This window comes from Vigna unguiculata, chromosome 9 (assembly GCF_037176805.1).
Source record: "Vigna unguiculata cultivar grain cowpea cultivar isolate G323 ecotype 2 chromosome 9, ASM3717680v1, whole genome shotgun sequence".
Taxonomy (NCBI): domain Eukaryota; kingdom Viridiplantae; phylum Streptophyta; class Magnoliopsida; order Fabales; family Fabaceae; genus Vigna; species Vigna unguiculata.
In genome coordinates this window covers 6,203,832-6,275,555 of record NC_140800.1, presented here as the reverse complement: position 1 = coordinate 6,275,555, position 71,724 = coordinate 6,203,832, and the positions used below count along the sequence as shown (strand labels likewise).

At 27.8% G+C, this 71,724-nt stretch overlaps 2 protein-coding genes and 1 non-coding gene across 7 annotated transcripts; all 3 read right to left on the bottom strand.

Annotated features, from left to right (window-relative positions):
* Positions 1-25,739: 25,739 nt before the first annotated feature.
* On the bottom strand, positions 25,740-28,461 carry TCP5 (TEOSINTE BRANCHED 1, cycloidea and PCF transcription factor 5). Of its 4 annotated transcripts, none has more exons than XM_085666357.1 (3): positions 27,946-28,461; positions 27,783-27,860; positions 25,740-27,227 (listed from the first exon to the last, which is right to left on the bottom strand). In XM_085666357.1, the coding sequence occupies exon 3, from the start codon at positions 27,178-27,180 to the stop codon at positions 26,050-26,052; it is 1,131 nt and encodes a 376-aa protein (XP_085522483.1). In that variant the 5' UTR covers positions 27,181-27,227; positions 27,783-27,860; positions 27,946-28,461; the 3' UTR covers positions 25,740-26,049. The 4 variants fall into 4 exon arrangements, with proteins under 4 accessions (XP_085522483.1, XP_085522482.1, XP_027902745.1 ...); XM_085666356.1 differs by having other exon boundaries at positions 27,684-27,860; positions 27,946-28,458; XM_028046944.2 differs by having other exon boundaries at positions 27,684-28,458.
* A 22,103-nt stretch (positions 28,462-50,564) lies between these two features.
* On the bottom strand, positions 50,565-50,636 carry TRNAT-CGU (transfer RNA threonine (anticodon CGU)). The gene has a single exon. It is a non-coding gene; the product is annotated as a tRNA-Thr (tRNA).
* Positions 50,637-53,324: 2,688 nt separating this feature from the next.
* Positions 53,325-59,173, bottom strand: TRM4 (LONGIFOLIA protein). 2 transcript variants are annotated; one of them, XM_028046960.2, is made up of 6 exons: positions 59,025-59,172; positions 58,140-58,890; positions 57,514-57,584; positions 55,012-57,120; positions 54,732-54,882; positions 53,325-54,358 (listed from the first exon to the last, which is right to left on the bottom strand). In XM_028046960.2, exons 2-6 carry the CDS (start codon positions 58,282-58,284, stop codon positions 53,532-53,534), a joined length of 3,303 nt encoding a protein of 1,100 aa, XP_027902761.1. In that variant the 5' UTR covers positions 58,285-58,890; positions 59,025-59,172; the 3' UTR covers positions 53,325-53,531. The 2 variants fall into 2 exon arrangements, with proteins under 2 accessions (XP_027902761.1, XP_027902760.1); XM_028046959.2 differs by having other exon boundaries at positions 58,140-59,173.
* Between the last annotated feature and the right edge of the window lie 12,551 nt (positions 59,174-71,724).

Below are 71,724 nucleotides of genomic sequence, written 5' to 3'. Positions count from 1 at the left end.
TTAAAAATAAAGTAAAATGAATAGAAAATTTAATTGTTGATAAATAAATAAAAGAAAAAAGATAAACAATTTTATAGAAAATAAGTAAAAATAATCATTAATTTTAAAAAATTTAATAAATAATTATATTATAAAGGGTAAAATTGGTATTATAAAATGTAGACACAAAAGAGAGAATCTTCTTTATATATTGTTATAGATATAAATATACTTATAGATTATTTTTTATTTTCTTTTATAATCTTTTTATGACTATTTTATTTTAACATCAAATTTTTTTTATTTGGTTAATAACGCCAACTTATTCCTTTAAATAAGTCATTTAATTTTTAATTTTAATAAAATTTTATTTTGATTGAATATTTTCTTGACATTTGTTAAGTTACAAATTATGAGTTTTAGGTAGCACATCTTTAATCGAGGAGGAGTTCAAATTTCAATTAAAATACTTAAATCAATTTGATAAGCAACTATTAATCTCATGAAAGTAATATGTATTTAGAGTAAAAATAAAAAATTAAAATTACTATAAAACAAAATTAAGTTGAATTGATGTGAATTCTTTATATATAAGTTAGTCTATTAATTAGATAATTAATTTATTTTTAATTATATTTTGACCACCCTTGAAATTAGTTGTACTTTCTTAGATAATTTATCAAATTGGGATTGTGTGAAGTGTCATGTATGAATTTGTTTTATAAAATATTCTTTAACATCAACATCTATCTCAAAAGATCAAAAGTACCAGATAGAGATATCACACAGTGGATCAAATGTAATATTGATGCAGCAAAAAGTGGATTGAGATATCAAAAATAGATGGAAATTTTATTTCAATAAGATTAGAGATACATTTTGTAATTACACAAGGAATAAACAAATATACAACTAAATAGATTTACCCCTATTATAATTGATGTTGAAGTGGGGTTTATTTCTCTTGTTGACTTTCTTTATATAGTGTTGATTTTTGAAAAAACAAATTACACTGACTTTTTTTCAGAATTCAATTTTTCTTAATATAATTTTACTGTATATTAAACTTATAAATTAATATATAGTCGATCTATATGAAAAGTCTAGTCAAGTCAATCTTATCTGAACTGAATGGAATTAATTTAAGTTGAGGTTGAACAAAGTCGATTAGGATTGAAGGTTAATCAAACTGGTTAGTACTAAAGTTAAGACTAGTCTCTTCAAGTGAATGTTGAGTCAAACTGACCAAATAAACAACTGAGTCAGATATAAATGAAATTGACACTTCTAACAGAGAAAGAGTGACTTTTTTTTGATAAATTCCAAATTCTATTATTTTAGATATTTGAAATATATTCTTAAAAATTTTAAATTATAATTTTTTAATTTTTTTTTCTTAACACCTCATTTTACTTTAAAAACATTTTACATTTACCAAATAATTAAATTACTCTCTTAGACTGTGTTCTTATAGGTGATTATTGTGCACGGGTGATGGTAAGCGATGAATGTAGAGAATTTTTGTGTTCTTTTTTATTGATTTAAAAGCAAAGAACATCAATGATTTGAGGGATTCAGGGTTTGCTCTCATCTCTCTGGCATGAAGAGATTAGAGAGTGATCGAGGTGTTTTTACATAATTACCCTCGTTATTTTATCTCAAATAAATTAACCATGTTGCTGCCTTTCGACGCATGTGGTTCGGTAATAGGATGTATTTTTGTGGCTGTTTTCACAGAGAAGCTTAAATGGATGAAACCTGTTAAGTTTTTTTTTTTTTTTGAACTGATTCCAACCCTGTGAACCTTCCTATTTAAACATTTCTGTTTCTTTTTGGAACCTGTTCCATTTCACCTCCATGCATGCACTGAACACCTTATAACCGATCCTGTTTTCTGGAATCTATTCCATTCATTGCAAATTTTAGTTCTTTTTTTTCAATTAATAAATATTTAAAATATTTTTATTTATGATAATAATATATGTGAAATTAATTACAACTTATCTAAATATCATTTTATTATACTTTTTTAACATCAAGAACAATTTGGTCATTCTACATTTTCATCTATTAAATTTAATTTTTTTTAGTCATATCAATCAAATCCTTCACAAACTTTCACAAAAATTACTCTCAAATCCACTCCAATATCACCCTCAAATACTTAAAAAAAAAAAAACAACATAAATATCACCTTCTAATCAACCAAAATCAATCATCTCCCTCTGCTTCAAATCATCACCCACAAAAGAACACACCCTTAAATTATCATGTCCAAACTATTAACCTTTTGTGTTTGTGTGTTAATTCCTGATAATTTTGTTTTCGCATTTAAATTCTTCATCTTTTTATTTAGTCTATGTAGTTCATTGGTATATGATAAGTAATGATATTAGTGAGCAAATTATAATTCACGGATGTATTTTATATAATATTTAAAAATATTTTCGCAATTAATTATTTTGTTTGAAAAAATATAATCAAAGTAATCCAAACAATGCTTACATTGAATATTTCTTTCAATAGTCCTTATTCAAATATGAAACCTAATGGGTAGAATTACATATATTTTCTAAAATTATTTTGTTTGAAAAAAAAAATCTTTATGACTCATGCATATTGTTTCTCTTGAATTAAGATTTAAATCCCTTATTTCTCTCAACATATAATTTGATGGTGAAACCTAGACATCTTCCAGAATTCGTATCAGATTTTAGAAAAAAAAAATGTTGTCCCATTGCTAGACAAGTGCACTTGGGATGACTTTCAGATGTACAAGTCTCTTAAGCCGGTAGAGACATTCTCAATGTGTGACTGTGAGATTTAAAAGAGGATGTTCTCGAAAAATCTTTAAACATTTCCTCTTCCCATAAATGTCTGAATGATTAGATTAATATAGTTATTTTTTATATTTCTTTTATAGTATATAAATGTATTATTTTTGTATCATTATTATTTATTTGTTTTAATTTTATTATTATTTTATATTATTACTTAACATAAATTTAAAGGTATAAATAATTTTATTATCGAACATAATTAATGGATTATAACATAAATATAATCCATTAATACAAACTTAATTGATGTTATATGATATAATTGAGTATATATATCATTTAATTTACTATAGCAAAATACTAATGTTAAAATAAAGAATGAATTAAAACACAACATTCATGGATTAATGGAAGAAGCACCAACTAGGAAAACCGAAATTGAAGTTTTTATACATAAAAGACAAAACTAGTAAATGTAAGCCATTTTTTTTGCCTACTATTTGTTTACTTCAACCAAAATATCAAAAGTTTATTTGGTTATTTAATATATTTTTACTTTCAAATATAGATATTAAATACAAATTTAATTATATTTAAAATTATATATATTCTTAAAATTTTTTAAAATAAATAAATATTATTTTTATAATTTTTATGTGTTAAACTATATTTGAAATTGATTAATAATTCAAATATCAAGACGAAGTATTTTAAAAAATATAAAAATGGAACTCAATGTTATTATGTTAAAGATTATATTTTTGTTTTTACAATTTAATATTAAAATATTTAAAAATTTAGATTTACATATACATTTAAATAAAATATACTTTCACCTTTTTATTTTGTAAAGTAAACTTAGGAAAATTCATTTGAAAAATTTGTTAATTTGAGGAAAAAAATGTGGAAGTGGGAGAGCAGAAAAGAAATTTGGTAGGAAGGAAGGAAGGAGTTGTTTGAGACATTGGATACTAGGGTAGGGAATTGTCTGGTTGATGATTTGATGTGACACCAAAAGGTTACAGCAGAAGGGGTCCACTGAAGCTACACTTTTAAAGTTGTCGAAGTTCTAAACGCAGACACGAATGCCACGTGTTGGAGACCACGGTTTGGCTCTCCACCCAACTCAACCTTGGTTTCCTTGCTTGCACTGACATCTTATTTAATAAATAGTAACGTGTCATCATCTGCCACATCAACATGTCACCTCACTCACCCATTTTCTGTTCCCTCTCATCAACACTTACGTCTGTACTTATATCTCTACTTTCGATATTAATCATACACTAAAATATTTTTTCAAACTTCTTATTAATTGTAGTATAATACGATTCTTTTTCCGGTACCACTATTCTTGCTTTTATTTACTTAGATATTTACGTCTGTGGAGAATTATTAAGCAAATATTTAAACTTATTATGCAAATACTTCTTTTTTTTAGGTGGGAATTCATTCCTCAAAATCCGATTTCTAACATGTCAATTGATTTTTTTTTTATTTCGATCTAAATTCTGAACTGGATTTTTTTATTTTTTATTCTTTTTATAATGAATTAGGATTATAATTTTTGAGATTTTGAAATTTTTTAAATGATTTAAAAAATGGTTTAATTAGAGATTAAAAGTATGTTGATCTCTAGAGCTTCTAACTACTACAACTATCAAATAAGTTGTACTTATGGAGACTCACATTGAATGAAGAATGAGTCATTATGTATGATAGTCTTCAAATATCAACCTGATGATGACGTTGCAAAAATGATTCATTGTAAGTCTCATCAACCCATTAACACAATAATTAAATTGTTTGTTAAGTTTACAAGGTCTGCTGACAAAATACTTACTCTTCTACAACCAACTCCCTCATCCTCTTCCATGATTTCAAACCCTATTCTGCGTTCACCAACAAAGTTATATTATGGAGGACTTCTTAGACGGGCAAACATAACAAATAGTCTGTATGGTTATGGAATATACTTTAGATCAAACGCTATTGTGACGATGTCAATCTCTCACAATTTTACCTTTGATGAGCTTCAACACAAAATAACGCAGATAATAGGTTGTGGGACTCATTTCGTAATAACTCATATTGACTACCTTCGTCCCGTGAGGATAGTCGACAAAAAACTTATCCATGGCATGGTTGAAATAGAAACAGATAATGATGTTGCACAAATAATCAAGCGATAGTTCAACTTTTAGACTCGTCTGTGACACGTTTCGACACTTGGCAATATATTAAATTGTTCATCCAAGCAAGAGATTTATGTCAACCTAAAAGAGATCCATGTTGTGTGAAATTTAAAAATACATTCCATCAACACTAACTTAGTTAATTTTATTTAAAATTATGTCAACTATGGTACTTGTAATGTCTATCATTAAATAAATATATTTGATGTTCAATTATACTTTATAAATTTCAATTAAAAAACACATATATTACAAAAACAAAATTTCAAGTCAAAACAAAACTAATTAATTTCAACCAAATTTTTAGTCATTTATTTATTAGGATATTTAAAAATAAATAAATTATAACTTTATATTTAAAGTTAATAGCTACTATTTTATTTCACTATATAACAAAAATTTTACATTATTGATTTGTGTGAAAAAATAAACACTTTATCAATAAAATTCATACAAAGAAATCAAAGTAAAAAAAAATAAAAAAATAAATTCGTACATCCACATACTTTTTTAATTTTAAATATTCAATAAACATAAAAAATAAATAGTACAACACCACCTCAAACATTATATATTAATTGTTCTTACTTTTGTTACCTCTATTATAATTCATAATTTTTTTCCAAAATTACTATTATAAAAAACATTACTCAACAAATTCAAAAAAAAATTACTTTTATATTTCCAAATTACAACTAAAATAATTTAATACACAATACTATATTTATTTTTAACTTAACAAATTCAAAAAGAAAAAAAAATAATATTTATTTTTTTATTTTTCCAAATAACACCTAAATTAACTAAAAACACAATATTAAATCTATTTTTTTTAAATTAACTTCTAATTCAAGCAATGTCTACAAAAACGAATATAAAAAAATAACACCTAAATCTATATTTTAAAAAATTTTCAAAAATTCTAATCCTAATTCATTTAAAAAAAATGAAAAAAATAAATAAATAAACCCAAATACCCGAATTCTGATTGGGGAATTACAAAAAAAATCAATTAGCAAGCTGGAATTCAGGTCCCTAGGGACCGAATTTCCACCTAAAAAACAAACTGTGCTATTTGTGTAATAATTTTGTACAATATGCTATCTAGGTAATTAAAAGTAGGAACAATGCTACGGGGAAAAAATCAGTATAATACAGTGTAGAGTTTGGAGAATCATTCTATTTGATAGTAGAAAATTTATTTTGGTCGATTGAGAAATTAAAATGAATTATTTTTATTTTAATGTGATTTAGTTCTTGATTTTAAAAATTGATTTTGGGTGGTCAAAACAATTTATTAGCATGAATTGGTTTTAGAAAGTAGTATGATACTAAAGAAATGGATTTTAAGTCTAATTTAACTTTACAAAATCAGTTTGTAAAATAAGATTTGTATTGTATTCATTTATATATTATAAACTTGTTTTATCTATAATTGATGTGAGGTCTCTAACAGACCCCCTTATGTTGAGGTATATACATTTTGAGCGTGAGACTAGAAATTAGATGGTGGTTTGATATTAGTGTGATAGGCATAACAAACAACAAACTTTGTTAGACTCAAACTCATAGCTCTAATAATATTTTTAAAAATGAACTTTAAACCTAACTCAACTCCACAATATTGGCCTATAAGATGAAGTTGCACTCACTTATATACTATAAACTTGTCTTATCTCTCATCGATGTGAGATCTGCAACATGAGAAGACATCTTATGTTGAAAACAAGCAAAATTTCTCATATTCTCCAAATTATTTGGACAATGTAGGTTACAATTTTTAATAAATCTCCTTGATAAGATAACTTCCTACATTGTATAAAAAAATAATTCAAAATATCATGGTTAGACATTAATTTAAAACTAGAAAAAATAAGCATTTACAAGCAATACAAACAAATTTTGTATTGGTTCATTTAAATTTACACGCTACGTCTAGTTTTTCTTAAGCTAATTTCTTAAGAAGTTCAACTAATAAATGACAAACATGTAAATTACTCCTGATTATTTGATTACACAAACCAATTTTTCTTAAGATGAGTATACAAAATTACTCGTGGTTATATTGTCTTAATCTCTTTTTGAGAATAAGACCTCATAGAATATCAGAAAAACCAACTTTCAAATAAAGATCACTATACATTTATTAAGAAACTTCACTATGTGAAAGAATATTTCCAAAGGTTCTTTTCAATCACAAAGAACACTTAAAAACTTAAGCACTAGAGAGTTATATATGCAATTGTTGTTTATTTTTCAACTTCAATTACATTACTTTATATAGACTTAAAGATGATCATTACTATGTCTCTTTTGTTAAGATATGATCTTTACTTGATATTTGCCATCTACGTGGAGTCTTCTATATATGCATCCCTAGATGAATGCTAATAGAAGCTTAATAAGGAAATGTATGCTAGTATAGAAACTTAATAAAGAAATGGTTGATGTTGTTTGAACTTGGAATTTTCTAACTCTTCTTGATTAAAGAAAAAAAAATAAAAAAAATAAAAACAGGTTATGTACATATCAGTGAACTGTATTTAAACATGAATAATACAATATGTAATTTCAATATGAAGACTCTTACGTGGCTGTTTGAGCATAAAACTTTCTATACCTAAACCTTTTAAACATTGAAAATGTGATGTCTTATTTTAAAACATATTTCACATGAATTAATGTATCTTATAAACAAATTTGTTAATATAGGTTGTTTACGTGATAAAAATTTGAACAATATTTAACTAATATAATGTGAATCATAAACCATTAGACTGTCTACATCGACATAATAAAAATTTGGTGTGTAATTAATAATTAATATTTTATATTATATTTTATTAAAATAATAGATGAGTTTTTTCAATTAAGTTCATGTTAGGTCTCACTATTATTACATAAAGATTTTATTAAAAAGAAAAACAAAAAAAATATTAAAAGACCACATCAAACCCATGATAAAAATATATTACACATAGGAAAAAAAAAATATCATTATATAAAAACTAAGTAAATATATAGATGAAAAACAGTACATCAATGCAACATCAATAGGAAACCAACACCTAATAATCAATTTGCTCAGCATATTAAGATATTTATCATTAACTAACCTACTCAGAATCCACATAAGGTCTTTAAAACTGACTATTACTTTCTAGGCAATCCTTACTTTAGAAACTTTATATTAAATTTCTTTGGCCTACTTCAATCACTTTTTCTTGAAGTTTGAACTGACTATCATCCTCCTCAGAATTAAAATATTTCCTTTCATCAAGCATATCAGTCTATTTAGAGACTATTTTCAGTTTCTTCACAAAACGAGCTTGCTTAGACGTAAAAAAATTGTGACTTTAAGTGTTGTAAACCATGCAAACTATCGACAATGAGAATGACATCCTTCAAAGAAAACATATCATCCAAGGAATCAGAATCCACTAGCACACCACCACCAAGGAAAACATCAAAATTCTTAACAATAGAAGATCCATCAACAACACAAACATTATCATGATTTGACTCAGGCTTGACTGAGCAACAGACGTACCATAAGAGAGTGTACCATAAAAGGCTAAGCCATAGGCTCTAGCATAGACTTCCCACAGGATCCACCACTGACACCATTGACTCAATTGTAGACACAACTACAAAACTCCACCATAGGTTCCATCTCCGGCTCAACAATAATCTTTAAAATAGGCTTCACAAAGGCTATACAACAGCCTTTACACGCTTTAAAATCAAACCGACATAGTCATTTACCCATCCTAAGTATCAACCACCTTAGTGCTATAAAACTATTGTATTTTTTCTCCAAATATTTTATTCTCACAAAAAAATTACCTTGACATCTTATTATAACCGTTTACAATTAAATAAATCATGATCAATCATTTTACAATTTAAACAAGAAAAAGAGACAGTTTCTTACGGTCCACAACAACAATAAACACAGATTTTGTCCTTTTTCACCAAAATTTGATTAAATAAATCTGATAACAATATATATATATATATATATATATATATATATATATATATATATCATATTTTTATTTTACATTTTTTATGTAAACTAAATGAATAAAATAAGTTTTAATTAAATAATATTATTCAACATACATTTAAATAATTTCATACAATCCTGTACTAACTAATAATTCAATCATAATTCCTAATTATTTTAATAAATTATTTATTTAAAAAAAATAAACTTTCACTTAAATAATTTTATTGTCAGAATTTAATTTTTAATACATATTTACTAATGATTAACACATATAAAGTAATTTAATAAGCTGTTATTGATATAATTTTAATATCACTTTAAAATTAATAAATAGTTAATTTCATAATTATCTTTATAATTTTTTAAATTCAATATTTAAAATAATTATTATTTATATAAAATAAATATATACATAATGAAATGATTTTCTTTTCAATTTTTTAGTTATAGTTGTTATACATCTATACTTGGACATAATAATGTACATATTTGTTTTTCAATTTTTCCTTTGATAATTATCTTTTAAATTAAAATAATTAGCTTACCAATGTTATTTGTTTATCTAACTTTTTAAAATTTAATTATTTATAATAAAAATATTATCTATAAAATAAAAAAATATTGAATTTATTTTTTATTATAAATTTATTTATATTTGTTTTTATAATTACAATTTTATTATTTTTTTATGCTAAAAATTTGAAGTAAATAAAATTTATCATTCAACCTAAACAACACATATTCTAAATTATTATCAATTTTTCATTAAATTATCAATGAGAACAATTCTTTATCAGTGATGTTTTACTTTTATTATTTTATTAAATAACTTTACAAACAAATTTACTAATTTCTTAAAATTATATCACATTTTCATTGATAAAATATGTGGCTAAAAATTTTTGTCTGTGAGTTTTTTGTTGATAAATTCATAATTGTAGTGGGTAAAAGTAAAATGGAAAAATATACAACCAGTTCTATCTTCCAAAAAATAAAAATAAAAATAATTTCATGAAATTCATAATTGTTGTGGATAAAAGTAAAAGAGAAAATATACATATAGTTCTATCATGCAAAATAAAAAAAATACTTTCACGAAAAAAAATGTTAATATAAATTGATCAAAAATAATGTATAACCAAAAAGCATGTACGACACCCAACTAAAATTTTAAAATATTAAAAACAATATTGAGAAATTTTGGGGTTAAGAAAAAATCACAAAAATTGAAATACTCCTATATTTTATTATAATTTCTCAAAATAAATAACTAATAAAAATGTTTTTGTATGCAATTATTATTTTTATTTTTCTAAATTAAATCTGTATTACAAAATTTGTATCTACCATTTCTTCCATCTCCATTCTACCTTATTCTATCTTTACCACCAAAATATCTTATAATTTCTAAAAAAAGAAATAAAATAAAATCCATGTTTTTATATGCCAATGATAAAAAAAGAAGTATGTATTTTAGAAATGTGTCTAGAACTGTAGCCTAGCAAGTGAGTACATGTTTCAACAAAAAATCTCAAGTGGGTTCCAAAAAGTCGGTGAAACGCACAGGTCCGAACAACAAGGATTTTTTTTTCTTGCACTTCCAAATATTTCTTTTTCCACCTCCAATTTTTTTTTTTAATTTCACTTTAGTTAAAAATAAATAAAATTTTTCTTTTTAACTGACTCCATCCTAACTTCTTTTTCTTTTTCACGGATATCAATATTAGATATCTTGTTTTACGAATGTCAACATCAGTTCTTTTATTATTCTTTCGAATATCAACATTCAATATTATTTTTTTTTGTTTTAGATATCTAGTGTTTAATTTCATTATACGAATATTGAAATTTGATATTTTATTATTTCTTTTTTAACTTTTCTTCTATTACAAATGTCTCCAAATCCCACTAACATTCTTTTTAAAATTAGTTTTCTTAAGTTAAAATTAATTAATGTTAATACAATAATTTTTAAATATTTAAATAAAGATAAATAATTTTATTTGTTTAAAATTTAATTTAACAAAAATTTGAATAAAATTTATTAATTAGTATAATTTAAAAATTTTATATAAGCTAAAATACATTAAATGAATTTCCACATGTCAATTGACCTATTTTTTTTAAATGAAATCTTTAATTTAAATGTAAGAAATAATTTATTTAATATATTATAATTTTTAAATATTTATTTCAAATATAATAATATAAAATATATTTTATTTTTTAAAATTTCAACTTAATATTATTAAATATTTTAAAAAACAATTAAAATTTTTAATATCGGTTAACACTTTTTTTAAAACTAACATTTTTAGTTAAAATTAATTAATGTTAAAATAATAATTTTTTAAATATTTATATAACTAATATAAAGTTAAATAAAGTTATTTGTTTAAATTTTAATTTAATAAAAATTTGAAAAAAAAAATTATTAATTAACATTATTTAAAAATTTAATATAAGTTAATAATATATATATTAATGAGATTTACACATCCAGTTAATGTATATTTTTTAAAATAAATTTTTATTTAAACTTTAATAAATAATTTATTTAATATAATAATTCTTCAAATATTAATTTGAAATTTCATACTGCAAAATATACCTTATTTTTTTAGAATTGAACTTAATATTATTAAGTATTTTAAATAATTAATTAAATTTTTTAATATAATTTAATATATGTTAACCGGTAGAAATCAGTTAATATTTTTTGAAAACTATTTTTTTAAGTTAAAATTAAGAAATGTTAATATAATAATTTTTAAAATTTTTATATACATTAATATAGAATAAAATATATTTTATTTGTTTGAATTTTAATTTAATAAATTATATTTGTTTAAATAAATTTTAATTCAAAAGTAATTATATTTGTTTAAATTTTAATTTAAGAAAAATGGATGTCAATAATGATCGGGTATGAGTATGGGTATGAGAAATCCCCGACTTTTTCAATTGGGTATGAGTATGGTTATGAGGATGTACATATCCCCGCCATAATACCCATCCCGTCATATCTCCGTCATTATTTAAATTATTAAAATATTCACAATTAATTAACCCTATATATATATATATTTTTTTTTTATTTTTTTTTAATTTTTTATTTCTTCTAATTATTTGATATGTTATGAAACTCATTCGCATCTCCAATATATTTTTCATCTTATCATAACATTTATGTAATTATGTTAAAATGATGCATGTCAATTAAAATTTTATGTCTCATATTTGAATATTTCTATTATTTTTTAATATTTTTATTTATTATATATTTTTCTTTTACATAAGTATGTTTAATACTCTCAATTTAAGTGTTTAATAGCATAAACCTTTCATTTACTAGGTAATATAAAAAAATTACTTATTTTTATTGATTTTTTTTTCATTTGAATAACTCTTTTGTTTTGCTAAAACAATTATTTCTCAACCATTGAGTATATATTTGAAAAGTGTTCTTAGATGTTTAAGGTATTTTTCATCTTATCATACCCTTAATTATACATTTGTTTTCAATAGTTTCTCAAATTGCTTTCAAGACACACATTTGTTAATTTTTTAATATTTTATTTAATGTTTATTTTCATCATGTAGAATATTATTTCAGTATATTTTATCTAATTATCTTTTATTTTCTAACTCATTATATCAATCATACTGTAATTTTTCACTATAATTGTATAAATAACTTTTATTTACTACAATATCAAAATTTAATGTAATTGTCATGAATATTTTTTTATCACCATCCAACATATATTGGAGTTCAAAAGATACAATATCTATGTTAAATTTTATTATTATGTTTATTATTTATTATTTGCGTCATTTTGATTAAGTGATGTATTATCATTTTTATTAGTGTATAAAAAAAGAGATTCATTAGAATTTAAAAAATTGAAGTAAACAAACATTTAAAATATATTTTAATTTGAATATTTGTTTTCCATTAAATTTTTTTAAAAATACTTTTAAATTTTATCAACTAGGTTTTATTAATGTTTGCAGTTTGCAAATTTAATAAATGTTTTGATTCTGGTGAAATTTTATTTGGTATTATAATCTAAAATGTAAACAATTATAATTTATTTTAAATATTTGATAGAAGAAACAATCATTCTCCTAATATTGATTATTTGATAATATTATGTTTTCTTTACTGTAATTTTTTATTATTTTATAAAATAATTAAAATTTATATTGAAGTAGTAAGTAAACGGGTAAGGGTATGAGTACGAGATTATACCCGTTATCCGGTAGGGATGAGATAAAAGTTTGATACCCGTTGGGTTTGGGTATGGGGATGGGGATGAATTCTTTCTACGGAAATGGGTATGAGATAGCGAAACCTGTCCCCGCCCTGTCCCGTTGCCATCCCTGTTGAGAGGTCATAAAAATGTTAATCACTTTCAAAGAGATGGAAAGATACTTACAAGTTGTACCACATCCTTCGTAACCCCAATATGAAAAAAAAAAACAATCCCATTGGACTAGTTGAGTATAAATTAATATATTTGTTATATATATATATATATAATTAATTAATTAATCTGAGTGTTGTCTAATAGAATAAAATGTGTCATAGCTAATAATCATCATTTATTATGGGAAAACAACAATGTATCTACTGCAAATTAAGTGTAAAAGAGGTTAGATGTATAAAGAAGAAAAACATAATAGTTAAAGGTAGTATATGAAAAAGTCTATGATTCACTTAGGCGAGACTTCATATAGTACAAGATGAAAGGTTAGATAGATGCAGGATGTATGAAATAATTCTCAACATTAATTAATGGTAGTCCAACTAAGGAGTTCAAACTAGCAAAGGGCTTGAGACAAGCGAGACTTATTGAATCCTTTCTATTTCTAATAATAGGAGAATCATTAGTTAGGATGAAGTAACATTTTAAAACTAGGTGTCACAATTACTCTTACGAAGCTTCCAATCCATATGTCTAATGAATACTAGTTCAATAGCCTCGTCTAATTAAATTACCATCCACTAGAAGAGTCTAGTACAATTAAGAAAAGGTTCATCATCTAATAGTTATAAATTAGTAATCATGTGCATAGCAAATTTTAATATATACATTTACATTCATTCCTCTTGTGGTGTAAAATTTTTACAAAACATGATCAGTATTATACATTAAATCATCCTGAGGAACACACATAAATTTATACACAAAATTTTCAAGTATATTGTTGCCTCTATTGCAAAGCATCCTCAATACCTGTTACCATGTCTGCTTGCGCATGTCAACAAGATCATTGTAGGTAGAAACTTCGAACCACAAACACAAGGATAAATTAACACATGCATTCAACACTTAGTTGTCTACTTAGTGTTGAACACACCTATCGTCTAATCAATGCAAAATACACTTAGTGTCCACCAAGATTCTAAACACAAAACACACCCACTGTCCCAAATGCATATGTCTGTCTCAAAGCACCAACTCGTTTAGTACCACACTCATCCAATCCCCCATTAGATTACTACACCTCGTATAGTACCTTAATAGACGACTCCATTCCAATTGATTTTTACAAATGACAATAGAGGTAGTAATCAAGGAGAGAATACAGTAAAAAAAAGGTATAAGTCAATAATTACAATTTGCTAGTGACAAAAAATTACTATCTTAAATTTTAAAAGATTAAAGAAAGTAATTTTCAACATGTTAGGAGTTTAATATATTTAAAAATAATCCAAAAAATATATTAATTAATAAAACAATCTCCTTTACGCAAAATCCTTACTGTAAGAATGAGAAAGTGGGTCATGGCTTGCAAGTCGACTTGTCAGCCTGCCAAAATTTGAGTTAAAATTTTTAATGTCAGTCAATTTTGGTCTGTCCTTCCTAGCCTATAAAATTGATGGGACATGACAAGTGGTTTATTGGCCCGTTTGTTTTAATTAAAAATTAAAATAAAAATAATCTAAAAAAGTAATTTTTCTATATCATATTTCTTTAAAGACAAAAGTAAGTATTAGTATTATAAATTAAGTCATTAATATTTATAATTAAGTTTCAATTATAAATTACAATATAATAATTTACATAAATATACAACTTATTTTAATTTATTTGATTATAAATATTAATTAAAAATAAAAAAATTAAAAAGTATTTATATTAGTAAATATATTTTTAATATATGTGATTAAATATTATATATATATATATATATATATATATATATTTTTAACTAAAAGCTAATAAAAAAGTTGACAAAATAGCCCGTCGGCCCACTCCTTGGTGGGGCGGGTTGAGATTTGCAGTCTATTTTTATGTGATGGATCACCTCAATGTGGCATTCACACCTTGTTTTTAGCAACCCAGTGACAGAACAAGCCAAAATGAAAGCTTGATCAATTTTGTCGTCATGCTATTTTATTTGGTACTAATGCTTATGCAAACTGTTCGTAAACCTTTTTTTCATAAAAATTGATTTGCAAAAGCACATAAAGAACTATACAAGGAATAAAGGCATACAAAAATAGAAGAATAAGTGACCAAATTTGACAGAGAAATCAAAACTTATGAAATTAGGTAAACTGATTTTCATTCAAGCTAATTAAAGTTCACAAGTTTATCAACATATGTATTCCTTTCATGTAGGATATACAATTGAAACTGGGCCCAATTACCTTGTCAATAGAAAAAAAATTCTTAGGAGGACTAATTCATAAATTAATCATAATTTTTTATTCGATGTAAAACTTTTTGATGGGTTTATATATATATTTTTCATATATGGATTATGGATACAGTCATGGTTATTGAGAGATTGTGGTTCCATATAGTTGTACATAACATTAGTATTAAAATATTTGACACCAGTTTTACACCAAAATCTTAAAGTAATAGTGTTATGGGTCTTTATTCTTATATAGTGTTTATCTTTATCTATTATATCCAATGTGAAATTTTTGACTCACATTTGGACTATTCCCAACACTTTTAACTTATCTTAAATTCTTAACTTGTGTGTGTTGATGCCTCGTAACTTTTAAGAAGAATGCAGCTAGGTATATGATAGTGAAAGAAACGTCTGATAAAAATGTGATGTAGGTTAAGATGATGAGGAGACAAAAGGTATAGATATAAGCCAATATAGTTGAATAGCTTCATCCACACTATATAGACCTCAGCTTTGCTTCAAATTTTCCCAATTGCGTGGCATTTGATTGGACCACGATCATTGTTGCTCTTTCTGTTCCAATTATTATACGTACATATAGTTAGTTTCTTAATCTGATAAGGTGTAATTTTTCTTTTGTAGATCATGATGGATCACACTGGACCCCTTTCCCATCTATCTTCATTTTCTTTTTCCCTCTCAAGACAAGAAAATGACCCTCCTTCACGCTTAACATAGTGCATTTCGATGTGTGTCTTCATACAACACCATATCAGATAACTTCTACATCCATGTAACCCTTTTCCTAATTCTATATGTTTCCGCCAAAACTTTCCTAATTTTCAGTTTTTCCCATTCACTTGTTTCGAGGAGTCCGAGGTATGTGTGTTTACTAAGATCAATGTGTTAAGTCTTGTGTAGTAGGTGAATCCAAATGATAAATGCAAGTCGGAAAGAAACTGAATAATTCCGAAGATGGTTGATATCTATATTTAGAAAAATGATAATATGATTCATTTACTTAGATTATTAAACAATGTATCACTATTTTTTTTTTTAAAATTAATGATTCACATTAAATTACGTTAAAAAATTTAAAAAATAAAAGATAAGAATCAAAAAATGAGAATAATAATATAATTTGTTGTATATCTATATCAATCTCTATACATTATATATGTGTATATTATAGGTTGTGATTTTCTTATTGCTTATTACGGTATTAATTAAGGTTGGATTTCGTCTGTCCAATATCATCTAATTATTAAAATCGGAGTTATAACTGAAAAGCATAGATTTAGATTTGAGCGAGATTTGTTGATATATTGATAATGAAGGCAAAAATTCCAGTACATTAATTGATTGCATAATGCCGAATGAATTTATTTATAGTTAAGGAATTAATGTATAGTAAACTTATTTGAGAATTCTATGATTGAGGAATCAATAAAGATGAGAGATCAACAATTAAATACCTAACCCACGAGGATCAATGAATTTCAATTCTAACTTATCAGTTTACTTTGCTATCACCTTTTTAGATCAATGAATTAAGTTTCGCATCAATCATTTAATGCTCCAAGTTTGTAGCTCTTTTCTCTAATTTCATATTTGCACTTTATGATAGTAAATTACTTTATGATTATAGAAATCAAATTAATAAACGATTGAATCTTTATTTGTTAATATGAGGCAAATTAGAATGAAATTATATTTTAATTTGATTCATATTTTTAGTAGCATGACGTTTTTCAAATGAATTAATTAGATGAACTGACTAATGTTCATCTAGAATTTAAATCATTAAAGAAGTATGGTAAAAGATTGTATGGATCTTGAATATGTGAATCAACTTAAATTATGCTTTATGTTGCAAACTTTTATAGAAAACATAAAATGTTTTGGTTTCATTAACTAAAAATAGAAGAAAAAAAAAATACTTAAGAAGGGAGGTTGGATTTTGTATTTGAAATTAAAGTTTTGTGCAGCACGATTTATTTGAGATGAACTATGATATTGAGAGATATATGAAGATCTTAAAAAAAGTATGTTAAGGTTTCTCTATATTTTTTAATATAAAACTTAACCCATGTCAATTCTCATAGTACATATATTGAATTATATTCAATCTTTACTTATTTTTCCCTATGAATTAAACTTTGGGGTTCAGGGATTGAAAGACACAAAAATGTAAATTGGAAAACATAATCAAATAATATCAAAAGAGAAATTATGAAATTATGGAAGATTAAAACATATCAATCCACAAATTCAAACAATCAAATAATGCAAAATCATAGTTCTCTAATGATTAAATTCAAGTTTGAACAATAAATTGTTTCAATCAATCAATTAAACTGATTTATACAAATTAAATTTTAATATCTTTCAACCCAATTAGTATTCGGTTATCAAATCAAGATTAAATTGATTTTTAATTTGAATTCTAATTTCAGAAATGAAAATTGATATCACAAATAGCAAAACCTAAATTAGAGAAGAGAAGAACAAACCGAAATCGACAAACGTTCGATGTGAAACTTATTTCATGTTGTTTAATGTTAATTTCTTGAATAGATCCTTAGAGATTTAGTTTGAATAGATCTTTAGAGATTTAGTTCTTCATGAGAGAATAACCAAAATACAGTAGAATAATAATAGTTTAATATGAAAATACAAAATATATAGAAAAGGAGGAAAAGCTAAAAATCTTAAAATCTATTGATTTTTTATAGGTTAAATATTCCGTTGGTCATCGTTTTTTATCAAAATCTCAAATTGGTCCTCATATATTTATTAGTTTCAATCAGGTCAACATTTTTGTAAATGAGTAACAATTAGAGATGTCAAAAAAATTCGTACCCGCGGGTATTCGTGGATAAAACTCGCAACGGGTAGGAAACGGATATTAAAAATAGATACCCGCTACCCGTGGGTACGGATATTTTTGATACCCGCATGTTAACGGGGCGGGTACGGGTATCATAGTATCCGTACCCGTGGATACCCATACCCGCTAAACTTTAATTCACAAAAATATCCTCATATATATACACACACACATTAGTAAAAAACATTCTGAGTATTCATTCAGTAATGTGGTCGAATTCTTATCCCACATCGGAGTAGATTACTTCCAGATACTGTGGAGGCATTGATGTATCTTCAAGACTGGTTATGGACCAACATGGAAGGTAATGAAATTAACACTTTTACTTAGATATTTTAATGAAGTGATTGTTAAAATTTTGTAATGAACTTCTTATGTTTTCAGACTCTTCTAGATTAAAATTGGACAACATGAAACTTTATACAATGTTACAAGATGTAGACATTGATGAAGTAAGTAATTTCTTTAATATTTCATTAAAAAATAAACTACAATATAAATTGTTAGTGATTTTTTATTTGTTTGTTTCTTCATAAATCAATCGGAGAAAGTGAACTTGTTGATCCAAGCACTAGTTATGGTTAAATATTTGTTTTTTTAAAATATTTTTGTAAATACCTGCGGGTACCCGTGGATACCCGCGGATATGAAAAAAATAGGCGGGTACCCGCATAACGGATACCCGACGAATATGGGTACGGGTACGGGGCGAATATTTATCCAACGGATAGGGTACGGGGGAGCTACTACTCGTACCATACCCGCCCCGTTGACATCCCTAGTAACAATTAGGTCCTTTCCTTTCCGTTAGTATGAAACTAACACCATTAAGTAGGTGTCACGTGTCAGCTCCTTCTTTTTTAGAATTTTTTTAAATTTTTAATTTTTTTAATTTTTTTAAAAGATATTTATGTCACATGTCACATCTATAGTGTGCCATGTGTCAATCTAATATGGTGACACGTGTCAAATTATTGTATGAATCTCATTTTGGTCCTCATATTTTTTAATTTGATTTGATTTCAATCAAGTTTTTTTAAAAATTTTCAATTTCATGTGCTTCAAATTTAGACAAAATTTAATTTTATATAGATGTTATGATGATACTTTTATTAAAAGTGATATTTCTATTTCATAATTTTAACAATATTAAGTTTATTTAAATTTATATTTTACATTAAACTTTATTTAAATTTTATTTTAAAATTATAAATATATAGATTGATAAGTTTAAATTTGAAATATTTGTATAACATTATATATCAACAACTTCTATACAAATCTTAGAGTTGGCTTGAAAATAAAAATTTTATAAATTCAAATGTACAATTTTAAAATTTTATAACAAATTAAAATAAATATATTTAAAATTTTAATATTAAATAAACTTAATATTATAAAAATATTTAATAAAAATAATCATAACATTATATAAAAGTTAAATTTGGTCTAAATTTGGAGCACATGAAATTGAAGATTGTTAAAAAAATTTGGAACTAAAATCAAATTAAATTAACAAATATGAGGACCAAATTGAGATTCATATAATAACTTAACAGGTGTCACCATATTAGATTGACATGTGGCACACTACATATGTGACACATGTCATAAATATTTTTTTTTAATTTTAAAAAATTAAAAAAAAAGGAGCTGACACATGACACCTACTTAACGATGTTAGTTTTCTACTAACGAAAAGGACATAATTGAGACTAATGAAAATATGAGGACCAAATTGAAATTTTTGTACAACAATGAGGATCAACGAAGTATTTAAACCTTTTTATATTGTTTTTAGTAGAACTAGGCCTAAAATAGACTTCGAACCCAAATCCTATATTCACAAACTTTGAAGAAATTATCGACCTAATTTGGACACTAATTATAGCTAGAATTAAAATCATGCAAGCTAAATGCAAGCAAAATCAAATTTGTTGGATACTTTTACAAATTTTCAACAAAATTTTCTCAACATCTAAGAATCCTGAAAAGAACACGAAAGAAGTTCAAATCTAGTAATTTATATGTCCATTTTAAAGTCCTGAAAGTTTATGATCCAAAGTAACTAGAATTAGCTAAAAATAATGTCTATAGAAAAAAATTATATTTGGAATGTATGCAAATGTCAAATAAGCTAAAAATAAAAAATTAAAGTAATTATTACCTATGAACTTGATTTATTTCTTATGAAAAAAACGAACTAAAACTAAAAGTAAAGCAAATGGAAAGTGTGTTCACCGGATAATAAAGTTATAAATGTATATATAAAAAAAATGTATATCAATATACATTCAATCACAAAACTAGAAATTCTCATATTTTATGAAAATTTTCTTGTAAATTTATTATAAAATTTTGTAAGAAAAGATTTTTTTTGTTATTTTGTCTAGGAATTTTAATTGATAGATAATTTTTTGTGGATAATTATTTCCTACAAATTATAAAATTCGCTAGTATTTCCTGTAAAATTTACTGTGAAAATTGTTTTGCTCAAAATATTTTACAACAAAGTTGGTAGCAACTTCTTACAAATTATTATTTATAACAAATTTTGTAAGTTTTACCTAGAAAAGGTTTCCAAAAAATAAAATTGATAGAAATGTGTGTTTTTTAGTAATGATTAGATCCCCAATATGTTTTTCCTTTCATTACAATCTTAATTAAACATTTTTTATTGTGTGTAATTTCTTTTAAATGATTTATTATATTTCAAGAAAGCCAGACCTCAATTTCATGAAATTAAATAATTTATAATACACATATTTAGGAATTTTTACTCATTTTCAATATTTAAATTTGTTGTTTATTTTTTGTCACATAAAAATGTTTAACTTTCAATTTTGAGTATTTAAACACATAAGTTTTCAGTCTATTATATGTAGCCTAAAATATTTATTTTCTCTTCTCTTTTCAGTTCTTACTTTTGTTTCATATAAAGAACACTTTTTTATTACACAAATTTTCATTTTCTCTTATTTGACTCGTTTGATATCCATTAAACTCAATTAATTTTAGTTATTTTAATGTTCTATAATTACTTAAGTTTAATCAATTATTATCTGGTGCTTTATTTTAATATTTATGTATGTTTTTTTCATATTTTGACATTGAAAAAAAATGATCGTGTTATCTTAAAATTGAATATTTAATAATATCGTTTTTTTTGTTATGATTTTAATTTTGCATAGAAAATTTATTTAATTCATATTTAAAAAATTACAGGGGTGAGTATAAGCATACCCATCACACAATAGGAATAGTGATGGAGATGATACTCATTTTTCATATGGATATCAACTTTTACTTTAAGATCAAGGACGAGTATACTCAAATTCACATTGTCTGTTCCATTACCATTTAAATGCGGAACAATTTTTTCAACATTGAAGATAAAAAGAAAGTAAAAGAAGAAAGTGATTAATCTACAAGAAAAAAATAAAAAAATAAAAACTTGAGTAAGAGTTCAATAAATCGTGCGTTATATATTAATCAAAAGACTTCCATTTTTAATTGTTTATGGAATAATACTATCAAGAGTTTTTATTATATTTTAATCATAAATTATAACATATATTATGTTTTTGTTAAGTTTGGTAATAACTACTCTATGAACTTATTTAATAATTAGGACATAATAAGGTAATTATCTTATTGTAATTTTTTTCTTTGATTATTGTGCTGTCTAAAACGTAATAAGACTAGGTAAGAAGATAATAAGTCGAACGTGATTCTGTAATTTTTAAACTATTATGCATCTATTAGTATTATTAATTTTAAATTGAAATATTTATGGACAAAATAAAATAGAATTTTTGATCAGTTTATTTATTTGTTTTATATTAATTGTACAAATTGAAAATTTATCATAATATTATTATGATTATATGCTATAAAACTAATGCTTTAAATGATCATATGTAGAATTTAATAAAAAGAAAATCAAAACACTGGACCAAATGTGAACTAATTGAACCTTTGGTTTTAGTTTTTCTTCCTTATAACTTTAATTAACCTGACTTTCAAACATTCCTATTTTCTTTAATAATTATTAGTAGAAACAAATCGCAGCATGTATTTATTTTTTTATGATAAGAAAAATAATAAAATAAATATAATTTTTTTAACAATTTAATTATAAATATTTTTTTAATAACTTTTACTTATTTAAATTTAAAAAGTTATTAAATTTTAAAATAGAGTTAAATAAAAAATATTTAAATTTAAAAAAATAACGAGTAAATTAAAAAAAATTGACACTTAATCTTCTTTACATATAAATCTTCTTTATATATAGATTTTTTTTTCCATTTATTTAATGTAAATATTCAAATGAAAATAAATCATTTCTTAAAATAACTCTCTTAATATATATATATATATATATATATATATATATATATATAACTATTAATATTTTCCTTTTATGTCGTAATTACACTTGTGATTTATCCAATATCACAATTACTTAATCTTAGTTCTCAAAATTTCAATTTTGTTATTAAATAGGTATTTTAGATATAAAACTGTGATTAACCTCATGATTTTAGTCCATTTAATAACTTAAATATGTTAATATAATATTTATTTATGACATATTTAAGGATTAAAAACATTATATTATATAACTTAAATCTCACATTAAATACATCTTAAGAATATAGAACATAAATAGAACTCAAAAAGTAAAATTTGACCTGCTCCAAAAAGTACACCTAAACCTAATCAATGACTAAAATTACTTCTTCTACTTTTTTCTTGTGATGTGAAAGTGAATCTGATCTTAACAAATAAAAAAGCAAAACATTGTGAATCATAACAACACTTTTATTTCTCATTCAACAAAGAAGAAAATACGACTTTTTCTATCTCATTCAACCAAGAAGATAATACAAGTAATTGGTAGCCTCATCGGTCAAAAAAGTCTCACCCCTGCAGCATAATAAATTGTTATTAATAGTTTTAATTTGCTTCGGTTTCATTCATATACATTAATTGAAGGGTTGAGGGGTGCGTTATGAGGAGTGTCAGAAACTGCAAGTCGTTTGAACAAGATTCTGTGTAAATTAATACAGCCTAGTAAAACACAACGCTAAAACATTATGTGTGAATTATGAAAAAGAACAAAAGAAAAAAAAAAAAAAAGTCTTTAGATGCTGTGAAGTCTGAATTGTTTGTTTCCTTATTTCTATGTTTTAAAATGGATGAATAATTAATTAGGACCACAGAGAGACAAGTATGTAAAACTTTTTGTTGATTTTTTCCTTGATGACTCTATTCTAGAGGACCCGTTGAAAACCTAACCGCTGCTGCAACCACTGAGCGTTAATTTAAGTTTTATCTTGGATCTTGTGATATATTATTGTCCATTACAGAGACTGCTTTCAAAAATTCAGTCTCTGCCAGTGATTTTATGTCGCCTCCTTTTCATTGTCAGTGGTAACTGTAGATGTTGAAACATTTTTCCCTCTTTTCTATACTTTGTATGGATGGATGCTTCCATGCCTTCATCAAGATGCTGTCAAATAGGGTACAAAGATGAGGACACACACCACACTCTCTCTGCATTTCTTCACACACATCTATGCACACCTTTGGACTCTAGCATGCATCTTCTCAGCTTTTTCTTTTCATTTTTCTCTTCACTTTTTTCACTTATCAACCGATCAACTCTTAATTACCCTTTAACATTCCACCAATATATTCTTTCTCTTCCTTTTCCATATTACCATATATATATATATATAGCCTCTCATGCTAGCTTGCATCTCTTAATTTCTTCTAAGTTTTTTTCTGCTGCAGACCTTCACATGCACTAGGTCGGCATGCATTGCTATAGCTGCATGCATTGTGAATAAATCATATATGTATATGTATAATCATTGAAAGGCATCAAAAGTTAGTTGTTTCTGAATTGAGGTTGCATATAATTAGGTTCTTCTTTTCACCATATTCTTGAACAATATTCAATATTCGTACCTACTTTGATTCAAGATTAGGTTGCATTACTATCTAGCTTCTGAATTTTACCATATATATGTTAATGCACAAGGACATGGTACACATTTATTAACAGTTCATCTTATATAGCACGGTATTGTGACTGCTACTTATATATATGTACACTAGATGAAACATATATATAACCTTATATGTTCCATATACCGTACCACAAAGAAGGCACAATTTTTTAATCCTTTCATATTCTTTTTTTCAATCTGTGTCATGCATAGCAAGGAAAGAAGAAATCATGCATCCTGGAACTAGAACAGGTTTATGACAAAACATGCAGCGAGAAAACCGACCATCACTACTATTGTTGTTGCAACAAGGTTTATGTACCATGCCAACACCATCCATAAAAGTTTTTCCAAGGTATTGTTGCCTTCCAAATAAAAGTGATCCCTATGAGTTCATGTAAAAGTAATCCATATAAGTTGTTGATGTTAGCTCTGGAAATAACATGTGTCAGTGGTTGCTGCAGCTCTTGTCAAATGCAAAAAGAACCCAATTTGCGTGACTGGTTCTTTATTTCAAATCAGCACTAAAATAATTGAGACAAACAGTGATGGAATTATGCAAGACCAATTGCCTAACAAACTCACGTAAAGATAAGTAACAGCTAACTTTACATACACTTTATCATTCAGGTAAAATTGATTTTTTTCGAAAGCTTAATCAACTAATGCCCACTTAAACTGTTATAAGTTACTTTTTACCTTTAATGTTAGATTGTGTATGAACTTCATCGATGATTTTAAAGACACTATACCCTTAAAATTGACGAGTTCAACAACATCTGTTCATCATAATACACGAGGGAGATTATAACTTATAAGTGTTCACATGTTATTTCCTTGTGTGTCCCTCCAACTAACAGCAAAAGGGAAAAGAAACTATTAATAAGCAAAAGTGGATTCTGATTTCTTTAGTAACGAATATTTTAAATTGGAAGGTCAAAGAGAAGATAAGAAATAATAACATGTAATTATTATAACCCATACTCAAGGACATCCATCGTACGTACATTCGTTCTTCAACTTTATTTTATGGTCATCCTTTCAAGCTACATCGTATGCATTATTCAATGTCAGATGTTTGTTGCGATCAAAAGAAAAATGATAGCTTAAAACCCTTTGAAGCTATAGCACATTGGTAACTGAATTAGCTTGGATCACGCTGCTAAATATATATGCATTGAAGAAAGAAAGAAAGAAAGAAAGAAAGAAAGAAAGAGAAGTCCTTCATTTAGTTCGGTACTTATTCTAACGTGTACCCAGAATGGTTTCTCAACAAGGTACCTATGACTGAAATAACAAAGATTGAAATACAAAATATTGATCCCATATATGTATAGCTAGCATTGCCATACCTACAAACATGCATGTACTCACTCACCTTGGTTGAAGTGTATAAAATATAACGTGATTTAGATTCTTGAGTGGTTTCTATGAAGAATCTGGTCACACTCGTTGCTGCCTGCTTATTAGAGGCAACAATCTGACACCTCGGAAAGAACAATGGTGATGATGAGACTCAAGAAGTGCTACCCTTGTCATGTTGGCTACGGATGCTATCAGAGTCCAAAAGCTTCGAACTGAAGGGTGTTGCAGGGAAGGGTCTGACATGTGGATTGAAGGAGTGAAGAGATGGAATGAGAGGATGAGGCAAGATTTGAGAAGCTGAGTTCAAGAACTGAATGTGGTTGAACTGTCTAGGATCATTGTCAACCGAGGGTGTAAGAAATGGAGCATAGGTAGTGAACATTGGTGGTGTAGCAGAAGATGAACCAAGGAAAAATTGAGAAGCAGATGAAGGTAATGCCAAAGAAGATGGGTATTGAACACCATTTGCACTGCTTGGACTTGGATCTACCTGCTGGGAAGGAAACAACAAGCCATGGCCTCCAAATTGGGATAAGGACAAACCAGAAGGCTCACCATTGTAGGGGTTATATGGCATGGTGTTGTTCAACAAACCAGGTAAAAGGGTGTGAGTAGTGGTGCTACCACCACTACCCATAGGGAAAAGCCTCTGAGTAGATGCATGCAAGTTGCTGTAGCTTCCAACAACATCATCTTCATGGTTTTGATGATCTTCCTCGTTTGTTTTGACCCACTTGCCCTTTTCAGCTTCCTTGCCTTTCAATCTTGATATTGAATCTATACTGTCCCAATACCTTGACTTTGGCATGGAGTTTTGAACCCCCCCACCAAATGAGGAGCTAGATTCACCGAAGGGTCCGAGAGAAAGCTGAGAGGAACTTGAATCATGAAAGGGGAGTAGGGTTTGTGGATGATGAAATTGACCAAAACCCTGAGGGAATTGAAGTGGAGGGAGCTTGTCAATGTCGAGTTTTGTTGCTTCAAGCAACCAATCTATCACTTTGCTTGGTTGGTTTAGCCCAAGCTTGTCTTGAAGATCATATAGCTGAATTGCTGTGGGCACTGAGAGCCTAATCCTTCTGTCCCTCAACCCTCTTATGGTGCAAACCTTGCTGTGCCTATCTTTTCCTCCAAAGGAACGTGACACTCTCACAATTCTTGGATTTCTGAACGCTGACCATTGTCTTGTACTGGAAGATGCCTTGGAAAACTTGTCAATATTAATGGCGCCACCTTCTTGCTTCGCTTGTTGACCTTCTCTTGAACTCGCCATCATCATCATCTACTCACTTCATCTTTCTCTTCAGTATATATATATGCAAGTGACACCTGACAAACACAGAAAAAATAAACTAAAATTATGCATTGGTATTGGAAAGAGATACCCTTTTGCGATATTATTACACGGTTTCGGTGGTAAAACTGACTACAAGATTATTCAAAAGTTGTTGCATTCTTGACTGAGAAAATATTCTCATTTTCGGTAGTTGGTAAAAGAAAGAAACAGAATAATATAATTTGAGAGCAAAAGGAAAAAAAAAAAAAGAAGTTCTGCAAACTGAAGTCAGTTTTTTTCCATTTGACTCCACTGCTGTTGAAGTCATGTTTTTTTTCTGAAAATTGAAGCGAGGGGGACTCTATTTACTCAATTGGTAGCTTGTGAAACCGAATTTGGAGCAAAAATAAGTTGAAAGTTGTAAATATGTAAAGTAGGATTTGAGAGAAAATAGAAGAATGAGAAGCTGAAGGCTTAAGTTGGAATTGAAATGGCAAGAACCAACTTACACGAGAGAAAAAGTGTGGATGCTATGTGGTTATTCTGTTCTATGCCTTCCACCATAACCTAGAAAGAGAAGAAATGAAAGGGAAAGGATATAGAAATACCCTAAAATTGAAGTCTTTCCGAAATGAGCACCTAAATGTAAATTATTTGTGCAGATGACCCCAGCCTTGGATTTCAACCTATTATCTCAAACGCCAAAATTCAGTCCAAAACTAATAATTTTATGAACTGAGTAGTGAACTTGTGAGTCTTATAGCATTCAACCTTTTAGCATTTAAATGAAAAGAGTAAATGATCATTGATCACGTGGCATCCTGTGGAAATGACGCGTAAGCAAACTGGCAGTGTTAATTTCCTCGATCTTCTCATACCTCATACTGAACAATCACTGGCTTAATCATTAATCGTTATCATTGTAATTATTCAATTGAGTGCTGGAAAGCACACTAATGCAAGGTTTTTTCAATTTAAACCCTGCCGGAAAAAAGGGAGAACGATAGGAAGAAAATACTGACAAAAAGATGAACTTCAATCCATTTATAATTTTATTTACAAGATATAAAACTAAAAGAAGAAGAAGAAAGAAGAAGAAAGCAGGTTTTACACTTTTATGTGCAACCACATGTATCTTTATCAACAAATTCGCACTGTTGTAAAGGAAAAAACAAAGAGAATTCCACATAGCATTATCCAAAGAACTAATGCATTTCCAATAGTAATAATAAAAGCAAGAAGTTCCAAGATTGAAACTAAGAATATTTACAAGAATGAAATCCCTATATTTGTCTTAGAATTATTCGTATATAGATATATTCTTAATTAAGATGATATAACAGTAAGATTTTGCAGGAAGTTAGAGAGAAAAAGTAACAGAAACAAGAGAGGAAGAAATTCAACTAGAGTCATAATCAGTTTCAAAAGATGTGGTGTATGGTATTTGAGTGTGATGAATTGGATTAGATCATAGATCATAGGTAGCTGCGCTGTAGATGAGGGACCAACTTAGGTCTTAAAAAGCATCCACTCAACTCATAGAAAGAGGGACCACAGGCAGATGGCAGTGAGATTTGCACGGCACAAGTTGAAAGATCTGACTTTCATTATTCTGTGACATGAATATCTAAATTTGGTTTAGCAACGTTAATTGCACGAGTTTAGCTCTTCATTAAGAGGCATGTGCTTCCCCAATAAGAGGTGGATACATATATGCTATGGTTGAGCAAAAAAGTGTGCTATAAAGAATCAAGAATTTTCGACCTTCTAACTTGAATAATTTGGCACACCATAGTTTAGTTTCCTAATTGTGTTGTTGTCTTGAGTAGGTCCTTAAATATTGAGGGTACTTTGTAGCCTGCCAAACAAGAAAAACCCTAACGGACAATTATTGCAGCCTCTGAAGGAGTGAACTTAACATTTAACACTTCAAATGTGGTCTGGATCAACAGTAAACGAGTAAAAATAGGGTTGTACCAGATTAGTTTTTCAAGGCTTGAGGGAACCCTAGCCAAGTCTTTACGCAAAAGGAGTAAAAGAAATGACCAATTAATTTTCTTACAGATTTCCTAATAACTCAACTGAATTTGTAACAGTGTTAGTTGGTAATTATAAACGCTGTGCTTTTAAGAACAAGAAACCTTGAAAAAGCTGTGCTGTGTCCCGCAGAGTGTGTGTGTGTGAGGGTGTGAGAGCCTGCAGATTTTCCTTCAAAACCAAGCAATATCTAGAATAAATTGGGATTTCCCCCAAAAATAATTGAGAGGTTCATCTCAGGACACTGCAACTGCAGTTTTATTTGGTAAAAGCTGAACCTACTTTATATAGATTTTAAGCTTCATGTATAACCCAAATGAATTCAAACCATATGAACCCCAGAAACCTACCAACAATATGCATTCAATGTCAAATTTCATTTCTTCATCGGAGCCGTACCTAGGTATTATTTACGCACACTTTATAAAAATTATAAGAGATATATATGCAAAGAATGAATGAATATATAATTAGAAACCCATAATTTCAATTATAAAAAGCAAAACACAGTACAACTAAATTTCGTCCTTCTAAAAAGATTGATAATTTGAAATTCATCTTTTTCTTTTATGGAAACAAAATGATTATGACTTTGACATATTGTCAAGACATATGTTTGAAGAAATAATTCGTGATCGTTTTTGTGACCCTTCTTCTTTAAAACATGTTTTAAAATCTTCTTTATGCATCTTTATTTATTAATTTACCATTTGTAATTATTTTACACATAATTTTATTTATTTTTAATGAGTAGATAAATATAGGTTGTCATGACTAAGTTCTTAGGATCAGGATGAAACTCCTCTACCACAGTGATCGAACTAGGAGGCTCTTGACACTTGTGTAGAACGTGAGTCATCCGATGACTTGGTCATTTGATCCAACTCTCCACTCGTCTACCGTTGCTTTCAACTAAGTTCTTCTAACCCTTACCTTTTCATATGTTTGCTTCTTGCTCTAAGTATGTATTTGTTCTTTGTTGCATTGTGCTTGGCTTAAACTTATTGAACACACATTAGCTGAATAAAACATATGCATATATATATATATATATATATATATATATATATATATATATATATATATATATATATATATATATATATATATATATATATATTTTCACAATCACAAACAAATAATGCACACATTCCTAGGTCATCTAATGGTCATGTTCATATATCTAATGAAGTTTGTTTCTTGATTGACCCTTTCTGTGTCCAAAGTTTTACCTAAGATATTGTTCTAATCATTCTTAGCTGATCTAGAACATTTATATTTACTTATCTTTATTTGTTTCATCATACATTTTGTTATCATCAAAACTTATTAAAACTTAGACTTATCTAATGGGTTTTTCCAACATCTAATGCTAACAACCCTAGCATAAAATTCATGGAGAAGTCTACCTAGGGAAACTGGGGATATGAAGAGAAGTATGGAGTCCATGAACATGGGCTCTAGATTTGGCCTTCTTGCATTTTATACACTTCTCACAATGTTTTTTTACATGTTTTCTCATGCGAGGTCCAAAGAAGTGTTCTTCTAAGACTTCTAATGTCTTAGAGGCCCCAAAGTGTCCCATTAGACCTCCTTCATTCACATCTCTAATGAGTAAGACACTTAAAGAATCTTGAGGTACAAAAAGTCTTTTACCCTTAAAAATATAATCACTATGAAGGTAATAGTCTTTATGTCCCCTATGGTGGCACTACTATGAATGGTGGAGAAGTCTACATCCTTTGATACAACTCCTTTAGGTGATCAAATCTTAGAAATTTGATTTCAAGGAGGGAGAGCAAAGTGTGTCGAGAAAGTGCATTTCTCGCTACATCACTATGGATTACAAACTCCTTAGAAAGAAGGTATTGTCAAGTTTGCACTTCATAAGAGCTCTAAAGGCAAAAGAGAAATTCAATTGCTCAAAGGAAATTAAAGAACAAGGTGGTGCATAAAGTAAACATCAAGACAACAACATAAATTTGGAAATGAAAACCAAAAGTTGAAACAAGAGATGGGAAAAAAGAGGAATGGTGATGGTTGCCACCACTTGAACCTTGGTTCAAGATGAGACTAAGGGAGCTCAAGAACACTCAAAGAGCACTACCTCAACTCTAACAATTTGTTGAAGCAAAAATGAATTTCAAATGTTCAACCCTTTACAAGTGGTAGAGATGCTTCCTTAAATAGACAAGGATAAGAACCTCTTAGCAATTACAAAAGGTAAGGACTCCCTAGCAAAACAAAAAGCATCTTTGTAGAACCTAGGTCAGCCTAATGATGCATGTTGTGCGACTCTTAGGAGGATTATCATCCAATAATCGCCAAATTTTCTAGAAACTTATCATGTCATTCTTTCAATCCTATGGGTCGTCCAAATCTTGCAGGGACCACCAGTACCTTCTCTCCTCCAATAAAAGGATGTTTTATTATCAAAACTAAGCGCTTCTTTCCATTACAAAGTGGCAACTAAAGGGGTGCCATTAGCAAACCTACACAAACAAACAAAGGCTAGAACATTGAAAACAAGGAGCAATACTAAATAAAGTCAAGGAAATGGGTGAGGAAGAGACCTCCCTTTCGATCATGCATATAGTAACTCTCCAAGGAAGAGTCTCTCCATCCTCATGAGAAGTCATGGACTCATCATGCACCATATATTAGGAGAGCGATTAATTTTATCATTTAAAGCAAAAAAGAAAAATTATATCCCAAAGAAGAAATTAGAAATTGAGTAATTATTATATAGTGTTCTTAGTTAAACTTCGTGGGTTCTAGAAAATAATATAAATCCTATCAGGTAAATTTTATAGACCCTTTTTAGGTTTTATGGACATAATAGTTACTATTTTAATTTTGTACTTAACATGTGTTTTTGAGATTTGAAAACTACTTTTTGGAAGTTACTAAAATATTATTTTGTTCAAGATTTATTAGAGTTTTATCTTGAATGCTTGAAGGTTCTTCCACTACTGTAGCAAGCCTTTTTCACGATGGTCAAAAGAGGTGTATGAAAACGGTTCTAGACCATAACGATTAAGAGTAAGGAGAAATAACGACGAGTTCATAAATCATCATCACATTGTCTATATGACCACAATGATTAAGAGAGACGTTGTTGAAATTTGTACTACAACAAAAAATTACTAAAATACAATGACAGTTTTGAAATAGATCATCATTATAAATTGACATTTTTGAAATATAATACAATTCTGAAAATGCTAAACCAGGATGGGTTTGCACTAACCGTTGTTGAAATTGGATATATAATGACAATTTTGGTAAAAATCGTTTTTATATCTTGATTTTTTTTAAGAAAGTAGATGGGATTTAGGCATTAACCCAAAACCTGTCGTCAAATTAAATTCAAACAAAATTCCAAACAGTTCAAAAATATTCAAAGACAATTCCAAATATTAAATGATCCCTAACTTTTACAAATAACTAATATAAAAAAAATAGTATAAACTAACTCTAACTCTAACTCTAACTAACTCTAGACAGAAAGTATTTGCCCATGCTTGTTGAATGTAAGCTAATGTTCCGGAATCCAGTGGACTTAGGTCATTAAATTTTTGCAAAAGTATAAGAGAAGTTAATAGTAGTACATATGAAAATTAGTTGAAGTTAATATTAGTATATGTAAAAGTTAGCATATTACCTCACCTTAACCAATTTCATAATTGCCTTGCACAATTGATGTTATCCATTGCATGACATAATAGTTATACTCAAAGCTCCCAATTTGTTTATTACACTACACTCATAGTAAAACTATTTAGATAAATTAAATGATAATACTAAGATTAAATTAATGATATATAGCGCATAATACCCAGAGGAAAATCCAAGTGACCTTTTCTATATTGGCAGTCGATCTACCACTCAATATACTTCGTCCATTAAAAGCACTAAAGTTAAAACAATCAATGTTAGAAAACATGACATTGTATATTCAAGGTGAATGTATATAATGGAAGGTGTTTCTTAAAAAAGACTTATGTATCAATTATGCTCTTCAAATAAGGAGAAAGAGGTCTATGACAAGAGCAAAACCATAAAGTGGTACGCTCTGGTACAAATACAACTAGCAGTTGCCAATGAAGACTACATTGAAAATTAGTTGAAATTTACTTAAAATGAAAAATTTACATGTTATGGAATAAAAAAAATGAGGACATACTTGCGTATCTATATATGGAGCAAGGTAAACCTTTTTCAATGGTCTTCCATTACATATAATCTGCAAGATCACAAAGTAGTTCATCACATTTCCGCTCATCAACATGCCATCTATGGTTTTTAGCATTAGTTGGATTCGCAAACATACATTTAAACCTTGGAATTATTGGTAGATACCAAACTGTCTTTGAATGAGGGTTGTGCTTTGTGACCTCATTAGTATTATCTTTGTCACCATATTTGACCTTATAACATGACAACCCACACTTGGGACAACTTCTTGAGTTTGCAATCCTTTCTATATAAAATATAATCATTAGGACATGCATGAGTCTTTTCATATTCCATACCCATCAGACAAACTATCTTTTTTGCCTCTTACATTCGATCAGGTAGTGTATTACTTTCATGAAGCATTTTCTTCAACAACTGAAGTAATTTTGTGAAACTTTTATTAGTCCACCCATTTAATGCCTTCAAATTTATCAACCTTAACACTAGTGATAATTGTGTGAAGTTTGAACTAGGATATAACAGGGTCTCTACATTTGTAGTCATATTTTCATACACAATTTTAGCAAAGGTTTGTATTCCAACATCATGAATCATGTCCTCTAATCTATCATCCATTTTTGAGTACACATATTCATGTGTTTTAGTGATGACTGTTTCTCAACAATCAATTTCCAACAAACGCATTGGTGCATAGTAGTATCAACAAGTGTCGTATCCACAACGATTTAACAAGTATATTGGTAGTTTGCTTTTTGGATTTTTCTGGTTTGCGATAAAGAGTGCATGCAAAAATAGATAATAGTAATGAGATTGAGTGGAGTAGGGGCTATGAATTGATTTCATCTCATCTTCTTCTACTATACCATTACCATCTTGATAACTTATTATGCAAATCAGTCAATGTCCTGGGAGTACTCTTTTTATGTAGATCTAGGTTCATCCCTGAATCACTAGAACCTAAGGACTTCAAACCAAGTGTGATTCCTCAACTCCTAATAGAATGAATCATTGCTTTAATGTGCAAGATCTCTTCTCCAGCATCCCCTCTGACTACTAAATAAGCACTAGTACATGTATGATAATTGATTGGACCTTACTTTGAAATCAGTCTTTCAACTCAATCCAAACCAGTGAAATAGGATGAGTCATCAATTCATACACACAAGTTGAGACGAGTCTTCCAACTTAAATCAAACTGGTGAAATAAGATGATTGATCAAGTCATCATTAAACATAAATCAAATCACAAACAATTGAATCAAAGCAAAGATAAATACCCAAGATGTACAAGTATATAGAATCAGAATTGATTACATCAAACCTGAACACGAAGGAGTTTAGCTACTCATACAATATTACAATGCAATTCCAGCAGTGTCTACATATAAGATTTATACTGAGATCATCCATCGTGCCTCACAGACCCTATTCTCTCTTATTGCTACATTTCTAACACCACTTAATGCTTCTAATAAGGGCTTAAGGTCTTTATTTATAGAACTTGATGGACGTTGGCTTATAAAAGGGTATTAGGGTTATGTCTCTGGTCATAAGGTTATTTCACAATAAGTCATCAAGAAAGAGAATGTGAGAGAAAAAAAGAAAGACAAAGAGATAGATTAGGAAAAGGAGGTTGAAGAACATATATTGAAGAACACATTCTTATTGAACCTCCCATAGATTAAGATTAATATTCTATTATGATTTATGTACATAAATGTGTGAGAATCATGAATATTAAGATCCTAAAATAATTTTCTATAATGAAAACTACAAAATAATTTACTTGCAAATTTCTACGATACCGTGAATATCACATGCCTATTCTTCTTCTTAATCAAAATTATAGGGTTAAGAGTTTTGTTCTAACACCACATCATGCTCATATAGTTACTTGAAAGGTGCAGTGTTAATATAATTCTTAGGGAAATTCAATATGGACTTGTATCAAAGTCTTATGCACCCTCCCAATATGTTTCTTAACCAAACTTTTATATCAATATTTTATTAACAACTTGAACTTAACCATTTTCTTACGCATAATGTGTTAATGCTAACAATTTTATATTTTTGGATTCTGCTATCAGACCACCTTTTGCTATCGTAACTCAATCTAGTGTGTGTGATTGATTAGGCTATTCCAAATCGATGAACTATGTATTCATCAATAAAATTAGTCATATATTTCTATTTTATATATAATTCATAACCACAATCACATATTTATGTCCTTTCAATGAATGTGATATATTTGTCCAATCAAATCGATTTTTCATTTACTAAATGACTGAGATTTTATTATGGAGTATATTTCACTCATCAAAACCTACTCAATATATAAATCCAACTTTGACATTCCTCACGCGACTTATGATATTCAATACAATCTTTTAAAACTGAAGGGAAAAAAATCCTTATTATTAACATCCTTTTTATTCTTTTCTCCAATCATATTATACCCTTAAATCCCACAATATTTTGGCCATTGTAATAATATATGCCTATGTCTCATCTAAACATCAAAGAAACACTCCATCAACACCTTTCCTTTTTATGTAATACATCAACTAAAATAATATAATTGTTTGCTTTTGACATTTAAACCTTTTTTATTGACATGACTGTTAGGAGCACTAAAAAAGCACTATTGATTCCTTACAATCATTAGGAGAATAATTATATATATATATATAAAATTTTTGTTGATATTGAAGTTTTCTTTAAATTTGAAATAACTTTTCGAAATTCTCTTGAAAGTTTACACTTAAAGCAATTTATGCTAACTTATTTTAGTTTTCAATTTTCTCATTAAATTGCTCGAAAGAAATGTTATTGAATTACTTTCGTAAACTAGCTAAGTAAATTTAAAGTCATACATTTGTTATTTCTAGTAACATGTTTAATTACTAATTGAGAATCATCTAACTAACACATTTTTTTCATCTTAAGCATCACTAAAGCTTCATTGTTTGATCAAGTTAGTTTTATCTAAAAAAATACTTCCTAGGAATATATAGTAGTCGGTAAAGTTACTATTATATCTACTCATCTGATTGTGCTTCAATCATCAAAATATAAAATTTATTGTTGAATGTCTCACATTTACTAGAGATAATAAGACAATTTCATAATATATAAATGGAATAATATATAAATGGAGTGCAAACTTCACTTTACAAATTGATTTTATGTGAGTGGAGTTAGGCTTATTACTTAATAATATCCACTAAATAATTTCAACATACACTACAAAAAAAATTGATATTATCAACGGTCAAAATCTGTCAGTAATGGTCAAAATACATTGTTAAATCAATATTATTAACGGATTACCAACGAAAAAATTTGTCAATAATTAACGACGAAAAAATCCGTCAATAATTATCGACCGAAAAATTCGTCAATAATTACCAAAAAATTTGTCGGTAAATAACATGTACTGTTCATCTTCTTCCTCCTCCCTCTTTCATTTTTTTCATTTTCTTCGTCATCGTCGCTACCTCGTCATCATCGTAGTCGTCGTCGTCATCGTCGTCGTCGTCTTCTTCTTCTTCTTCTTCTCCTTCTTCTTCTTCTTCTTCTTCTCCTTCTTCTTCTAATTCTTCTTCTCCTTCTTCTTTTACTTCTTCTTCTTCTTCTTCTTCTTCTAAGGCGAGCTTTGGGCCGAAAATTTTTTGCACCTTTTACCCACATACCCACAGATAAATTCGTCGGTAAATTCGTCGATAAAAAAAAGTTGAAATTATCAACGGATTTTACCAATAGAAAAATCCGTCGACAATACAAATTTAGGTGAAAAATTTCCTGCTTCTTTTACCGACAAATAAATACGTCAATAAAAAAATTTTAAATTATCGACGAATTTTATTGACGGAATAATCTATCCACAATACAAATTTGGGTAGAAAATTTTCCACTCCTTTTAGCAACGGATAATTTTGTCGGTAAATTTTTCGGTAAAAAAAATTGAATCATCAACGGATTTTACCAACGAATTTTTTTGTCGATAAATGAAATCTGTGTTACTGATGGATTTTTTTTGTCGGTAATTAAAATATAAAAATTTATCGATAAAATCCGTCAATAATTTAAATATTCCGACTAAAACATATTCGTCGGTAAATTCTGTTGGTAATTTCAGTTTTTTTGTAGTTATATATTGTATACATCAATCTTAAAAATGTGTTCAATAAAGTAGAAAATCAATCAACATGTAATGCATCAATCTCAAAGTGTGTTTGATAAGGTATGAAATCAATCATTACACTTACCAAACAATATTATGTAAAATAGACATTGAAAACATAAACTATACATTATTATTTTGAAAAAATTTATATATATATATATATATATATATATATATATATATATATATATATATAAAAGACTACAAGTAATACTTGAAATAATACAAATAAGAATAATACAAATAAGACAGTTACTTCATTCGAGTAAGTTGAATTTCAACATCTGTGAAAACTCCACCTAAACAAAAATTGCACATCTATTTCAATAATTTGTAAAAGAATTTTTGTTTATTTTTCTTAAAGCTTGATCTTATGTTTTTTTTTTTAATCAACAAAAAATAGAATATGTATCAATAGTGACACTTGTATTGTGTAGCATTACCTCTTACAAAATACAATTAAAGTTCACTTTAAAATAATCATCACTCAGTATCTACAACCTTAAGATAATGAATTTGTGGGTCTTGATCCTTATATCTTATTTAACTTTCTTATTTCTACCTGATGTGGGACTTAGACTCACATTTAAATTCCTAACAATTTTTCCTCAAGGGTGAGTCCCTTCCACATTGGTACATTCTCCCTCAAGCGAAAGTATTTTCAACTATAACTATCCCTTAATCGTATCATTGGTCATCTTAACAGGACACGCTTACCTAAACCTTTTATCAGAAAGACTTTCGATATCATATTATACTCGTACGAACTGATTACTAAAACTAACCATAAGTTTTAATACTACTAATAAGTCTTTTCTGAATTAGGATTTACTGAGAAAACACAACACCAATGAAACTAAAACTCAATTTACATAAGAAATTGACATCAATTTCAATTAAAAACTTTAAGAGAATAAATTGATGAGTCTTGATCTTATATGTTATTGAACTTTCTTTTGCATTTCCAACCTATGTAGGGTTTATTTATTTTTTTGACAATTTGAAGAATGAGTTAAGGTGAAGAAGAATTGACGCAGCAGCTATTTCTTTTTTCTCTCTCTTGTGAATAAGTGCAAAGGTATTTACTGATAATTGGCTAACGAATAATAAGTAAAGAATTGGGTCCTGCATGAAGAGTTGGTATTGTGACAATTTATTCTAAAAAGAAAATACACAAACAATTAATCCCTCACAGCATGTCGAAAATAATGATTGCTATATATAAACGTTATAGAAGGAAAAACTATAGACTAATTTTAGATGATGTACTAGATAGTTGTTGCTTTTCCGTGCAAACTGAAAACGCTATATCACGTACCATCATCACCACTGTCCACTGAGTTGTGAGTATCTCGCTAATGAATGAATGCATATATCACCATCACCACTGTGAGATATTCACAACATAATGACCCATTCAATAAATGCCTAAGCTGTCAAATATATATTTGGATATTTCGATACAGATTATTTTACACATTCATCTTCTATGAAATTGCAAATTCCCATTGTCGGTAACTGATCAATCAATATATATTAATTAAAAACCAGTAAACTAATCATTTATAATTAATGCTGCAAAATCATACTGCAACACCAGAAAAAAGTCTTGCCAGATTCAGAATGTTAATGGTTAAGCTTAGATTGGATTCTTCTATTGCATACTCTACTCTATGTTTTTCATTTGGAAAGTCCTGGAGAATTCAAGAACCTATGAGAATTCTCTTAGGATTTTGATTTTTAAAGTTCAACAGGTGTAAGATTTACTTTGTTAATAGTTCAAGTGCTTTTATCTTGCTTAAACTATGGAAATTCTTTTTAAGTTTGCTTGATAAAGTTTTGAACATAATTATGTATTAAAACTATTTGTTTGATTCAGTGTTGATAATATATATTTTTTTTTTAATTTTTGTCTAAATGTCTTATTTTTTGATTTTGAGGTTAATGGATCCAGGGACGGAACTTAGTGTTGACATAGGGGAGCATGGCTCCCTCCAACATTTTTTTTTCTAATTTTTTATATATTTTTAAAAAATATTTTATATATTATAATTTTATTTATATTAATTTAGTTTAAAAAACCTTTTTTAAATTTAAAAATTATGTTTTTCTTTTTTATTATAATTTCTTTTACTTCTTTATTTGGTTTTTTTTTTGTGTCTCTATCTCTTCCTCTTTTTTTGTTTCTATTTCAATTTTCATCATCAATTTTGTATTACTTTCAAAATCAAATTGCACCAGAAAAAAATTGAGGAGTTAAGGAATATTTTGGATTGAACAATTTCTTCTTTTGAATAAATTTATTTTTTACTCTTTTTTTTCCGAAGTAATATGTGCCTTTTTTACGCTTTAGGCATATCTCTATCGGTTAAAGATCATAGAATCATGCTTTAATTGTTCATCAAACTCTTTTTTAAGTAGATAGAGCTATTTTAGACTTTTAAGTCGTATAAGTGAAGAACAAGATTATGAATCTCTAAGATAAGGGAATTTAATAATCTACAAGTTATTATTTTTCTTGGAATATTGAGTCTTGGTTTTAAAATTTAGTTTAGGATATTCATAATTTAATATTTTTCTAAATAGGTGAGGGGTGACAAATTTATATTAGAAAAATTATGGCAAAGAGTAAAATAATTGATTTTTTTTAAATGGAAGGCTTGTGATGAAGATGAAAAAAGTACATCTATGTCATATAAACCTTAGAAACTTTATGAGAATCCAAAAATTGAAGAAAATGAAAAAGAACTCTCTAAAGTTCCTAAAGTTGTATATAATGAATTTTTAAATGCTTTAGAATGTGATCCCGGAAAGTAACTTTTGCTCCTTTTTTTTAATATATTATTGTTGATGATAAATTTTATGCTACTTTTTTATATATATTATTGTCATATTTTTTGGATTCTATTGTTATGAGTGCTTGTTTTGAATAGAAAAAATGATGTAAGAAAATGAAAACTTTTTTTAACTCAAAAAAATAATTTATATATAACAAATATAATTTGGTGTCCTAAAATTTTTGTTGAAGTTCCGCCACTGAATGGATCCTTTAAGGGACGGGTTATGGCTTCCCAAAATTTTTAGAAAATTTTAAAATTAGTATATATTTATATATTTCAAATTTTTAAAGTTTTTAAATTATGTATAGGATATACATTGAAAATTGATGAAAATTAAATTACATATCTTTTTTATATTTTTTATAATGCAACATTTAATATTAATAAATAATAATATATAAAATAAAGTATAATAAAGACTAAAAATATTTATTAAGATATTTTTTATTTTATTTTTATTGTTTTTTGAGTTTATCAAATATTGTACTTATCTTTCACACTCACATCTTTTTATGAAAAAGAAAGTAAGTTAAATACAGACTTATTGTTTTTACTTTACTTTCATTATTCCATCTGGTTTCTTCCATTTTTTAAGAAAAAAAGTAATTCTCTTTTGTCTCACTTGATAAGTGAAATATTAGTTTAATAGTTAGTATCATCTTTTTAATTTCATGAACCTTTATATATTCATTTTTTATGAATATAAAAGAAAAAATAATATTGTGTTTTTTCATAACCGGTTTTAATTGTGACTTGATTGTCATAAATTTTTCTTTTAATGATTGTGTCTTTGAATTTTTTATTTGATTATGATAAATCATTTTTAATCTTAAACTTATATATATACATATATATATTGATGAAAATAAAAAAATATATTTATTTTTTAAAAGAATAGATTCAACTTCTTTACATGGAAGCATGATACTACTAATGTGATTGTTCAATTAGAGGAACTTTTTCTTAAGATTAAGATTCAAAGAATAATTACACATGTGAGGAGTTTCATATTTATTATTTGGAAGGTGATTCAATAAAACGTCTTCAAATATAGGACTATCTAATGTGTGATATTTTTTGGAGTTACACTTATACTAAATTATTTTGGCTTTCCAAAATTATTGATCAAGATTCGCCACTAAATTGAATTATGTGGTATTTTTTATTTTTTTTCTTTAATTTTTCAATTAATTCATTTTTTTTCAATTTTTTCCAACTGATTAACTTATTCATGGAAAAAGAAAGAACGGATTAGTTAGTAATTTGAAGAAAATTAATAAAAGAAAAAATAAGTTCATTGAAAATGAAAAACATATCATCCCATTAATTATAAAATCAAAAAGTAAAATATTTAAACCAAAATTTTAAAAGTATTTTACAGACATAGAACAAAATTTTAATAATATTTAATTAAAAATACTTAAAGTTATAAAATATTTAAAACTTAATTAATAATAAATATAATTTGTCAATGTTTTGTGGAATGTAATTTTTATCATAAATGTTTTTGTTTACCCAATAAGTCTCACATTATTTAGAGGTTGAGGTCAGTCAAGTGCATTTTAAATACTTATTCCATCGTCTAAAACACCTTTTAAGGACAAAAACATGACGAAATTTCATGTTCTAAAGCGGACAATAGTCAGAAATGCAGTGATTGTTCCTAGCGATGATGCCGGATCGACTTGGGTCGGATCGGAACACTGGCGTCGTCTGTAGGGACGACAACTACCCTTGTCCTCGAGTGAGACGTTTGACCTCGACTTATAAGCGGTGTGTGACTTATTGGATGTACCAGAACAATAATTTAGTATGATTTTGTCGTATTTTATATTTATTTTAAAAATATATATAATTTAATAAATTTTCATGTAATGATCGATGAATTTTGGAATGTCAGATTTCTTAGTAGTGGTTAACGTAACCCATGTTGGATGTAAATTTTCCTATAAATTAGAATTTATTAAATGTAATTTGACGATAGATTAATTTAACCATGGTCATTAACTCTACTATGTAGATTTAAATGAAATCCGACCACTTAAAAAGGGTAAGTACCCACTATATTTTAATTTAAATAAAAAATAAATAAAAAAACATGATCAAAACATTAACACATTAAAATTAAATGAGTTATCTTTTATTAATTGGTTTTAAAAAATCTTCATCATTTCTTTATAAATTATCATTCAATATTATTTAAATGAGTTATTTGCTCTTTGTTTAAAATTTATAAATATTATGTATTGTATTTTTATTTAAATTTATTGTTAAAATATATTTTTAAATATTAATTTCTTTTTGTAAATACCTATGGATACTTATGGATATCCATAGATATTAAAAAAATATGCAGGTATTCACATAATGGATATTTAAACATATATAAAGGGGTCGATATTTATCCGATAGATAAGATATGAAGAACTATTATCTGTACCTTACCCGTTAACGTACCGTACCTAAAGTAGGATTTTCTCTGTATGCATATATGTGAAGTACAAGAGGGAACAATTTTCCAGAAAAAGAAAGATTACACATTAATTTCAGATCAAATTTACAAACTATAACCAGCAAAAGCCAAAAGAATATAACACGTTGGTATGAAAAAAATTAAAAAAGAAATTGAATTTTAAGAAGCTTTGGTCCTCGAGTTTGCATAAGCTTTGTAGGCGTGCCGACTGAGTACGTCAAGCCTACTAAAGAAAATTTATTGGCTGTGTGGTCCTGTGTATATTTTATATGTTGTTTGTACATTACAGAATGGACCACATTTTTATTTTTATTTATCTCAGTTCGTTTCTTTACAAAACAAAATCTGAAAAAATTGCAATCAATAATAATAATGAACACATATCAGTAAATTTATTATACTACTCTCATATTTCGAACTTCTATGATATAAATGAGACTTAAATTTCGTTGACTTTTTCTTTATTAGAGATTATCTTTGGGTTCTTCTTCTAGATGCCAATTTAAGTAAATAAAAAATAAAAAAATTAAAATGATACATTTTTCATATTTGTATTTCTGATAATGTATAAAATAAATAAATAACTGAATTCTAGAAGTAGTTTCACAATTTAAATTTATAATTAATAAAAGGAATTGAATTGAACCAAATTGAACTATTTAAAAAAAATTGAATAAATTATAAAAATTGTTTAAATTATTATCAATAAATATTTTATTTTGACTTAGATTAAAATATTCTTTAACTCTTTAAATTACAATTTCATTAAGTAGTTTTAGTTAGAAGTAATGGCCATATAAAAGTTAAATTAAAATACCAATTCAATTCAAATTTTAAAATAATTCAGTCTGTTAGGCAATCTAAATCTAATTCAGTTCAATGCAAATATATTTCAAACTAATTTCTTTAGAACTACTGCACTTTTAAACTAAATATATATCTTATAAATTGAATAATCATTTCTATTTCAATATATATATATATATATATATATATATATATATATATATATATATATATATATATATATAAACTTTTAAGGATTAAAAATAAAAATGTACTTTGAGTTCTTTATAATTTTAAATTTAGTTTTATTTAATCAGTTATACTATTATTAGTAATTTATTAACTACATTTCATACATCAATAAATTGAACAAGTAACAACAGTTATTATTTTTTGTCAAACATGCACACTTTAATAACATAAGAGGTTTGAATGATTGTGATCCAGATCACATGTTTACTTACTAGATAGGTTAATTATATTTTGAGGAAGGTAAGAGTAATGCTCTCCCTTCTTGTTTTTTTTTATAAACAATGTTCTTTTTGAAGTTATTGATTGACTTAGAAGGTTTATTAGGAATGTTTTGCCATTATACAACACAATTTCTCTAATAAATATCAAGAAGTAAATTTTTGTCAAGAAGTAAATTTTTGTCAAGAAGTAAATTTTTCGTTTGAAATTGACACTTATCATGTATTAAATGGTACTATTTGTGTACAAAACAAATATCTTTAGCTTAAGATATAGAATGAGATATTGAAAAATAGAGTTTTATGAATTATAATGCTATTATGTTGTTTTGCAGAGAAAATAAAAGAAAATATCAAGTATGCAGCTGAGTCACAATACTAGAGCTGAGCCATGGAAGTAAAAAATATAGGACAACATATTTTGGACTTTTTGGCTGAGCATAAGGAATGGAGCTGAGCCTCGTGAGAAAACCCTCTTTGCAAGGAAACTTGGAGCTCGAATCCATGAGGCTGAGCAGCCAAGGAAACCCTTCCAAGAAGGAAAGGTCACGTGCTAAGCACCAAGACAAGGGGCTGAGCTGAGGAGGAAACTCACTTGTGAAGTAACCCCTGTGGCTGAGCACCACCCAAAAATTCCTATAAATAAAGACCTTGAGTCTTCATTTTAAGCATTGAGTGAAGGCTCCATAATGTAGTATTAGGACATAATAGGGTTGTGAGGCACGAGGGAGGTGCTCTTAGTGTAGATGCTGCTGGAATTGCATTATAATATTCTATGAGTAGCTGAACTCCCTCGTGTCCAGGTTTGATGTAATCAATTCTGATTCTATTCACTTCTACTTCTTTGGTATTTATCTTTGCTTTCATTCAATTGTTTGTGGTTTGATTTATGCTTAATGATGACTTAATCACTCATCTATTTAATTGGCTTGGATTTTGAGTTGAGAAACCGGTCCAAACTGTGATCCAATCAAATCATCATACGTGTACCAAATGCTTCATGGCATACCAGAGTGAATGTTGGAGGAGTTTGTCTTGCACATTAATGCAAGGACTCATTCTACCAAGAGTAGAGAGATCACACTAGGGTTTGGAGTCCTTAGGTTCTAGTGCATTCAGAGATGAACCTAGATCTACGTGGAAAGAGTACTCTCAAGACATTGAATGATTTGCAAAGTAAGTAAACAAGATGATAGTGGTGTAGTAGAAGATAAAATGAAATCAATTCATATCCCCTACTCCACTCAATCTATAATAAACTACTGTTTAATTTTACTTGCACCTTTTATCAAACAAAAACATAAAAATCAAACTACCAATATACTTGCTAAATCCTTGTGGATACGACACTTGTTGATACTACTATGTACCAGTACACTTGCTGGAAATGGTTGTTGAAAAATAGTCATCACTCTCTTATTCATATAACCTTTGAAGAAAATAGTAGTTATAAACTCACTTTTGGTCCTTAAGCTACTTGAGCTCTTTTTAATCATTTTTATTTCTTCTGAAGAGCTTGACATTCATGGATGCATTAAATGTAGACCATGTAACAAGAAATGTTTTTTTTTTCATTATGCAACATCGCAATAGTTGATGTACTTATATTTTTTTTGGCAATTTGCATTTCCTTCATTTGTCCAAACTGCATTGTTGTTTGAATTAAGCAATTCTTGCGAAATTTACAATGCTTAGTTCAACTAATTGCCAAACGAAAAATAAATTTAGTTCTTTGTTTAAGAGATCCTTTATCTGACTTTGTCTTTTGCTTAACAAATTTCTTTACAAGATGGAAGTAGCATATTTTTGCAACATAGAATTTGTTGGAAATATTTTATTATAATTTAAAAAAAATAATTAAAATAAAATTCTATTGTTATTAATATTTTTATGGACTTTTAATTTTATGGGTTAATGTCATTTATGACTAACGGCTATATTCTTATTACTATTTATTCTTGTTGTGTCTCTTTTTCCTACCTATAAATACCATTTAGGTGCATGGGAAAAGACAACAACAGACACAATAAACACTAGAGTTTTCTCAAGAGTGTTCTTCTTTCCTTCTCTATATTATCTCTTAAAACAGTGGTGTTCATAAGGTTCAGTGATCATTCGCTCCACTCAATCGATCTGACGAGTTGTTGTATTTTGGGAGAGAAACGCATATGGTTTGAAACACATATGATTGTGTATTGTGTATTTGTATTGCCTTGTGCAGTAGTTGTTGGGTCTTTGATTAATATTCGTTGATTTATATATATGTCTTAGTATTATTATTACTTTAATAATTATTATATTATTTTATATTTTTATTATTAATATTAGAGCCGTCAAAATGGGTTATAACCCGCGAGCCAACCCGGCTCATCACGGGTTCAGGCTTAGTTGGGTTGAAAAAAAATTACAAATTTCAGTATGGGTTAAAATTGAACCCAATTCACTAAGAACCCGACTCATCCCGCCAATAAATTTTAAATATTAAATTAATATATATATATATATATATATAATATTAAAAAAATAAAATCCTAACTAAATGTTATTCTCTTTAATTCACCATTGCATCTTTTTGTTTGTGGTTGTCGTCTTGAAACCACTGCTTCCAGACTTCACATTATTTGATTGTTCATTATTTTCACAATTCTAATTTCTATCTCTCATCTTTCTCTCTCACTTTCACTTCATACTTTATTTTGTTTTAAAGTTATGCTACTTGAAATTTTTGGTTGTTTGTTTATATAGTTAACTTTTATGGTGATTACAGAACAAAATGAATTCTGAAACAGTAGATGATCAATGTGTTAATGATAATTTGAATGATTCTTTGCCACCGTAGAAGAGATTGATAATGAGGGTACAAATTTTGGTAGAGAAAGTACCTAGGGGAACTACTTCTAAGGTTTGGGATCATTTTACAAAAATTGGTATAAAAGAAGGTAAAGAAAATGTTGTGGATTTATCCATTCAAGACTCTAATACTACAATTTGATAAGTGACAAGAATGATTTGATGTTAGATAGTAATTTATATTTTTGTGATTTTGGTTTGTATTTGGAGTTTAACATAATTTGGGATTTTATTTGGATTGTATTGAAGTTTATTTAGATTTTAATCAGAATTATAATTTAATTTTCTTGGGATTGAAGAAAAAAAATTGTGTGTGTGTGTGTGTGTTTTTTTTTAATTAAGTGAGCCAGTGAGCCAACCCGTTTAACTCGCCAACCCGTGGTGGATCGGGTCGGGTTCTAATTTTTTTGGCACGCTAATAAGTGAGCCGGATTGGGTTGACCCACTAAGTGGCCAACCCGTCGCAGGCCGAGTCGGGTTGGGTCGGGTGACCCCTTTTAACAGCTCTAATTAATATATAGTAATATTTGAGAAATCATAATTTCTAACAGAATTAACATTTATATGTTTCCATTTTAATTATTCTTATGCGATTATCATTTGAGCACATATGTATTATGTTAGACATAAAATTATATTGCACAACATTGTATCATTAGTCAAATAAAACACTTGCATATTACATGATCTATTGTTGAGATTAACCATTAGCTTTTAGACGGGGCATAATTATGTTTTTATACTTAGTTGTTTTTAGCACTTAAAAAAAACCACATGGTGTTGAAATTTTTCTCTAACGTTGTTCAAATTTATACTACTTTGTCATAACAATATATTTTGTCCATGTATTTCTTATGTAATCTAATGTGTGTGAGTCTAGCAGTTGTATCTTGTTGAAAATTTGCTACATAATTATATTAGTTGATTGTAACATATTACCTTATTCCAACCTCTATTAATATGAACTCCCACAATGGTTGTTATCCAATGTATAACCTAGTAGTTGCACTCTTAACCTCCAATTTTCTATTTCACCTCAACTCAATAAAATTATAAGAAAGACAAAACAAAAGACAATATATGTTGCACTAGTTCTTTCATTCAATATGTTATATCTAGAATGACACGATAATAAAATGAGAACATTTGAAATTATAATATGACATTGATGTAACAAATGTTTATTGAAATTGACTTATTAATCTAGTATTTACTTAAAGTAGGTAGGAGACTTCTTATGCAAGGAACAAAACTGAGTCTAGTATTTGTGTAAAGTAGGTTGGAGACTTTTTATGGAAGGAGCAAAAGATGTGATATAACTAATAGTTGTCAAAGTCGTTTATATTTAAATAATTCACTATAACTTATTTAAATAAGTATGCATCAAGTGAAGTAGATTTGTTAATGTCTCTTAATTAAGATATTGATGATGTATCTTGTATTTTTGATTTTTTTTGTTGCCCACGGAGTAAATGAGTTAAGAGTTCAAAAACTCATGTGTCATGTTTTTCTTCATTCACACACAAATCGTACATATTTTTTATATTATAATAAATTATTAATAATATATATACACAATAATAATAATAATATATATATATATATATATATATATATATAAATAGTGGCGTAATGTTTTAAAATTTGAACCTACATCATTTATAATTTGCACAGTCAATATGTTTAATTCATGAGCATTTGAAGTACTTTTTTAATTGAAAATGATTTTGAGCTTGATACCCGTGTTTCCATTTTAAATAGAAAATGATTTTATAAAGAGAAAAATGAACATTACTATAAGAGAGTATTCAAATGATTTCATAGAAATTTCTATTTAATTTCTTTGAAATTTTACATTTTATTGTGAATAAATTAATTAAATTATAGCAAAAAAAATTTAGTTTTCCTTCTTGTTTATGAAAAAAATCATATCATATTATTATTTTCAAAAACAAGTATCGAGCGGTGTTAACTAAGATTATTATATAATCTCAAACAACTAAACACTAGACTACATTAGCCTATTACACATAAAAAATCATCAAACAAAAAGATTTGTAACTATCAAATGAGGGATGGATTTTGAATATCAGAATGTCAGCATGCTGAGATGTTAAAGTGTATAATGATATATAACATGATCTTATTTAAAAGTATCAAATAAGGCAAGAAAATCATTATAATAATAATTGGGTGACACTAGTGTAGTAAAGAAATTTGGCATCGATTATTTTGGACATTGTGCTTCAGTTTTACAACCGAAACATATTCAGGCAAGGTAAAAAATGATATTTTTTAGGTTTGGCTATAAACCAAAGCCTAAACTTCCATATTAGGCTCTAATTCTTCCAGAACCAAACCACAATACTATAATGGAAAACACAAGAAAAATGGGGGACTAGGCTTTGTATGCTTCAACAACGAAGGATGTTTGACAGTGGTGAATGCTTTGCAAGTGCAGCAATGGTTTGCCTCCTTAATGCAAGAATAGTTCTTGTTCAATAAATAACCAAAATGGATTAACAAACGAAACAGAGAAAAAAAAAGTTCTTCGCGTACCTAATAGTTTAAGAATGAAATGTAATGGTACCTTGTTTATGGAGGCTTCACATTCAAACAGTGGGTGGCGTGGAGGCTTTGAAGTGCTTCGCGTTCACAGAGAGAGGTATGACCTTTGCTTTCAAATGATTTGCGATGAACGAAATGAAAGACCATAATGAAAAGAGAGAGACGAGGGAGATGAACGAGTGGGATGACCTTTGCCTTCGAAAGAAAAGATTGAAAATGGAGGAGAAAATGTGAAGATCACGTTCTTCAACCGAAAATGAAAATGGAGGAAATGATGAATTTCGCAGAGGCGCGTTCAAATGGCAAAGGAAGTAACTTTGCTAAAATTTTAACCCTGACAAGATAATAGACTTCAATTTTACTAATAACTGAAGCATATTACATAATAGGTATCGGTTATTAGTAGAATTGAAGTTTATTCCCCTGTTCTATAAAAAAATAATATTTTAAATATTTGTTGTAATTTTAGGCTTCGGTTCTGGAACAAATGAAAAATGAAGCTATAAGACTGATGTTTGAGTTTAGGCTTTGGTTTTATAAAGAATTGAATTCTAAAGGACTTACATAATTAAAAAATGTCATTGCAATTTTTAAAATTTTGGGTTTTGCAAAATCAAAACATAAGACAAATTTGAATGTTTTTTTTACTAAGGTGAAACATTAGAGATAATGTTTATACCCACGCAATTAAACACACATACAGAACGTAGCTACATAGCTGAAATGAGCTTAACCTTTTAAGAATATAATTCCATGTTTTTACCGTAGAGTAGTTTTTCGACAATGTCTATTTTATTTATTTTGCTCTCAATTGAAAAAGATATTGAGATTACTAGATATTTTTAAGTATTTTCCTAATATGAAGACGCAGTAACAAGCCCAATCTACTTTTTTTGTGTGACCCAATCCACATGTCTCGCATATGAAGACGAGTAACGAGCCCAATCTATATATTTAGATCATATAAAAGAGAAAAAAGCACCCGGCGAGGATCGAACTCGCGACCTTTCGCTTACGAAGCGAACGCACTACCACTATGCTACGGAGGCTGGTTTGGTGATAAAATCATTAATACTAGATTTGTACTGTGTAATAAAATTGTTTTTCCGAAGGTTCAATCTAAATTATTTTACTATGGATTAGTGATTTAGTATGAAGTGTTCATAATATTGATCCATTAAAATATAAAAATAAATATTCCTTTATTTATGTTATAGAGATTAACTCACTTTACAAAAAACTTATTCGTTAATGGCAAGTAGTAAACCATAATAAAAAAATCACGTCACCTTTAATTTTTTTAGTTTTTACCTTTCTATAAACCTTACATTTGGTCTCTATATTTAAAGAGTAATCTATTTTAGTCTTTAGTACTATACACTTTTTAATCCATATTCATTTTAGTTCCTAAGACACTATTATCTTTAAAATTCATTTTGACAATAATATATATGTTTCAAGCGAAAACAATATTAATAAATTTCGCTAAAATAATTTTATAACCTTATGTAAAATTGTCTTCATGCAGGATTGAACTACAGACCTTCAATTTACAAGACTGACACTTTACCACTGAGCTATAAAGGCTCATTATATAAATTTAGTGAAATTAAAGGTTTTAATTCTTAATTATATCATTACTTTATTTTGGATTAGAGACCTCTTATAATATAGGACATAAAGAAGGAAGTTTTAGACAAGATATTCAAATGTACATTAAGAAAAAATCATCATCAATATTCACTTACATAGCATGGCTTTTTATAGGCGTTATGTTGTAATATAATGTTTTCAGCTTTCTCTTTTGTGTTAACATTTTATTAGAAATGTCCAACTTTTAGTTTGAACTTTCATTGATTTTCTCCTTTTGTTGAGGGAAATGTGAGTTATCTAAGTAGCTATATATTTTTTTTTATGTATTGCATTGAAATGGGCATACAACACTCGCAATTAAATTGTTTGTGTATCAATATCTACTTCAAAAATTGTAATATATACTCTTCAATAGACGCTCTTTCATGCGTTTAAAGATATAATCATTTGAGTGCATATGCTATTTTGCATGAATATTTAGTCTTTGACTTAGTTGTTTTATGTTATGTAGGTGTATCTATTCTTCTACACATTTAGAACTTTAAGCATTTGTGTTTGTTCTTGTTTTGTGCTTTATAAGTCCAATGTTTCATTAGGTTGTGTTTGCTCTTGATCATGTATCTTTTGAGATACTTTACGTAATGCATACTTAGCAAGCTCATTAGATTTAACCAAAACTTAATATTATTCATTATCATCAAAATCATAAGTGATATTCTAGCAAACATTCAAATGTTGACTGTGTCTAGTCTTGTATAACTCATCTGTGTCATAAAAAAGTTACTTGTAATATGGTCTTTCATTCTTTTGTAAAAAAAATATTCTTTCTTCTTGTATTATTCATATTTGTTGTATGAATGTGATAACTTTTGTATCTTCCACTTTTTGAAGTAATCTACCTATAAAGAACCTTAAGCTATGCATTTTCTTTACAAGATTAACCTTCCTATTAAAGTCTTTTATAGGTCTAGCTAGAAGTGATAACAAATGACACTAGATTTCTTAATCTTGGAAAAAATTGAAAGAGATTATCAAGAGTTATTTGTGTAATTGTGTAAACCAAAAATGATTTCTATATTCGTTATAATCAAAGTTTCTTATCAGTGCAATCATTCAAAAGTTTTTGGAAAAGAATTAGACATAGTCCTAATGAATTATTCTTTCGTACTAAATTTTATTTGATACACGATTTAGACAAAAAAGAATGTTGAGATCTAAAAATATTAATATCATTAAAGTTAAAGATGATATTCTTAAAAGAAGTTATTCTCAATTAATCATTATATAAATAATTCGGGAATATAAATATGTAAATGTTAATTTGACGAGATATTCTATTCTGTGTTTAATTGCTCGGGAAAAAGTTTAATAATATTTGTTTCAAATATGTTTTTTCGTATGAAAATACGAAGACAAATCACTTAACTCAAATTGCTTTTCGGATATATAAGTTATCAAGAGAAAATATGCAATCATTTATAAACATTCTCTAGTTGTTAGGTGAAATTTTCTGAGACATAAGTGAAATATGAAGTACAAAATGTGGAAATTGTGAAGATGTGAAAGATACTACTATGCAAATAAAGAAAGTTGCGACACCTCAGAGAAATATTAGCTCACTATAATAAAAGATCAACGAAGCACTTATTAAATATGGTGTTTCTAGTAAAGGTGTGATATCAATTAGAAAGCAATCGTGGCACGTTTTAATAACGATTAAACAAGTTTGATGTGAAATAAAAGTTATTTTTAGTTACAACCTTCTACAAATTGGTGTTACATAAAAAATGGTTATAAAAAGTTGAAAAATGTGTAAATGTTTTGTTATCTATATATTTAACACGGTATCAAAATATTTATGTCAATATAAATATAATAATTATTTATTTAAATCTAGATATTTACACAATTTCAAAAATATTTGCTTGAGAAACCATTAAAAAACGAAACTGAAAGTTTTAAAATTGTTAATCATTATTTAAGAATCCTTTCTCACAAAAACACTAGTGTACAATGAAAACACTTATCATGCAGCATTCTGCACCAAGGGAGTGGTAACGTAAGTTGCAAGGTATTCATGGCATGAAAAATAGGAACCATTGCAATCAAGTCACAATATGGAAGAAGAGAGAAACACAAAGATGTTTCAAATAAGGAACCTTTAGTTTTTATGTATTATGTATGCCATAAATCCATGGTATCTCAAATTTCTTTACATCTTAGCAAAAAAATAAATAATCAAAGCTCTAAGAAGCAAACTTATATGCCTTGAACCAAGAAATTTTTTATAAGCAAATGACAAGAAAATTATATAGATCTAACATCAGTGAGAAAGGGAATAACTGAACAAACTACTTTCCAAATAGCTTCCTGCGCCTAACTGGTGGCTTGACTCGCAAACCAGATGATTCACCAATCACAACTTCATCAACCAAGTCTTTGAATATAAGTCTCTCAACATCCAACACAACCCCAGGTAAATAACCATGAAAATCTGTCCAACTTTCTGAGCCAAGCATAACATCTTGACACAGCATGCTTTTCAGATCATCATCTTCATCTTCTAAGCAGCATTCTGGCTTCTTGGCTTGAATCTTTTCGATCTCAAAGCATAGTTCTTTGAGGAGCTTTTGAGCACTCAAGGTTTTCTTGGTGAGTCTGTTACTGTTAGGCAGAAACCATGGCTCTGGGGATGAGCCTAATTTGGCACCAAGAATCTCATTCACAGAATCAAAGATGAATTTCCTGTGAAATTTCTCTTTGTTCAGCTTCATGTTAGAATCTTTTTCCGGGGTGCTTTCTTCTTTTGAAAGCAAACTACTTGCCTTGGTCTGTTCCAAGACAAGGAATAACTCGGGGTTAATGGGATTACCCGAAGAGTGAAGTTGAAATGTCAGCAACTCGGAACTCAAATCTCTGAGCAAGAGGCCTGAAGCTAATAATATTTCAGAGATGTATCTGTGATCTGGATTTGAGTTCTCACATAGGGAAGCAATGTAGTCAATTCTAGCTTCATCGTGACTGGAGTTCAGCCGTCGAAGCTTCTGAACAAGGTGGTCTATGTTTTGTAATTTTTTTCTATTGATCTCTCCTGATCCCATGCTGTGAAATGAAAGGCTTTCTGCTGGGTTCCACTGATCTGTAATCTCATTTTCTTTGGAATCTTGACCATCATCACCTGCAAAATTTGATATTATAATTAGGAAGGTGAAAAAAATTCACATGATTACAAGTGATATCTATTGGGCAAATCTTCAGGACGAATTTCAGGACATGCACATTAAGCAAGGAAGAATTTACAAAGCCAAAGTTTTCTTAATGTCATGGCCCATAATAATTTTCAATGTGTAACGCATGTGCTAGCTCTCTCTAGCTAGTACCAATACCATTGTTACCTTTGAGAGCAACTAATTCTACATGCACATACTCAAAAATAAAATGGACAAGAGACAAATCTGCAATCCATCCTAATGCTCATCTGGTTCTGAAAAGATTAAGACCTTGTCCAACAATTTTAATTAGTTTCTTTATCTAGAAGACAGAAACTATACCTTTTGAATCCTCAGATATCTGCTTTACTGGGGATGGCATATCATCTCTGTACACCGATCCATCAAGAACTGAGATAGGACTTGGATGCTCTGGGGCATCTGCTCCAAGTTCTGCAACTGACTCAGCCTCATCCAACCTTGGAGTTGATTTCTGGAACAGTAAGCAAGATATGCACATTATCAACATTGGTAAAAGGAATATACTATTTGCTTAAATTTTCAATTTTATCACATTGTGCTAATCAGAAAGCTTGATTATAAAGATGAAAATGGCTCCTACTTTCTGCGTTGTCTCTGAAATCAATTGCTTCACACCCTTCAAAGATGGGCTTTGGCTGTCATCAATTTCAACAGACTTTAAACTACTTGTGACTTCCACTTCCATCTTTGAGTTGACAGTTAAACTGTCTGATTGCAAAGAGATTTCATCCCCGAGGCAACTTAAACTTCTTGATTCGTTGCTTATCTCACTCAATTGCTCATCATTATGGCGCGAGTTGGGGGTTTTGGGTCTTTGTTTCCCACCTGGTGAACCTGACTCTGTTGCCTTCTTACCAGATTGCCTTCTGAGTTTGGTTGAATCTGATGGTGGAGGAGGTGGACGAGATCGCTTCTCTAACTCCAACTTCTTCTGTTGCAATCTAGGGCTCACAGTTCCTGAGTGCTTCACAGAACTTTGGCTATTTTCTTTTAGATGTTGTTGAGACCTAGATTGAGATTGTGCAGATCTAGTAGTCTTACTACCATTTGCTTTCTTATCAATGGAACTGGCAGAAGCATCCCGATGAATGTTCCTGGAAGACTGTTCTTTTGCTACTCGAGTAGCAGATGTACTGGTTTTATTCTCTACATACACACCGCCATTCTGGTGTTTCTGGGAAACAGAAAGACCACCGATTGGAATGACTGAAGAAGCAGGAATTGCAGTTTTCTCAACAAGCTTTGCTGGTTTCATTATCACTATTGGGGATTCAAAAGCCCTTGCTGATTCAGATCCCTTGATTGTGGATGATAGAAAATTGTTTCTCTGAGAGTTTTGTTGCCTTAATGACCTGGTATTCTGATCTTGGCTGGTAGATTTTTGTTCATACTCATTTTGACTTCCAACAACATTTGGAGCTTGTTCTTCTTTTCTGCTCTCTAATAGTCCCTTTTCTTGCATTGCTTCAAGTATCTGTTTTAATGCTCTGAGATCCCTTCCAGATTGTTTGAATTCAAGATCCTTCAATCTCTTCTCTATCTCACTATAAACTGAAGGAAAGGTATCTGGTGCTCTCGCTGGAGCTTTTACACCCCTTAAATTCAGTTTCTGGGAGCTTCGATTTCCATCTTGCTGCTTCCATGGTGCGGGTTCAATGGGAAACCTTGAACTTGAGATGGGTTTCATTACTAGATCAGAATTTTTTCGCCTTGGGGAAGTTGGGTCTTTCAATGAAATTTTCGGAGAATGAGAAAATCGGAGTGGCCTGGTAAGTCCTGGTTTTGATGACCTTGGAAACTGACTACTATCTTGTGCTGAGTAAGCTTCAGTTGAACTTGGTTGAGTGTCACCAGCCAAAGAGGAATCCGGTAATGCTTCCAAGCCCATTAATTTTGCCACAACACCAGGAAGACGATTGGGGATTGTTGAAGGCTGTTGTAGGGTAGAGAATTTGTCATTTGATGTGGGTGTGCCAGTGTAAATGTTTCTTGACGGGTGAGTAGCTGAATCAGAACTATAAGGGCGTAATGAACCTTCCTTACTATCCAGTGAAAGTCTGGGAAGCTCTTTTAGTTTTGGCGTGGATTTGATGGTCTCTCGTGATTCAAAAGATAAACGACTTATTTCTTTTCCTTCATAAGCAAACCAAGAAGCATCCTTTGAGTTTGAATGCCAGGGTCCATCTTTTACTTCATGTGATGATCTTGGAAGTTCTTTAGTTTCTGCATAATACCAAGGTGCTTCTCTAAGTTTAGCAAGGACTCGGATAGACTCCTTTAGATCAATAGGCACACTTTGTTTTTCATCTATTCCACCTCTATAAGATCCATCAACAGATTTGGGCAACTGCACAGGACGCGGTGAATCCCTGTGCTTCATGCCGTTAATGGCAGATTCTTCTTTGCCTGTAGTCTTCACTGACAGCCCTCGGGCTTCCCTATACATAGAATCTTTTACCACATCCCTCAGGTCAAGGGAGTTACATCCAAAATGGGAAGAGATGGTTGATTGGTTCATGGCTGCATCCCTTGAAGGAGTTTCAGGAAAAAGAATCCGGTCAAATGGAGCCTCTGCTTCAGCCTTGCAGTCCAAAGAGGACACTGATGATGAACAAGAAGAGAATGATGCTCTTGATGATTCGGTTGAAATTCTCTGCCTTTCATTCACACCCTTGTTTAAGCTAGTATCCTGCAATGAATTCAGTTTGCCCCGTAAGTCCAGTTTCATGTGAATACTGTCATATTTCTTGATAGTTAAAATACATGCATCAGCATTAGAAAGTATCTGGCTACTATACATGAAATTGTTTTCATGTAAAAGAAAAAGAAATGATTGTGCAGAAGTCCATGACATGAGATGATAAATCTAGAAAATGATTAAAACATGCTCAAGTCTTAATCTTCTACATTTGTCTCCTATAAATGGCAGTTAAGTTCAATCATAAGTGATGGAATAGCATATCATAGAATCAATAAATGCATACTCATATGGCAACAAAACTTTTCTGTCTCAATTTAAAGCCTAATTCAGTCATTTTTAACTACAAACAGCAAAAAATGTGGATGAAAGGAAGGTTCGTACAGTTGTTGCTTGGCGATGGTGTATATTATTAGAATCTCTTTCCAAGCTTCCATCACTGAAGTGTGAATTACCTAAGGAAAACATAAGCATTAGATGGAAGTTGCAAAATACTCCAATGAAAATGAAACATATGACCAAGAGCCAACAATGGTGATGCAAAGGACATCAACTGACCATTTCACAGAGAGGATCACCGCATACAACACAACAAAGATTTAGATTGAACTTACAGTTAATATTGTAAAAATAAAATCTCTCAAAAGTTTATCAAAAATAATCTATCAAGTAGTGTTACTGAATATAGAGTAAATCAAATAACCTGATGATACAAAATTTTAAAAAGAAATGCAAAAACATCCCCTCTCTTCCAAACTGGGAAAGTCAGATGCTAATTCATAGAAAAGCAAAAAATAAAATAAAATAAAATACGATCCACAAATGCAACTTATACTGACATAAGATTGACATCCATGTGATAAGATCAATTACTAATCAGTGCTATCACTAAAATCAACTAATTGAATGATTAATCATATCAGAGATTGCCAAGTGGTAAAAACAGAGAGAAGAAACAAAAAAACACAACTGAATTAGTAACATTGAATATGTTCCTATTAGGAGAATACCAGAAGGAAGTCTCTTATGGGCAATGCGGCGAGCCGTGAGAGCATGGTGACGATCAAAAAGCTGAAAAATCCCAGTCATGCATCCTATCTGCTTCTGCAGATCTGGGTTTTCATCTGCTAAAGATTGAAGGAGTTTTGCTGCCATGTCAACCTTTCTCCTTTTCAATTGAACTAGACCCCTCAACTACCACAATCAGTTACACCCTCTTCATAAAGCTGTATGATTTATTACTCTTAAATCTACTCACACAACACTGTGTGCAAACCCCTTTTGGAAAAGGAATATTATTCTAGTGCAAAATAGAAGAATACGGAATCCAGAACTTCACAAGCTAACAGGACCATCACTATCCTGAAACATCCTGAAAGAAAATCCACATGTGCTCAACAGAGAAATTAAATGAACCTCCTCTCTTTTCCTCAATTATGTGCAGTTCTAACCCTGACAATTACAAAAAGAATGAAACAGTTTCCAGAGTTCTGTAGTTCGAAATGCAGGGAAGCATTCAGAAAGATAGATGTTTTCCCAGTTGAAGCCAGACAATTTCCAATAAAAATACAGAAAATACCATCCAACCAATTTACCCAAATTCTACAGATTTGGGTCCTCACAACACACGAAAGGTGAAAACTTTATCTCACTGAACCATACAATTCATGTTTTGGTTGTCAAAGTTCCCCCACAACCTCCTCGTCCGCTTACAAAACAAAACTGCAAGAAGAAAAAGGAATGTCCCAGAGAGCTTAATCCCTTGGCACCCGAAAGAAAACCTTGATGAGTTTCACAAAGGAAACCACACAAAACCTTGTACGGCAACAGCCACAAACAATGCAGATAAAGAGAGAGAAAGAGAGAGAGAGTAATAATCTATAACACACTCTTACATTGGACATAAGACAGGCAGAGGAACAAACAATTCAAAGGTGTCTGTCTCAATGGAAGGAGAGACAGAGATAAGAGAAAAGGGTGTTTTTTTTTCTTAATATTTTTTTTTCTTGGGGTATCTTAAGAATGTGCAATACCAATCTGGTTAGAGCTGGCAGAAAGGTTTTTCCTTTATTTAATTTAGTTTTTGTATTTTTATGAATTTGTTAATGTGTTAGTGGGGAGAGGAAGAAGGGGTGAAATGTTTGTGTGGGTCATATGTCACGTAGACTCTGGGAAGAGATCACAAGTGCATGATCCATCCATGTGAGATGAAGATGTGCGGGTGTGGAGTTGTCTGCATGTGCATGTGATCCTGTCAGGATAGAAACAGAATAGAGAGTGGGTGGAATGTGTGTGTTACACAAACCGGTTTCTTCGACATAACATTAAGTATTCCATTTAAATAAGGTTAAATATGATGTTGTTTATTTAATTCTTTTTATAAAGATCGGAATTATATTTAAGTTATTTATATTATTTGATATATTTTTATTTTAATATTAATTATAAAAATATTAAATAAATTTAATAAAATATAATTAAAATATTAAACTTATAAAATATAAAATTAAATTGGTTTAAAATTTTTAAAAAATTAATTCACTTTTTATTTAAAATTAAGGAATAAAAACGTATTTAATCAATAAAATATATATTTTCATTGTTTATCTATTTTGCATTGATCAACAAATTTAATGTTTTACACTAATAAACAATTTATCTTTAATGTAACTTTTAATATATGTTCTTTAAAAACCGAAGTACACTCTCCTCCAATCATACATGTGAAAGTAAAATAAGATTTCTAAGAATTATACTAATTGATCACTAACATTGATGTATAAATATTATAAATTACACTGTTATCTTTTTAGTTTAATGTATTTTATTACAGACTATAAAATAGTATGTAATAATTTATAAGTAGTTGACTATATAAACAAATATGATATAACATTCATCCGAACACGTTTTATTATGTATTCTTTTAACAACTTACAATTTATTTGGAGTGGGAAAATTAATCCTGAGATATTAATCAATTTACTTGTTTTTAGTTGTGCAAGGGAAAAAATATGAATAATCATTTAATGCAACAAATTTTAATCTATTCATTTGAATTAGTATTCTATTCTCCTTCAAAGATATAAATATGAAAGATGTTTGTTTTTTTATTTAAAAAATAAATTGATGTAACATTTAATAAATAAATTGAATTGGGTATTGTTTCTTTTTTTGATTTACCTTAGTACAGAAGAAACAATGAAAGAATCAAACAAAAAATGATGCTTCCTCTTTCACTTATTACCAGTTACCAGCTGCAAAGTGCAAAGTTCAGCCTTTCTTTTTCAAACAGTTGTCAGATAGTGAATCACTATAATACCCTTTCATCACTTGTATTTTTAAAAGTTAGTAAATCCGTGATTTATTTAGTTACATTAAACTAAAAGTGAGGTAGTTTAATTATTTGATATATTTTTTATATGTTCAAATTTGTTCAATATGTAAGTTGAGTGAGCTGGATTTAGCTTAATAATCATTTAAATTTTTTTAAAAAATTTAATTAGAACTAATTCACAAGTTTATATTTATTTTAACATCTCTATCTAACATTAACTATATCCAATTTCAAAAAATTGTATTAATTTATTTTTTACAGAAACTTTTATTTAGAATTGAATAACTGATTTTTTTTTTTTTTGCATGCTTTAAATTCCCACATCCATGCCTTTATTTTTAATCCTTGGTTCTCTAACTTTTTTTTTTCCAATAAGAGTATTCAGCTAGGTTTTCTTAAAAAATAAAAGTAGTAACTAACTATCACATTTTGTCAATATTTTAAATGATGAATAAAGTCTTATTTGATGGATAACATTGTAAAGTTTTTCCACCGAACTATTTATATCAATTCATTTGACAAATATTGATAAATGAATAATAAGATGACCTATTTTATAAATTAAAATTTACTTAAGTATTAGAAGTTAACCTTTTAAAAAGTCAATATGAAAAACACTTAATACATGCACAAATTAATTTCACCTTATAACAAATTATTTTACATTTCTTTCTTCTAAATTACTTATAGAAAAAATAACCCAACCAAACTTGCAATTCATAACACATGCATTTACACCTAATAATGACAATTTTGATACATTAATAATAATATAATTATTCTCATTATAGAGATGGCTGCTTAGCAACTAGCCAAATTGTGCAACAAAAGTAAAGTCCATTCATTAACCTAATACTCCACTTTATTTCTTAACAATGTGGAGGTGAAAGCATCAATGGAGAGTGATATATATATATATATATATATATATATATATATATATATATATATATATATATATATATATTCACAAATATTCATAATCACTATTTCTAAAATGATAAAAAAAGACTAATGTGTTAATAATTTTCGGAAAGTAACAAATTTTCTGACTTATATCATTCATGTTAATGTGACTCTCTCTTAGGGTTTTCTGCATTTTGTTTTTTTCTTTTCTGTGCCAACCAATACAATTTATTGTGTTGTTGATGAGTTGATTCGTCATTAAAAATACCTTACCATACATGGAGGCCATTATTCTCAATACCAAAAAGTCCTAAAGCAGTCTCAGCTAACATAGAGTATTTAATTCAATTATGGTGTTGACCGTTAAATATGTATGCACACTCTTTCATATTATATATATCCTTTTATATTTTTTACATCCTATAAACATCTTTAAAATAAGTTATGTACTTATCTAAAACATATAATTTAGTCTCTTCTTTTATCATATTGTTATTAGCACAAATTTGCATATCAGGTGAATTGTGGAAGGTGGGTGAATTGACTAACATGGAATTTTAAATAATAAAAGGTTCAATTTTTTTATCAGCAATAAAAAATTAATTGAATAAAATGAGCACTTAGAGTGCCCCAACATTCTACAAACAAAAAAAAAAGAAAAAAAAAACAGAAAATACAAACATATAAGTTGTTTAATGTAAGACAAAAATTGAAAAAATATATTGTCTCTATACTTTTATAAACAAATTATTTATTCAGTTTCAACACCTTTGTACCTATTATCCCACTTCAGTTGTGACGAAAAGATATCTTACAAAAAATGACTTTCAGCTCGTGACTTCTACAAGCATTATAAGAGTTGTCACTTGTTATTTAGACCATTTTATGTGACTTACAAGGTTCTATTTTCTTTTTTGCTTTTATCTATACTTGTATCTGTATATATTAATCACAAACAAAAAGCTCCCCCCTCTAGATCAACATATGACTTTTATGCATTGAATTGGACTCAAACACCATTTCAGAATATGATAATTTTACTTTGGATTGGACTTACAAAAAATGATCTTCAGCTTGTGACTTCTACTAACATTATAAGAGTTGTCACTTGTTGTTTAGACCATTTTGTGTGACTTACAAGGTTCTATTTTCTTTTCTGCTTTTGTCTATACTTGTATTTGTACATATTAATCACAAACAAAAAAACTCTCCCTCTAGATCAACATATGACTTTTATGCATTGAATTGGACTTAAACACCATTTCAGAATATGATAATTTTACTTTGGATTGGACTTACAAAAAATGATCTTCAGCTTGTGACTTCTACTAACATTATAAGAGTTGTCACTTGTTGTTTAGACCATTTTGTGTGACTTACAAGGTTCTATTTTCTTTTCTACTTTTGTCTATACTTGTATCTGTACATATTAATCACAAACAAAAAAACTCTCCCTCTAGATCAACATATGACTTTTATGCATTGAATTGGACTTAAACACCATTTTAGAATATGATAATTTTGCTTTGAAAATTTGTTTGTTATCTAGGTCGAAGCATTTAATTGAGCTAAACAAAAATAAATAAATTTCCTTTGTATCAACCTTCTTTGACCTAAAAATGATGTTGTTTCTTTGTTTCAATATATTTCAAACTATAACTACCCAAACACTTCTCCTAATCATATTTTCTTTATTTTTCGGTTATTGTAACCTAAATTGTTGAAGATGATGTATGGGTATGAAGTATTGTATAGTATCAATTCTTATCCACTTACTACACATATCTCATACTTTCCTTATTATTAGTTTTGATGCACCAATATTTCACAACCAAGAGGGGAGTGAATGGTTTTGACAATCTTTACCCAATTTTAGCAATTTCAAAATTGTTTTGAAAAACCTTTGCTATTAAAGCAATTGAAACAATGTGATTGGATGCCTAAAGTTTGGATTATTTATACCATGTAAAAAAATAAAGAGGAGAAGAGATAAAACACACACAAGAGATTTATACTGGTTCGATTCCTTAGAATCTACGTCCAATTTCCCCTAGCAAACCATATTTAGAGAGTCTCTTTCACTATATCTCAAAGATAGATTTAAAAGATTTACAAAGGCACTTAGCAAATCTTAACTCTAAGACAAGAAAACTATACAAGCAAGGCTATACCACACACTTGCTTCAAACACAATAGCAAGGCTATATCACACTTGTTTCAAACAAAAACAACAATACAATGAATTTCAAACTATAACAGAATACAAAAATGCAGCTTAGAAATTAGATTGAATACACCTTTGGGCAATTATGAGTTTCCTTCAACTTGTCAAACCAAGATCCATGTAGTAGAGACCAATCTCGATGTCTCTTAATGAACTTTTCAAAAGGATCTTCAAAGACTGCTCCAAGAAACTATTCAGCATTGTTCTTTCTTTTGGTTAAAAAACGTTCTCTTCTAGTGTGCAGTGGTCTAATTTTATAAATCAACTGCTGTCAAGACGTACATAGTTGACTAGATTAGTTGGCTAGTTGACTAGATTATGAAAGGATCCAAATCCATGTCCCAGAACTAATTTAGTTGACTAGATTAGTATCCTAGTCGACTATCGAGATAACAGAACAACACTTTTAACAATCACACACATACCATACATAACCTAATGATATAATCAACTAATAAGTGTGAGGCATTTAACACATACATCATGTCATACATCATGTTCACACACACACACACACGCACGCACGCACGCACGAACGCATGCACACACGTACACGCACACACGTACACACACACGCACACGCGCACACACACGCACGCACACACACACGCGCACGCGCACACACCCACGTGCACACACGCACGCACACGCATACACGCACACCCACACACGCACGCACACACACACGCGCACACTAGAGATGGAAAATAAACCCGTGCCCGTGGGTATCACCCGAACCCGTCCCCGTTTTGACGGGGAATCCCCGCTTTGACTGGGTATGGGTATGGGTATGGGTAATACCCGAAATTTTCAACTGGGGATGGGGATGGGGATGGGGATATATATATACCCGCCCAAATACCCGTCCCCGCTTAAATTACTAAACTATTTATAATTTATTAAATAATCTAAAAAATATATATAAATAAATAATATATTTACACATAAAATATAATATAATATAATATAATATAATATAATATAGTATATATACATATAAATAAAATATACTTTTATATATATATATATATATATATATATATATATATATATATATTTACACATATACATGTAATATAATATAATATAATATACATATAATATATAATATATATACATAATAATATAATATAATATATATAATATATACGTATAAAACAAATTAATCATTTAACTAGTGAGATCTTTTATAAACAAATTTATAACATTACAAATTTATAAAAATTTAAAAGAAATATATATATATATATATATATATATATATATAAAAGCATAAAATATCTACGCATATACATATAATATATATACATAATAATATAATATATATTATTATATTTATATTATTATATAATATAATATAATATATACTTAAAATAAATATATATCTATAAAAAAAAAAAAAATATATATATATATATATATATATATATATATAAACATAAGATATCCACACATATAATATATATACATAGTAATAATAATATAATATATAATATAATATAATATATATAAATAATTATATATATATATAAACATAAGATATCCACACATATAATATATATATATATACATAGTAATATAATATATAATATAATATAATAATATAATAATATATATATATATATATATATATATATATATATATATATATAACATATTTCTCATTCTCTTTGTTTTTTGTTATACACTTTGTTTACTCTCTCAATTGTCTGGTTTATTTTTCAAGATTTAATTTTGAAGGTAATTTTTCTTCTTCTTATTACATAATTTTTACTCTCTGTACATGATTATGTTCAAATAGGTGTTCCTCAATTTCATTCTATGAAATAATTTTTAGGTTACACATTTGATTATCTTTATTTATTTATTTATTTTCATGAAAATGTTTGACTCTTATTTTGTAGCTCTTCTTTTTGTTACTTTGGTTATACACTTTTTTACTCTCTTTTAATTGTTTGGCTTGTTCTTTAAGGTTTAAGCAGATCTTCAAGGTACTTTTCCTTTTATCATAATCTTAATTATACATTTTTTTTCCGTTATGTTATGTTCAAATGGATATTCTCAAATTTGGGTCACACATTTAATTATCTTTACTCCTTTATGATAATGAATCTGATGAAGAAGGTACATTATATTCTAGTAATTAAAATTTTCAATTTCAATTATTATATCATATCTAATTTTTCATTTTTTTTCTATGTGTAGGTGGATCGAATGCAAATGAAACCACTGATCATTTGTAAAATTAATAAATATTTTGGTTATTATAAAATTTTAGTAATGTGTAATTTTTTAGCTTTTATATAATTATTTGAATTTTATTTAGTTGTTATTTGATACTTTAATTTGAGATTTATACTATTATAATATTTTTCTTAATATTTGACATCATGAAAATCAAAAAGAGTATGTTATTTTAATATTGAATATTTTGATAGTATCATGATTCTGTTGGTGTGATTTTTAAATTTTTTTTATAAAAAATATTTAATTGATATATGGAACAATAAAAAAATGGGTATGGGTATGGGTATAAGAAAATACCCGTTACCCGGTGGGGATGGGGATGGGTCAAAAGTTGTATACTCGTTGGGTTTGGGGATGGGGATGGGGATGAATTTTTATTATGGGGATGGGGATGGGATCATGATACCCGTACCCGCCCCGCCCCGTTGCCATCCCTAGCGCACACACACACGCACACACACACACACGCACGCACACACACACACACAAACAAACACGCACACACACACACGCACTCACACACATACACGCACCCACACACACGCAAACACACACACACGAGTATTATAATGTGGCTAACTTAAAAACAACCATGACATTTCATCTATTTTGTCTTTTGAAAGCTTGAATCTATTGATGTAAATATTTTTATCAAAAACACAAGCACACTATTGGTGATGCAACTTTAGTTAGTGTGGACGAATTTTACCATATTCAAATTGAAAATTATATTTCAATCCTAAATAAAAAAGAAACATATAATTTGTTTTATTCTTTGAAAATTTGAATCAAGCAATATAAAAAAAATGTCATCTAACACACACAAACTGAAGTTTCTTTTTAAGATGGATTTTTAGTGAATAAATAATGGAAAAGTTTATGAATAAGCTACAACATGTTATTTTTATTTCGTTAGAAGTTTTATATTTTTAGAATTTTGATTCTGTCAAAGGTTTTAAGTTAATAATATAATAAAGTATACCTATGATGAGCTAGTTATGAGAATTCACCTAGGTTCTACTATATTAAAAATTTTAGAAAAAACAAAGACTTTTTTATTTTAAGAATGATATTGAAATTAATAGTTAAAGTACTTGAATATTTGAATATATATATATATATATATATATATATATATATATATATATATATATATATATATATATATATTCTTAATGGCGTGAGTTTTGGTTTTGTTCCACCGTACTTTGTTTACTATGTTGTTTTTAACGAAGGGAATAGGTAGTCTCTTGGGTATAACAACTACACAATATTTCATTTTTAGTATGATACAAAAATGAATAATCTTAGTTACAAATTTTAGTTTTTTCAGAATTTTGTTTGAATTTAGTTAATGGTTGAGGTAATTAAGTAATTGTCATATGTATTTATTAATATGTAATTAATTATGTAGGGAGTCCTTTTACCATTTATTTTGCAAATTTAAAGCTTTAGTAATTCCTTTCATACTAATTAATTTTTTCTTCTAAGAAATGCGTGACAATTATTAAATGTAAAACACATACTCTATTACCCTATCTATCTGATAATGAAATTCAAACAAAACTAAAGAAATTCATCTTTGTACTAAAATTAGTTTTTTTTTGTTATACTAAAAATGAGATATGTTAATATTTTTTGCACTTAACTGAACTATTTATTCTTTAATAAGTATCTTTAGAAAATATATTGACAAAATGCCAATATTGTGAAAGTAAGTGATATTATATTGAATATTGTCTTGAAAGAAGTTTAGATACATAAGAAAGTAGTAGTTGGTATTAGCAACATTTACATGCATACCAACTTTATCATTAGTATTTTTTTAATATGTTTGGTTAAAAAAATATATTAATATTTATTCTCATATGAGCATACGGTTCTTTTATCTTAAATTTTGGCTTTGTAGCTTATATAAGATACAATATCTATGAAAATAAATTATTTTAATTTGAAAAGAAAAGTAAACACAATTAAAAATAAAAATAAAAGTCTGGATCGCTATCCTTAACTCTCATAAACAAATTTTATGCATATCCATTGTTCCAATATGAGTAGCCTCATATTAAATTATTTTAATAGATCACAAGATACCCGAAATAAGTATCTTACATTGAAAATATTCTAAAAGTTAATTTAATAATGTTTTTCATGTAATAAGAATCAAATTGACAAGTTGTGATAGTTATAGATATTAAATTATACATTTAATTAATTTAATCTTAGTGATAAAAGTGAGTTGTAATAATTACAGTTTGATGTTAAAAAATAAATAAAATTATTGATGTATAATGAGTTGGCAGTGGGAGTACCTAAAGATGAGCCTTTTTTTTCCTTTGAGTTATAGCTAAGGATTTTGGATTCTTTATTATTCTCTTTTTTCAATGTAATTTTAAAGGTTTAAATATGTTTTTAGTTTCTTAATTTTTAGTGAAAATTAGAATTATTTTATCTATCAAACCTTAAATCAATTTAATTCTCTAATTTTACATAGGTTTGAATTTAGTCTTTTTAACAAAATTTTGTTAAATTTATTCGACATTTTAAGTGTGTTTCAAGACAAATTCTTAACTAATATTAAAACAAAAATGTGTTAAATGAGATAAACAATTCAAATACTCTCATAAAACGTGTTTAAAACGTTAAATAAAATTTTAAATAAATTGTTAGAACTCAATTAAAATTTTCTAAAGTTAGAAAACTAATTTAAACCAAGATTTTAAAGAGGACTAATTCTAATTTTCACTAAAATTTATATATATATATATATAATCTAATTTTAAAATATGTTAAAAGAAAATTAAAATATTAATATAATATATTTTTAATACTTCAATTATATAAAAGAAAAATTGAGTAATAAATCCTATAGCTATAGCTAATAGATATGAGTTGAATCGAGAATAATAATGAAAAAGTCTGTTATTGAGGAAAGTGATAGTTCCGTGTCAGATTCTTCGGACACATGCCTCCCCACCTATGCCTATTGCCTTTCAATTCGTCCTACACCTTCTCCACCTTGTTTTCTTATTCTTTCACTTTCGATACACACTAAACACATTTTCACCATAAATTCTCAAAAAAAAAAAATTAACATTTTTACATTAACTTATAAATCTTGAAAACTATATGTCAAAGATAAAATTAATTTAAAATATAAACTAAAATTAATAATTTGGTTTTATATTTATTTTTTTTTTCATTTTGATTTTTATATATTTTTTACTCCAATTAAATAAAAAATATATAAGATTCAAAATAAATACAAAATTTAAATGCAAAGACCAAATATATATAACATTAATTAATAAATAATATTATTTGTATATATTTGTATATATTTTATATTTTAAATAATTATTTTTTAAATTTGTCCATTTTTTAAATTTGATTATTTTTTAATTTAATTATGTTAAAATTAAAATAACTATCCATAATAAAAAATGCTTAAAAATAAATAAAAACAATTTTAAATAAAATTATAAAAACTATTTATATTTATTTTTATAACTATAATCTAAAACATTAAAAGAGAAGATTCTTCTTCTCTTTTTATTAATTTTATCTTTTAAATTTTACTGTTTATTTAAATTTGATATTTGTTAAATTAAAATAATAACGTATAAAATGAATAAAATATATTTATAATAAAATAATAAAAAGTATTTATTTTTATAATTATCACAATAATAATTTTATTATTTTCTACTTGGATTTTCACTCGTGTGAATAATATAAATATCTTGGAAGAGAATAATTAATTCACGTTCCAATGGACCCTTAATCCCATAAATGTCCAAAGGACTCATTTTGTTTTATCACTCCAACATCCCTCTCAATCAAACAATGTGTAACTTAATAATAATAAAAATAATAATAATATATTATTGTTATTATTATTATTACTAAAAAAATTATGCAAAATGTGAGCATCTAGCATGTTGTCACAAAAATTGTAAATGTATGATTTTTCAATTCGATATATATATTTATATTTGAGATGTATTTATGTCAGATACTATAATATACTACTTTACTGATACGTATTTATAAAGTATCTAATCAATAAAATAATAGTACTTTTATGATAACAATATGTTTTATGTTAGGAACTTTAATACATACGATTTTAATTTAGATTCACAAAATAACAATCATATATTTATCATAATTTTAAGAATTATTTTACATTTTTTCAATATACATATATCACATACTGTATTCTATTATTTTAAAAATAATTGTATCATAATTGTATCGACATATCAGATACGTGTCGTATCAGATATATGAATTGACGTATCAGATCCAATATACATTTCCTAGCATTAGAGATTAGGGGTGACAATGTGGACTTAACTCGGTGGGCTTACCTACAGGCTCGCCAAAAAAGTGCGGAACTAGCCGATATATTGAGTTCACTAGCGTGCAAAAGTTTGATCTCTAGCCTACAGATATGTTGAAAAAATGTAGAGTGAGCCGAGATATTGAACCTATGCAAAAGTCTGATCTGCATAACCTACAGCCCATGTAGGTTGACCCACATGACCCAAATAAAAAAAAGAAAAAAATTGCAATTATATTGGTTATTTTCTTTTGGACTTATGCATGAATGTTCCAAATTTTGTATCAATGTAAAAGACAAGTGTTATGTATATTTGAATGTGCTAAAATTTGAAAAATACATCATGCATGTCAAATGTTGAATTATCAACTTATCGTTCAACTCCTCAAAGTCTTTGTTCAATTCTGTGAATTTGTTAAAGTTTCCCAATTTGTTGAATATTGAAAATTTTATTATAAGAAATTAAAAAAAAAAACGGATCGTCATATAAATTTGTAGACCAAAACTTATACAGGATAAACCAAACTTTTCAGTCCGCATTTTCAACATATGACGAGTTTAAATAGACCGTATCTGCCCCATTGCCACCCACCCGTGGATATTATTAATGTGGGTTGGAAGAATTTTAATTAAAAATTACTTTTAAAATAAATAAATTTAGAGAGTAAAATATATGTTGTCTTTCTTTGATTTTTAACGTATAGTATAATTAATATATTAGTACTTATATTTTAAAAAGTCTAAATTTTTTATTCAATCCAACAATTTTGAAAACAATTATTTTTTATGTTTTGAATCGATTGAATAATAAACCCAAAATTTATTTAGCATATAATTAAGGAATAATTTAATCAAATAAAATGTAAGAAATATAGAAACAATGTAAAATTAATATTTGGACTAAAATAGTAGGGATTTAAAATATGTATCTGAAATCACGAAAAACAAAAAGAACTATCAAAAGTGCAGATCATGCTACAAATGAAAATGAGAACAAAAACAATTTAGTCATCTTTAAAATGATGGGAGAAGGTAGAGATTTTTCTTTTTCAACGTGAATGAAGGAATTCAAATAACACATATTGCGTTTTGGTGGAATAATTTAAGTAAGAAATCCATTTTATTTAATGAATTCAATTATTTTAAATAAAATAGTTTTCTTAAATGATAAAATTAAAAGAAAATTAAAATTTAGAAGATTTTAAAAAGCATTTCTAATTATTAAAATAATAAAATTTATAATTCACTTAAAATAAGAAAAATTTGAAATTTATTTATATTTTACCTTTTTATAATACTATAATTGTTGTTAACTACATTTTTAAAAATAATCGCAAATTTGAAATTTATTAAATAAAACTGATTTTTTTTCTTTTATCATATTTATAAAGATATATATATATATATATATATATATATATATATTTTTTTTTAACGAATAAAAATTTACTTTATTTATCAATTTAATCAATTTACAAATATTAATATAACTATTTAAAAATACAATTAGTATAAGTCAAAATCTGTGTTTCCACC

What these genes read in the sequence shown, in the direction of transcription:
- TRM4 (XM_028046959.2), bottom strand. Translation starts at nt 58,284, where the DNA reads ATGGCAGCAAAACTCCTTCAATCTTTAGCAGATGAAAACCCAGATCTG. An exon ending in ACCATCGCCAAGCAACAACT is followed by an intron (nt 57,121 to 57,513) that starts GTACGAACCTTC and finishes AATTCATTGCAG; the next exon opens with GATACTAGCTTAAACAAGGG. An exon ending in GATATCTGAGGATTCAAAAG is followed by an intron (nt 54,359 to 54,731) that starts GTATAGTTTCTG and finishes CAAATTTTGCAG; the next exon opens with GTGATGATGGTCAAGATTCC.
- TCP5 (XM_085666357.1), bottom strand. Translation starts at nt 27,180, where the DNA reads ATGATGATGATGGCGAGTTCAAGAGAAGGTCAACAAGCGAAGCAAGAA.